Genomic DNA, 70,759 nt, shown 5'->3' with positions numbered 1-70,759 from the left:
ATTCTGGAAGTCAGAAGTTCAAAATCCAGGCCAGTTGGCTGGTCTGTGCTCCCTCCAAAGGCTCTAGGGAGAGGATGTTGTCCATTGGATATAGGGCCCAACCTGAATTCAGGTGATCTCACCTTCATCCCATCTGCAAAGACCCTATTTCCAGATAAGGACCCAGTCATTCTGGGTGAATATGAGTTTTGGGGGATGTGATTGTTGAAGACACCTCAGCAAGGAGTCTTGTCTGTGTTTGTACCAAGATGGAGAGAGGGGTCTATACCCCACCTGTCTCCAGGGGCCATGGTTTATGGGGGATGGACAGTAGGACAATGGTTCATCAGGAACCAGTAACCATAAACTGCTGGTTTAAGAGGGACCACTGAGATTTTCTGCATGGTTTTGCAGGGCTGCAGTCAGAACCCTGTGCAGGGGCCCAAGAAGCAGGGAGTGGTGGGCTCTGGGAGGGAAGGCTGGGAGGGGTCTTCCTGTTGGTCGTGCCAGAGAGCAAGGCAGGAGGCGGGAATTCCCAGAACCCAACGGGGAAAGCCAGGGAGTCCCTCTGTCTTTCCCTACAAAATCTTTAAGAGAAGCGAGTTTAGAATTAGTGTTGGGGGGGATGATGATTTTTCTGGAAAATTCTCTGAGACCAGTCACCACATATCTGAGCCTACCAAACTTCTACCATTCTCTGTGATGGCCAAGGCTGTGGAAACCCGGATGTGTAACAATGTCTCCCAGCACCTTCCCTGGCCCACAGGGGACAACTGCCACTGCGGCCTCATGATGCTGGGCCCCTCCCCGGCACTCACCTGTGGCTACAGTGAATGCCACCAGGACGCGGCCTTCGGGCAGCTCCGATGCCCTTTCTCTACTCGCCACCGCAGTTCTGGTCTGCCTCATCTTGTGAGGACCACGGTTTCTCCAAGCTTCTAGAAGTTCCCGGTCAATATACAGTCCCTCAGCAAACTGCACCTTCCTCCCCTGATCTGGCTACTCAGGGCCCTCTGGCTCCTGGTGGGACACATCAGCGAGGTTCACGGCCCCAGTCGAGGGACACATAGACCTGACGCTATTTACTGCACTGGCGGCAGGAGGGAGGCGGTAGGTTCTGGGAAGGAAGGTTGACCCACAAGGAGAAGCTTCTGTGTCCTCCTCAGGCAGGGAGACAGCTTTGGTCATCCACAGGGAGGACTGGCCCTCCAGAGTCTCCACATTTTCTAAGGCATCAGCTTGGTGGTCCCCATCCATGTCTCAGCGTCCCAATGCTTTGCTCCAATGGGGAGCCCTACCTCAGTTGAGGGGAGGGATGGCCTAGGTCTGGGCTGGTTGAGCAGGACCCATGGCGTGTCCTGGGAGGGACGCGGTCACAGCGGGGGCCTTGGCAGACTGGAAGAGTGGAACCAGGAAAGGCATGGAGAGTGGGGAGGGGATCTGTCCGGGGACCTTCAGACTCATGAAATCGAAACTAAGGTGAGCCTCGGAGTGGAGTCAGTGGACGTTCTCGGAAAAGGAAGTGGGACGAGCATGAAGCTCCCCAGGCCGATGGCAGGCGAGGACACAAAGGACACTGGGAGGCAGAAATCCCACGGTCTTGTCGCTTCCTCCGCACACAAAGCCGCAAAACGTGTGTGAGTTACACACGTGTGAACATGGAGCCCAGCTGCTTGGTGACGCAAGTGTCTGTCACTGGTAACATGTGGATTGAGTGGAAAGTGCAGAATATAGCCAAACACTTCTGAAGTCCAGAGATGGGGCGCAAAGCACACAGATGGGCAGAGGGCCTGTGGCCGCGGCGCCAGGGGCGGGGGTCTCAGGACTTGAAATGCCTCCTTCATCACGCACAGAAGGTGAACACCCTGGGACCACAGTGTGCGATCTCAGGGCGGCCTGGGGAAGCTGGGGGCAAAGACAAGAGTGCAAACAGATCCTGTCCATCGAAACACCCGCAGATTGCATTAATGGCAGGAAAAAATGCATTTAAATATGAAAAGAGCTGAAAGCAGTCGCTGAAGCCAAGAGCCCATCCAAACAAAATAAATTAGAAGGATATCTGGAGCTCCCCCCCAGCTGCGCTTTTCAGCCACGGCAAAGCTGACATTTTGAACCGGATCGTCGTTCGTGGTGGGGGCCGTCCTCTGCCTTGCAGGGTGTGTGGCCACACCCCAGGCTTCAACTCCTGGGAACACCCTCCCCCAGAGGGGATCGCCAAAAGTCTCCCCAGATGTGCCCAGATGTGCCCGGAGCTGAAACCACTGCTGGAGAAGAAACTGAGCTCCTCACCCCTGATGGGTTACTGACGGAGCTCAGCTTTTCCAAGGAGCAAATCCTTGCTGTGGTACGTCACCGGCTTCTGAGAATTCTTGGAGACTATCGTGTGATAAGAGAGACTGAACGAGTTTAAGGTACTAGATGTTTATGTTGGGGCATGGCCGGCACCAAGGCGCGGAGAGAGTAAAGGTCAGCCGGTCCAAGGTACTTCTTTTCCCAGAGGAAAGGACCCAACGCTTTGGGAGAAGGAAGCTGGAAAGAATGGTTTCTTGTTGTTGAGTAATGACAACAGAATCTCGGATAACATGACATCTTCTCAGTGATCACATTTTGCAGGGAAAGGCTCTGAAAGCATCACCCATGGGAAGCCAGGAGTGAGTGAGTTTCTCCACGACCCAACAGAGCCATGTCCTCATGCGGAATGCCAAGTTCCTGCACCCCGCCTTCCTCCCCAGGGGGACGCGTGACTCTTCGCAGGCATTACCAGGTGGCAGTCCCCTGCTCACCGGGCCCCCTGTGGGTACAGGTGACCCTGGCATCTGTCATCAACATTGTCCTCTGCTCCAGCCCCATTGTTAGTGGGGCTCCTTCCCCATGGATGGGAGGGCCTCCCCGATGCCAACGTGATGTACGGAGCAGAGCTTTGCTGCCTGTGTCCGAGGGACTTCAAATCCCCTGGCCTCCAGGACGCCATCCCCGGAGCTGGGCTGTGTTTGGCGGAAGTGAGGAGAGAGACCTCCCCGCCTGGCTTGAGTGGCTACAGGCTCTAGGGAGACCTGGGATCCCCAGGCCATGGAAGTCCGTCAGAGGGCAAGGGATCTCAGCACGTGCTGGCCAGGGGAGGCCTCCTGACCCTCTCTCTGTCCTGCCTGACTGCATCGGCCCTTGACAGTGCTGCCGACCTACACACCTCAGTCCCCCTCCCTCAGCGGCTGCGGCAGCCGACGTCAGGGATTCAGTTTCACTTTTAAACTCAAGTTTATTTGTTCCTTTGTTTCACCCATCCTCATAATTGATTTAACGCCACGACAAGCAACTCACTACTTACCTACGGCCATCAGGTAGATAGGGGACCATGTCTTCAGTCTACGCCCTGTCTTGGTGTGATTATGAGCACCCTCCACTCTCTCGAGTGCCTTGCTTTGTTCAAAACCTCTGTGCCCACAGGCCTGGGGTGGGCAGGATGACCCCTGCTGCGGAGGGCTTCACTGAGGGCTTCGTGCCTGGATACAGGAGTGGACACGGGCTGCGTGGAGTCCCACTGAGCTCAGGCAGGTCTCCCCGATGAAGGGGGCAAACCACCGCTAGTCTTGGAAAGTGCAGGTATGGCCAGGTGGGAAAGTCCCTGAGGAGACTCTGGACAGAGCACAGCCAGGGGAATACAGAGTGTGCGGGTACGTGCATGGGAGGGGCCGTGCCAGGGCTGGAGGCAGGACCCAGGATTCCTACATGCTATTCAAGGGGGTGAAAGCCCATAGTGCCCGAGAACTCAGGGTCAGGGGAGCCTGAGTCCCCACGTTCTGGTCCTGTGTCACCAAGTTAGGTTACCCACAAAGGTACTGATTACCTTCCAAGAAGTTTCCAGACGGAGTTAGAGTGGCCCTAGAATGCAGGAGCACCCCAGCCAGAGACACAGGATGGCCCCGAGAGGGGGCTGGGGACTCCTGAGGAGGCTGGCACCCCCCAGGGTGTCTGGCAGCGCGTGTGTTCTGGAGAAGTGGGGCTCGTTCACACGTGCCGTGTGTGCACAGGCACAAAGACCAACCATAGGGAAAAACCAGGGCTCGTTACTCGGTCTACCTCAGCAAGGGGGCGGACCCCCGCGGCTTGCACAATGCTTGGTTCTGAGTTGGAAGCCGAGACAGAAGGTAGGGAGCGGGTCAGCGACTGATCCAGTCCTGGTTGCCTGGGGCTGATGGTCACGGGCAAGGGCCTGCCCTCTGGGCTCTTAGGCTGTGCGTCCGGTTTCTGCCCGGTGCAGGTGGGCCTGCTGTTTGTGCACACGTGGTCTGGCTGTTGTCTGTATTTCCATCCCCCGAGTGAAACCTGGGACATGATGATCTTCACCCCAGAGACCCCTTCCAGAGCACCCCCCGTGTTTCAGCACCGGCTCAGCTGGGGTGGGCTCGGGGTCAGCAGGGGGCAGGCCTAGACCTGTGGCCGATGGAAACATCCTGTCTCGGACACAATGTGGCCGCGTTCGGGGGCAGCACGGGGGCGCGGGGACAGTAGCGAGGGAGGCCTGATCCTGGGTCCTCCTGGGCCCAGGTTCTGTGAGAACAGTTTTTGAGAGAGAGATGGTCTGCAGTGGATTGAGAAATGGCCACGGCTGGGAAAACAATGGGAAAAAAAAAAAAAAAAAAACCTTCCAGAAGAACAGACTGAAGAGGAAAGTGCCAGATGGAGGGAGGAAGGCAAGCCTCGAGCATGTGGGAGATTGCAAACTAATGTAAAGCAATCTGCGGGGGGGCCAGGGGGCTCGAACCGTCCGAGTGCCGGTGCCGGGGGATTTGGCCGGATGGTGGTTCTGAGTGCGTTTCAAGTGTAAGATACACTTTGATTAATTTCTCTCGACTTCACCAGAGTTACACCAGCAACTCCCAGGATGCTAATTAAGGCGAAGAGGCGGACAGTGACTCACGCTGGAAAGAGCCCAACTGACGAAACCGTCCCAGCCCTCGGAAAGCACCCGCGGTCCTCCTGCGATGAGAACGGCCTTCCTCAGGCAGCTCTGGCGTGAGGTCAGGACGATAATGGAGACAGAGCTCTGATGAATGGGCGTGTGTATGTGTGTGTGTGTGTGTGCGTGCGCGCGTGCATGTGCACACATGTGCCAGGATCTGGGTGTGTGCTCCCAGGAAATGCCGGTGGTGCCATATGGCAGGCGGGCACCCTCGTGGGGTCGCCCTGCAGGAGGCTGATGGGACCACCTCGTGCTCTGAGGTTCAGATTCCCGGGAAAATGGCAAAAGTCTGTGTCTGTGCCGAGGGAGATGCTGGGCTTCCCGGCCCAGCCACCATGCTGGCATTGCAGTCTCCGGCTGGACGCGACCTCACAAGGCTGTGCTGGCCCTCCAAACTGTGGCTTGAAGGCTTGTGTGGTGGGGGACAGAAGCACTCTCCCCTGGAGCCCAGGGAGGAGAGTGCATGAGAAAGGATCCACGGCACAGAAATGGGGTGTGTAGGAAACAGGAGGGCACCTGAGGGTGGGTCCTCCCTCCGGTGGCTCCAGGATTTGTTGTGAGCAGACGCTGACTCTGCAGAGCCGAGGGCCACCAAGAACCCACAGGGTGGGGGTCACCCACATTCTTTGTTCTCAGAACAAATGGGAGGAGACACATCGCGGGGTGTGGGAAAGCAGGCCTCCTCCCAGGGCCCCCATGCAGGCGGTACAGAATGCGCGATGCTTGCATCAGGTGACTTGTCTTCCCCCTGGATCCTTGTGGAACATTCTAGTACAGATAAGAGCCAGCTTGCCATTCAGAGGTAATAGTCTTCCCAAACCTGGGAAGGACCAGATGGTGGATGCACCTTTCCCAGCTGCAGGGTGTGTGTGTGTGTGTGTGTGTGTGTGTGTGTGTGTGTGTGTGTGTGTATGTTACAGAGCCAGGAAAAAATGAGGGTCAAGGGCAAGAACTCTGACTGCCTCTCGGGCCACATACAACTCTGAGCTGGTACCATAACCTGTGTGGGCAGCGAGAGGACAGAGAGGGTCACAGGAGTCACGGCAGGAAATGCTGCAGAAGCACAGCCCGTAGGGAGGCTAGACTCGTCGTGCCATGGTGTGTTGTCAGGATGATGGGACGTGGCCACCACCATGGGGACGGCTGGGGTGGCCAGTTCCACATCGTATGGGACACAAGAAGCCCCAGGGTGCATGTTCCAAAATCAGAAGCCTTTTCCAGTTGGTAAGCAAAGCCCCGACCCGGGAATAGAAATTGTAACAAAAAACGCTCGCGCAGTCACAAAGACATCTTGGATGCTTAACCTATAAAGAAATTTCTACCGTTGATGTCATGTGTCAGCTTCACTGGGGTAAGGGATGCACAGTTACCCAGCAACACAGGATTCTGGGTGTATTTGGTAGTGTTTCCCGAAGAGAGCAGCTCTGGGGTTGGCAGACTGAGTCAAGAGGGCCCTCAGTGGGGCCTCTTGGTGGACATTGTCCCATCCATGTAGACAGAGGAGGGGTGAGCTCCCTCTCTCTGCTCGAGCTGGGACTGCCGTCCCCTCCCACCCACAGACACGGATGGCCCTGGGTCTCTTGCCTACATTAGTACTGATACCCCCCGGCTTCCTTGGGACTCCAGGTCACAGACGGCGGATTGTGGGGGTCTCAGCCTTCATAGTCATGGGAGCCGATTCCCGCAAGGATGTATCCGCATGTATCCTATTGGTTCTGTTCCTCTGGCGAAACCTAGCGCAGAAGTACTATGGTCAATATAGGACCTGAGCTTTCAAAGGGGAAGGCAGCTTGGTGGGAAGGGTCTGAGAGATGCTGACACTACTGAGTTATGGGGACAGGGATGGAGACCGAGACCGCACAGGAAGCAGTGCTAAGGCGGCACCTGTGGACACTGGGTCGAGACGGGGACTGTGGGGGGCAAGGGCTTGACCTCCTCCAGGACTTGCTGTGTGCACCTGTGCTGAGCGCCCTGCATTCAGCTGGTAACTTGTTGGTGCAAGACTAGTGTGCTGAGAGAAACGAGAGAGGAGCCGATGGGACTCTGCAATGCGTCTGCCTCATTTCCCCCATATTCACAAGGGGCCATGAGCATGACAGAGCCGAGCCGGCTGTGTGTCAAGGTAGAGCAAATGCACCCCCGGGGTGCACACCCCCAGGGGCCCCCTAGGCTGTCAGCTCTCCCGGGAGTGGTTGAGCCCTTCATGTGGGTTCGCAGTGCTGGCCGGCACCCTGGAGCAAGTCAGACTTGCTTGTAGGTCAACTGATGAACGATTTATAAGGGGATCCTCTGTGCTAAGCAGGAAACAAAACAGATAATGGCCAGGCCCCTTTTGAAAGGTACAGCTGAGATCACATATGAGGCATTCAAGCTTGCCTGTGTCAGCCTCTCTCCAGCTTGCTCAGGGCTACTCGCCTCCCTACCCACCAGAGCCCCCACCGTAGCTCCAGACCCACATCCTCTTGGCTTCAGCTCCCGCCCCAGTGACAGCAGTCTCTATGCACCCCAGCTCCCAAGAGGACTCTACTCGACCTGGCTCCTCATTTTGACCAAGCTCCCCAGGCCACCCAGGCCATGGCCGTGGCAGCTCAGGGGCTGGTCACGTTGGGTCCGGCGTCCACCCTGCTCCGGCCAGCGGGGGAGGGCAAGGGGGTGGCCGTGCAGAGAGGAGGCTGTTTACTCAGAAGAGCCGTGGGCAGGGAGATAGTATCAACACAGAAGACATAAAAATGAAGGCAGGGAGATTTTCCTTGTGTTTCTTATGAATTCTTACAACTCCCCAAATGGACAGTGGGAGGACCTGGGTCAGCGGGACCATCCAGCGGACAGAATGTGCAGCTTTTTCCAACTCGATTGGTTCTGCATTTATTTTTTTAAAATCTGTGAATTGTTGGGTCAATTCCAACATCATAAAGAGCCAGCTTTTGTTAATCTTGGCATTGAAATGGTGTGTTTTCAAAATCTGAACCAAACCAAAGAAGTAACAAGTGAGAGGAGGAAGCCTAGAGAAGTAACATACTGTTTTGTGGGGAGTCTGCTAAAAAAAAACAAAAACAAAAACAAAAAAAAAAAACGGGGGAAAACACTATGCTGCGCTAAGCAAATGTCTAAGCGCACGCTGTGGGAGGGTCAGGAGCGCGCGCTGAGCCAAGCATGGGAAGATGTGGGTTTCCAGACGGATACCTCATCCAAGGGTTTGGCTCGTGTGCGTTCACCTCGTCTGGAACCCTGCACTTCCCACCCACTGACAGAGGGCTGTTGCCCGGCAGTGACACCCACAGACCAAGAGGAGCGTGAGAACGGCTTTCGGGGACCTTGACCCAGAGAGAATGTTTATTTTTAGTGTGTCCATCACAAGTGGAAGGGCTGCCCACCTGCCCGTCAGGCGACGCTGTGTCAGATGCACGAAGCTGGGACGGCATGTGGCTCCAGGAGCACAGACCCTGCTGGACCGGCTTCCAACACCCATCGGATGATTCCTCCCATCGCTGAGCACTTCTCACACCCACAAGAGCCCCAGAATGACAGCCACAGTCTGGGCTGGCTCACTTGCTCTCCTCCCATGTCCGTCTCCCGAGAGCCCCGCAGGTTGTCCCGAGCCTCCGCGACCCCTCCGTCACAGACGGGGAAGCAGAGGAAGAACAGGTCATGGGTTGTGCTGCGGTTCTGTAGGTCAGAAAACAGTCTCTCTCATCTTCCTCCTTCTGATGGTGGGAATAGAAGCGCGGCCAGGCCTTTCCAGTCTGGGCGGCTGGGATGGTGGCCCTCATGCTCGCCTGGACGCCCAGAACCTTACACCTGGCAGTTTCTATTTTCCTCAATGTCGTAAATGTTACTATTTGGATGTGGATTGTTATGATGCCAGTAGATCCAAACAGGTTTTCCTTTCCCCTCCTAAAATTCTGCACTCGTGACAACTGTTAGCAATGATCTGACTTCTGTTTGGGTGGATTGTCTCAGGACTTTTTACATCATAAACAGACAGGAACTCCAGTTCAAATGGGTGGTGTAAGTGGCTAGGGCTGTGTCCTTGGGGGAGGATTCAGGGACCTTCAGGAGAAGTTCGATCCAGCAGCTCTGTGATGCCGTGGGACGGAGTGCCCTCAGCCCCGCTCCCCCTGCATTGCTGGCAGCACTGCAGGCTGATCACACCCCGCCCTGAAGGAAGGGAGTCGTCCCCTACGGGATTCCTGAGGCTCACTGAGCCACTTGTGCGTCTTCTTCCACCCAGAGCTATTTTCTTCGTGTCCCCAGGCTCCTGGGTGATGGGTTGTAGCGGGGGATCATTCATTGGAAGCCACTTGCCGAAGAGCTCCCTGAGAAGTCCGAGGCTCGCAAAGCCATGAGATGGCCTGGCTCCGAAGGGGCCTCCTGCAAGCCCTCCTCCCCGAGTCCGGGAGAGCACTCAGAGAATCCCCAGCAGAGGTTCAGCAGCCCCTCTGCGCCAGCCAGCCTCTGCTTCCAGCCCCATGGGCCTGCTGACCCTGTCCTTGAGATGCTGGGCTCCCATCCCGGGCCAGCTCAGCCGCCCACACCCCTTGTGGCCATGCCCACCACCGCTTCTCCATCTTTCTACGCACCCTCTGAGCGCCTCAGGTGCAGACAAGGGTTGACAGAGCCCTCCCTGCTCCTCTTGGCAGAGCTCTATGCCCTCCCCTCCCCTTACTGTGTCTGTCCTCCTCCCTCTTCCCTTGCAGGCTGCCCGTTCTCCTGCACCACATGGCACAGTGAAGGGCTCCCAGTGCTCCCCATCACTGACCACTCATGAACCCCCTGCCACTCCCCCAGCCCCCAAGGTGCTTCCTCCTAGAGCTAGACTGTCCCCCCCCACCGCCCGCCTCCACATTCCAGCTGCTCTCCCTGCCCCTGAGCCCCTGTTGCTGTGGTCACCAGCCACTCAGAACTCGTAAGGCAAAGGTCCAGGCACTGCCCTCCCCTGAGCCCCTTCTTGTCCCCCTTCTTGTCCCCACCACCACGAGGACCCGGCCCTCCCGGAGCACAAGGCAATGTTGGAGTCATTCTTCTGCTGTTCTTTGACCAGGAGCTTATCTGGGGTGCTCCCATGAAAGTCCAAGAGCATCAGACATCCCTCTTCCAAAGCACCTCCTTTGAGCCTGGCCCCATTTAGATGTTTGTCTGAGCTGAGGGCCTCGTCCCCCCATAGCCCTGCCTGCTCCCAGTAGTGAAGGCACCCTTGGGGAGGCTTGCCGGGCTGTTCCCCTGAGTGTGGGGGGTCCAGAAAAGGAAGGGAAGAATGAGGGGGCCTCGGGGGCAGCTGAGGGGCATGGGAAGCAGAGGGGCCTCCGCTGGCCCTTCCTGTCCTCACCTGGAACCACGGTCCCCTTTGAGGGCCGAGGACATTTGGCTCAGCTCAGCTTCTGCTCACAGCATGCTCACTGTTTTCTAACAAAATCCAAAGACCATTTGGGAGCTGGGATGCCTCCCTGGATCTCCTTGCCGCATGGGTGGGTAGGCTTGTACAGAGAGGTTTAACCCTAAAATCAGCCACAGGGAGCACTCAGCGGGTGTCATTGGAGTGGCAGTTCACACCATCCTTGCGGGCCACCCAGAGGCTGCATGATGCTCTCTGGAGACCCGCCTCTGCATGCAGCTTGCAGTCACAGAGGACCCTACCAGGAGATGACCCTATTATGAGTCACAAGGAGACTGCAGGAAAACGTGTCTGTGCACATCATCGTATTGCCGCCAAGCCCCATGAGAAAGGTCAGATGGGGGTTCTACCCCATTTACAGCAGAATTTCAGACCACAAATCCAGTTTCTAACAAGGCCTCTGCCCTTCTGGTTCCAGGAACACGGTGTGACACACACCACAAATGATAGTTACCAAGCAGCCGGAAGAGCAGAGAGCAACAGTGAACACAGAAGCGAAACCAGCAAGGTGACTTTCAGGCCCAAACCACTGGCCCGTTGGGGTGCAGCTGGAGAAAATTTCTGATGCTCAGAAGGAAGTCCTTTGTGGGATGGGGCCAGGCTGAGTCCTCAGGGACATTGGTCCTACTTCCTCCCCAGGCCCTCTGGCCACCCTGGTGAGCGAAGCTGGGCCCTGGAGGGGCGCCTGAGATGCTCCGGGACCCAGGCAGCCCAGCTTCCTTGCCCTGACTGTCTGTGGCATGTGATGGATGTGCAGAGGGAGCTGCCTCCTTCCTGGGGAGCCCGGGAGGGGTCCCCTGCTGCCTGCCGCAGTGCCTCCCGCCAGCCCGGGTCACCCTGCAGCCCCTACCCCAGCTGCTCACACGGGCTGCGGGGCGACGCCAGGAGAAGTCCCCACACGCGTGCCACCCTCGAGCATGGGAGAAGTGTGGCCTGGCACGGTCTGCCAGCATTATGCAAAGCTCCAGGTGCCCAGGGGCCAGCAAGGAGCTGCTGGAATGGTCCCTGTCCTCCACGGTGGATGCTGTCTCTGTGCCCAGCCACGTGCCTGCTGCAGAGAGCCCCTCTATCATGCACTGAGGCCAGCCCGGGCTGATGGGAGGGCCCGGGGTAGGTTTGGAACAGCCAGCGGTGTGGGGTCCCGGACCAGCCCACCCCCTTCTCCAGGGACCCCTGCTGACATTTTCCTCTGACACTGGGGGCCCCAGCCAGGCCCGCTCAGGGAGGTTCCAGCCCACGTCCATCCTGCACACCATTCTGAGCCTCTGTTTCTGGGAATGATGTCCAGAGACCTCTTAGAACTGACCCCAAAGGGGAATCTGCCTCCGACATCCAGTCCGGAGAGAACGTTCATGATGCTGACACTTCACCTCCCTTCCAGCAAAACTTAGAAAGTTGACGCACGAGGAAGAGGGAGGATTCCTGTCCCAGAGCACAGGGTTCACAGATAATGGGACGTGAGCGGTGGGGCGGGAGGACTGCAGCCCCTCCGACCTTGGACATGGGACCACAGACTGGGGCAAGCTGCTGTCTGGACGCCTCTGAGGACACGACCCCATTCACCTCATTCCCGAAGAATCATCTCCAGTGTGAAAAGACCCAAGGGCCGTCTCAGGTCTGACACTAAGGGGACCACAGGTAAAGCAGGCCATCCCCTCCCTGCCACCCGGTCCTTCAGGGAACACTGAGTTTCTGTGGCCCCCCAACATCAAACCTTGATGGTGAACCCTCGAGATGAGTATATTTAATCACCCTGAAGGGGCCAAGGGAGCACTCGGAAGGGCAGGAGTCTTTCACAGAGGCTCTGGACGCACAGCAGGCTACGTCCGATGGCTCATCCCACCTGCCATCCCCAGAAAGGAACTCCCAAAGCGCAGCAAACTTTCCAGAAGACTTAAGACATAGGAACCCCCCTGGGCGGGGGCAGGACCGTGGCATCTGGTCGTGCATTTTTAAGCAAAAACCCTGCTTGTGAAGGGTTGGTGGTTTGGCTCTAAGCCGGGCATCTTGCTTCTACAGGAGGGGAGACCCCTTGGCTGGCAGCTTGCCCAGGCTGTGCAATGCCCCAGGGGGAGCGGAAACACAGACGGGGAGCCTCGCCTGTGGGCCGTAATTCGGCAATTAGCCAAGAACCCTCTTCCCCTTTCATCAAGTGGGGGATGGCTGTCTGTAGGAGGAGGGCTTCGAGGGGGTCTGCAAGTCCTTCTCTCTCCTTCCCACAGGTGAGGAGGGGAAGGAGGGGCCACTCACCCCTGTGTCCACGGGAAATTTTGCTCCATGGTCAGCACCATCATAGAGACCAGGAAACCACGTTCCCCATCATCCATGATCATTGCTGATATCACGGTGCCATCTGTGTTCTTGTCGGCACCATCGCCCCCTTCCCTCCCACGGGGAAGTCCGGCCACCGACTGCCACTGGTAGGGACCATAGCTCTGCCCACCCTGCGTTTGTAAGCTTGGGAAGTGAGGCCAACCCCACTGGTTTTATGCATGTCTAATCTCGTTTCCCTTTCTCCTTTCATTCTCAACAAAGCAAACGCAGGAGCAGGGGGCTTTACAGCTTGGTCGAGGGCAGTCTGAACACAGCACCAGGCATGGGGCAGCTTACATAAAACATGTGTTGTCTCTCTCTCTCTCCCTGTGATGCACGGGGACATCTGAGACCAAGGTGTAGGGCAGGGTTGTTCCTTCCCGGGCCCCAAGGGAGAACCTGTTTCTGTCCCCTCTCCTTGGCTTACTGATGGCTGCCATCCCCTGTGTCTGGGTCCTCCTCTCCTCTCCTTATAAGGACATCTGTCACATGGGATGAGCTCATCCTAAGGGTCTCACTTTCACCTCTGCAAAAACCCCAGCTCCGAGTAAGGTCACCTTCATAAGTACCGGGGCTAAGGATCCCATCTAGGATTGCGGGGGGACATAATTCAACCCATAACCAACTTGAATGGCTTTCATAGGGCACTTAGTCCACCACCGTGGCTTACAGAAGCGGAAACTGAGGCAGGGAGTAGGAAAGTGGCCAGCAGCAGCAGCTCCCATCCAGATGCTCACTGGGTGCCGGGAACTGCACTGAGTGGACTCCGTGGGTGGCCCCAGCTCAGCCCAATGCCCACCCCGGAGGCAGGGACGCTGTGCCCGTGATGCCGATGGGGACACCTGCAGCAAGATGGGTGGGGAGCAGAAATAGTCTCAGGATGTAGGTGCTCATCACTGACTTGTCTCCTCATTTGGTAGTTTTCTGTGGAGTGATAGCTCCCTGAAGCTTTCTCTAGGTCCCAGCCTGACCTGAGCTTCTCTTCTGCATCCCAGAGCCACAAGGCACATATCTGTCCTGCCCCCGGACATGTCTCCAGCCTGGCACCTGCCCCAGCTTCCAGGATTTCCCTGTGATCCGAGAGTTACCACTTCATAAAGAAACCACTTCCTGCCAAGATAACCCAGATTGCCAGTGGGATTCCGGGAAATTGCGGGAGGAAGCTGTGTCCTTAATGTGTGGCAAGAATCCTGACACGTCTCTGTCCCCAGCCACGTTCAGTGTTCTTGGCAATGGCTGCCACTGCTGTCCTGAACTCACGCCCCCTTCCTCACCCCTCCACCCCAGCCGTGTCTCCCCGCCCTCTGCGTCCCTGACATCCAGACACTGACAACACCTAGAGCTTGCCCTCCACACATGCTTAGGTCCCAGACAAGGAAACAGAGGGGTTCCATTGCTCTTCCAAAGCTTGGGCAGCAGTGGGCCAGGGAATCAAGACAGCCCGAGGTTCTCAAGACTCCAGGTCAGGTGTCCCGTTCACCCTCGGGCGAGAAAAGAGAGGATCAGGCAGGGTTTCTGATTCTCCTGGGCTGCAGTCCGAGGTAGAGGGCATGTCAACAAAAGGAGTATTTAAGCAGGTGGCCCAGAGCCCAGGGTCAATGACTAGAACATGAAAGGAGGCAACGTGCTACCACCAAACTAAATGCATAAAAAGCAAAGCTGAACTTGTTAGTTGGAATAAAAATCATGGGCCACACTGTTCCTTAAATATTAGGACTGATGCTTCTGTTCAGCAGGGGAGGAGTTAATCCAACGTGCTCCACTCCTTCCAGAAGGCCAGAGGCGGTTGTGGGAGGAGGAGTTGTCCACACTCCCACAGGCCACTCATTTCTACATGAAACTGGGACGTGAAGATGCCGGTTCGGTGCCCCTCCTGGGATGTGGGATCAGTTTACCTCCCGAGATGGGAATCTTGGCCTGGTCAGTTCCACAGACCCAGAGAGACTTGGTCGTGCCTTCTGGAAAATGCTTCCAATGACTTACAAATTACTACCTTTTCCTATCTTTGCTTGTCCTTTTGGGACTGCAGCTCTCCTATCAGGAAACACCTGATTTGGTAGAGGAAGGAAGACACGTACAGGTGAGGGCTGTCAGACCAGGTGTCAAAGTCTGGGCTGGGACCCTGGGCTGGGGATGACCGTTCTCTTGCTAAGGGCCGGGCCCGCAGGCAGCGAGAACCCCTCCAAGTGTGTTTGTGTTCGGTGGGGAATGGCATCCAGGGGCAGAGTGGGGTGTCCCAGGTCCTAGGATATGACCTGTTTTGTCCATGGACTCTAGCCCTGGGGTCCCCCACTGGAGGCCCTGAGCCCCACCCCTGACTCCCCCAGCAGAAGCAATAGACACAGGATCCCCTCATCCCTGGCACCCCTCATCCCCAGCACGCCCTGTGTTCATGCCTGGCCAAGACATCCACCCCGGGTCTGGGCCTGGTCGCCTGCAGTGGAGGCCCAGGGCTGGCCACAGCACAGGCAGACCAGGCATCCGCCCCGGCTCTGGGAGGGGGCAGGATGACTTTTGCAATTCGGGAGTCAGGAAAGAGCTCTTCACGGCCATCCTACCCGCACGTTCGATGAGCTATCGTGCTGGTGCTTGTGTTTTGAATCACTTCAGGGAGAGGTGCCGGCATGTCTAACAGCCCCTGCAGGACCCAGGGACAGCATGGGGCAGTTCTGGACTCTGCCAAGACCACAGCTGCCCAGCTCTGTGTTCCTGAGGCCCCTGTGAGGGGTGTGCGTGTGCGTGCGTGCCTTCCTGGGTGTGCATGTGTGCCTTCCTGGGTGTCCTTGGTGCCGGGCTTGTGCTGCAGGGACCAGCCCCCAGGCGGGTGCATGGAGCCCTCTAGAGGCTGCCAGCCTGGAGGGAAGCGATGCTGCCTCAAGGTCATTTCAAGGAGCCAGCCAGCTGATGAAAGTGAAGGTGTGGCCCCAGAGCTCCTGCCCTCCCTGTGGCAGCAGGCAGTAGTTTCAGTGGACAGGGAAGCTTCACGGGCCACCACAGGCCTGGGCCCTAGAATCCTGTCTGGGGGCCTCTTGTCAGCGGACAGCTCTGCCCAACAGACCTAGTATCTGCCATCCCCCAGGAGACAGGCCACCAGTGGTTCAAGGTGGTGGCCTGGTGACTTGTGATCCCCCAGCCCTTAGCCTAGAGGCTCCCCACACTCCTACTCCTAGCAGTGTCTACGGACACAGTAAAGTGCTCCAAAGCCAGCAGCCTGGGGGTCCTGGCCCCCACGGAGTTGTGCTATACCAGACCAGACCCCAGCCAGATTCTCCTTCTTAGCTGCAGACCGTGGCCCTTCTGGGGTTCCTGTACCCCAGTACCTTACATGTACACACAGGTGCTTGTTCCTCAACCTCCCCCTGCAGTGTGTACAAGGCTCCGGGGGACAGGACCGTGGCCTGTGGAGCCCACAGTTAACACAGGGGCTCGACACAATCTGAGACTTCGAAGGAGCAGGGGATGTGCGTGCGGGTGAAAGGTGGTGGGCAAGGCTCTGCAGGGCCCGCAGGGGAGTGTCGGCCTCGGACAGAGGGACGGACACGGGACGGACACAGCTTGACAACGGGAAGTGGTCCGGAGAGCAGCTCTGACAGCGGGGGCCTCGGAGGGCATAGCCGCTGAGAAGCCGGACACACGGAGGGGCCGAGGCCGGCCTCACCCGCTGACCCAGGTCTGGGTCTGTTGCCCTCGCACCGTGTTAGGGTGGGTAGCTTCTAGAATGGCTAACAACGACCTAGGACATAAACTGCCTCGCATCCTTTCTTGTCCCTTCTAAAGGGAATCGACTGTCGCCTTCGCGAGCTGCTCCGACCTTGACAGGCCGATTCCGTGCTGCGCGGTACAGAAGAGGAGAGGGAGACGCGCTGCACCGACATCTTTATTATTCCTGGGAGGGGAGCGGGGTACACAGCCACGTTGCAGTCACCGAGCTTGTTAAAAATATCTCAATAAATAAAACAAATAAGCAACATATACACTGAAACAGAAAATATTTTAAAAAATGGTTAGCTGAGCAAATCATGAGAAAGAGAAGAGGCCAGGAGTGAGGGGGGTTCCAGGCTTTCGTGGAACAGTCAGTCATGCAGAGGCTGGGGGGCGAGGGAACACGAGGTTCTTTTTCTGAGAGCCTTGGTCCAGTTTAAACAGAAGGTACAGGAATGCATTTCTGTTTTATTAAAAAAATATACATTAAAAAAGGCACTTAGAGGGAAATACAAATCCAAAATTTCAATCCTTGTAAATATGTTCCTGAATCTAGAGATTTTCAGAAAGAATAAATCCCCCCCCTTAAAAAACAAAAATAAAACCGAGAAGAAATATCCGAACAGCGGCCAGGATGACAAGGAAATGTCACCGGCAAGAAGGACCATGAGTGCCGCGTCCTCTGTGGGGACCGTCTCTGGGGCAGGAGCTGTGCAGTCCGGGCTCGCCCACTCAGTGCCGCTGCTGTCCCCTCGTCCACACGCTGTGCTGAACCGCAGATGGGGAGGCTTCCTTGAGGTTGTTCAGGTTTCAGAAGTGACAGATGTGGAGGCGTCCCAGTTCCACTTGAGCCTCAGCCCCACAGGACAGCCTGGAAGACACGCAAGAGGGAGGGTGAGACACCACCACACGCGGCGTGTGCCTGTGTGGTTGTGTGTATGTGTGTGTGGTATGTGTGGTTGTCTGTGTGCAGTTATGTGTGTGGTTGTGTATGTGTGTGGAATGTGGTGTGTGTATGTGTTTGGTGAGTGTGTGGCTATCTGTTGTGTGTGTGTGTGCAGCTGTCTGTGTGGTTGTATATGTGTGTAGTGTGCATGTGTGTTTGTCTGTGTGGTGTGTCTGTCTGGTGTGTATTTTTATGTGTGTGTGTGTATTGTTAGGTGTGTTTTATGTGTCTGCGTGGTTGTGTATGTGTGGGCAGTATGTGTGGTGTGTGTTTGGGTGTGCGTAGTTTTTAACGTAGTATATGGGGTTGTGAGTGTTGTATGTGGTGGTTGTGTGTTGTTTGTGTGTTGCTGTGTGTATTTTTTGTGTTATGTATGTATGTGGTGTTGTGTATGTGTGTGGTGTGGTTGTGTGTGGTGTATATGTGGTGTTGTGCATATGTATGTGGTATCTGTGTGTGTATGGCTATGTGTGTATGGTGTATGTGGTCATGTGTGTGGTGTGTGTGTGGTGTGCATGGGTGTGTGGTGTGATGTGTGTGTGATTGTGTGTGTGGTATGCATGGTTGTGTGTGTGGTGTGTGGTTGTACATGTGCTGTGTATGTGTGTGTGGTGTGTGTGGTTGTGTGTATGGTGTAACATATGTTTTGTGTGTTTGTGTGTAGTGTGTGGTATGTATGTGTGTGTGATTGTGTGTGTGGTGTGTGTGTGGTGTGTGTGGTTGTACGTGTGCTGTGTATGTGTGTGTGGTGTGTGGTGGTGTGATGTGTGTTTGTGTGTAGTGTGTGTGGTTTGCATGGTTGTGTGTGTGTGTGATGTGTTGTGCTGTGGTGTGTATGTGTGGAGTGTGTGTGCAGTCCTAGGCTAGCTCATCACACGGCGATTCTAGGACCCGCCTTTGTGATCAGGATACACAACTATCCTACATCCAAAGACCCCACAAGGGGGTGTAAGGGTCGCAGAAGCATGAGGGCGACCATGCCTGCCGGCGGCGTGCAGTGAAACCCGCACAGTGCGTCTTGCCGAGTCTCTCCAGGAGCCGCAAGAGCATCCCCTCCCACCCCACCCTGCGCCGTGGGACTGGCCAGCGAACTACCAGGTGGGGAGCCCACCCATTGACCAGGGCCATGCTCCCCAGGAAGCCTCCTGCCTTCCTGTAAGGAGGGTCTGTCTATCTGGTTGACCCTGGAGCCTGGAAACAGAGTGGGGCTTCAGACGGAAGGCTAGATGGAGTGGCAGAGAGAGAGACCCAGCGGTGGGGTCCCAGACCGCACCGGCTACCGTGTGTGCCATGGGGCTTGCTGGAGAAGATGTGCTGGGAAGAAGCTCAGGTGTGTGATGCCCAGACTTTAGAGACTTGTGGCTGTTGTAAGCCCAAGGTCATGAGTTCTGGTGGAGGGAAGGGGATAAGATTGCTGGACACGAGTGTGTGGTCAAGGCCTGCGACACCTGCGGAAAGGTCGTGCACCTGAGTGCTGAAGGGACTGAGCGTTCGGACAGGTGGGTCCCACACCTTGCTCCAAGGTGGCAACTTGTGGCTAGGACAACTTCCCACCTGTCACCAGCTGTTCCGGGGGGCTGTGGGTGGCTGATCACCTAGTCCTGCAGGACCCCAGTCCTACAGAACCCGTGGCCAGTTTGCAACCAGCCCTGAACCGATAGCATCCTTCCCAGGAAAACCCCGAGCTTCGTGAGCGATTCCTTAAGACTGACTGGTGAGCCCTTTGGTCGCACGTGGTCTTTATGCCTAGCCCACCGCCTGATGCGCACGGCTTGCCCACTTCCACGTCGGGAGAACAAACACAGAAATAACCAGAGAAACTTCATAACCCAAGCAGACAAGTCCATTCACCGAGAGCCCTTGAGGGCTGCCCTGGGCTGGGGTCGGAGGTAAACTGATGCCGAGATGGGAGGCTGGCAGGGGCCTGTGGGTGGGGAGGAGTCAGGAATGGCTTTACCAAGGAGGAGGCTGGGAGAAGGGTCACCATGAGGAATTTCCCTCCAGGACAAGAGGTCAAGGACAGTCAACCTCAGGCCCTGGGACAATGATGTGGAAAGGTATGAAAACACAGAAGGATCTCTGATACAGTGATGGGTGACATCTTCAGCACGGGGTGTGAGTGTGTGTGTGTGTGTGTGTGTGTCCCTGATCCTACTGGGCACTGGGCAGCAGGAAGCTTCCTCCTGTCTCCATGCTCCCAGCTCTTTCCCGACACATTCCCCAGAGAACTCTAGAAACCCCTGCCGAGCCAAGACAAAGGTCTGCAAAGACACACTGTCCCCCAAACTCGGGTGATTTCACACACACAAACACACACACATACACACTACTTTTCCTTCAAGCCCTGAACCCTCCAAATCCATCTGCCTTTCTAAGTGGTCCCGGGCAGAAAGTCAAAGGCTGCTCTCTCTTGGAGAATGTGGTTGTAATTAGATAATTAATCAGGGGGGCAGCTAGAGAAAGCTGAATGGAAGCCTTCCTCAGAGAGGGAATAATTACAACCATTTTTGATATATGAGCTGTGCCAACCCTCCGAGGGGAAATACAGGATCATCCGTGAAAAGCCAAAAGTGACAGCAGCCGTCCCCCAGCAGTGGTGAGCTTTGGGCTTTGCTGCACGTGCCCGCAGGGAGCAGTTTCATTAGTCTTCTTGACAGAGAAGCTGGGGGCCTGGGCCCCTTGATGTCACCCTGACCCCAAGCATGTCTGCTGACACGGGCAGCGTTCTCGGCAACAAACACACAACATCTGGGGCCCAGGGCTGCCTCCTGCATAGAACAGCGACCTGAAACCATACGCGTATGCCCTGTCTGGGGTTCATGCTCTGCTGCTGTCTGCCCTGCAGGGAAGGGGGGTGGCGGGCAGAGCGGCAGGGCAGTGGCTATGCTGAGAGAGCACCTTTGCTCCTCTCTCCCACACCAGGACCTTGGGCACCACGGCACAGTAAAGGGTCTTCACTGATTCTTATTTCCAGGACCTAATCCAATAGGTGAACCAACACGAATTCTCCAAAAAGGGAGGCAGGGCGATTAAGGGGGCATTTATTATAAGGTCTTCTGTCCGTCTACCCATGCACCCACCATCTACCCATGCACCCTTCATCCATCCACACACCACCCATCCTTCCCTCCTACCTTCTATCCATCCATCAATCCATCATTCCACCCACCCTCTGTCCACACATCCTTCAGTTTGTCGGTTCACCCACTCCTCCTTCCTTCCTCCCATCCAACCACCATCTATGAATGTACGTACCCACCCACCTTTCCATCATCTATCCACCACCCACCGTCTGTCCATCCATCCATCCTTTCGTCCATCTTCCTAACATGTATGGAGCATCGATCGTGTGCCCGAAATAGTTTTAAAAGCCCAGAAAAGAATCCGAGTAATCTAAGAGGGGAGAAGAAACACGTTTGGAAACAACTAGAACACAGAGTAGACAGGAACAACGTTTTTAACGGAAATGGCATTAAGACTCTGCAGCCAGAAAGGAAAGGGACCTTGAACTTCGCTTGACTGCTGAAAAAAACCAGAGTAGGGAATAAGGGGGGAAATGGGCACAGATATGTTACCTCCGGTCACTACAGCGCACACACACACACACACACACACCCCTGGGATTTTGCCAGTGGAGGCTGGAGGGGCAGAACGTGAGGCTCAGGGAGCCAGGCCCTGCCCACACAAACCCAGGGGCATGGCCACGGAGGGCCTTGCTCTGGCCCTCACTGCCCCCTTAGGCAGGAAAGTAGAGGACTCTACCTCCACAGGACCCTGATATTGTCCAGGTCACCAAAAGGGGCTACCCCTGCCAGCCCTCTCCTGTAGCCACCTGTGTCTCTCTCTCCTTCCAGTCACTACACTGAAAACATCCCCCGCCTCAACTCTTGGGCTCCCAGGTGCACTGGACTTAGGGTTGGGGTTCCTTCCCCTGGAGGTGAATGTTCATTGGTAGCTGAACACCTGCCCTCATGGGTCTTGCCCAACCCACAGGGGACAGCATCCCCACCACCCCAGCAGTCTTCGACCACCATTCTTCAGCTGGGCCGAGCCCAGACATGGCCTCCTGGAGGTTTGAAGACGCCCCCCTCCCCCACCCCAGGGCGGGCTGGAGGCATAGATCCCACCCGCCCGTGTCAATCTGACAGGCCCGTAAATACGAGTAGAAAACAAGGAATGGTTCACATCAGGACCACGGTGGGGAAGTCGGCGAGCTGAGCACCTCACGAATGGCCCAGAGCACAGGGACCAAACTTTAAGAACGGTGGAATTCGTCATTTGGAGAGATGCCAGGGGAGTCTGGGTGGATAAAATGAGGATACTCCGTTTTCAAAGAGAAACACAGCCAGGACACAAGGAACACGCTCTTGGAAATCACAGAAAAGTATGGAAGCGGCATATTTTGCAAGAAATAGGAGCAAAATAGCAAAAGGACACTGATGAAAAACGATCAGTAAATCAGAGACTGACTCGCGGAGGTCTCCAGCATCTGAGCAAAAGACAAGGAATGTGGAAGGAGGGAGGAGACGCAGCCCCGGGTAAGATGTGGAGGGAAATGTCCCTGTGCTTAGGGTAGGCTGTCGGTCCCAGATTAAAAGGAACACAAAGTTCTGGGAAGAGCGACGACAACACGGGCAGCCATGCCACATCACAAGGAAAGTTCTGGACTCTAAGAGTTCAGAAAACTTCCCACTGGCTTCCAGACATAAAAAGAGGCAGAAAAGAACCAGACCAGGAGAGCTTCCTGCTGGTGCCTGCGGACCCGCGATCCCAGGATGCCAGGGGTTTCTCTGGAAAAGGGTCCACGGACCATGTGTGGGAGCAGGACAGACAAGGCTAGGCATATACAGCTTCAGAAAATGCACCCCTGGGGGCCACTTCTGGGGGGGAAACATTACCTGGAAATGTCTTCCACCCAGAGGAAAGTACTTAGGGCTCCTATCTCTGCAAGTATGGCCACCAGTCATGGAACAATCGTCCCATGGCAAGACAAACAGGCCAAAAAGAACGCTGGTTGGAAAAGCCTCGGAGGCCGAAGGAACCTGCGGGTCCCCAGGCACCCCAAGCTCCTGCCTGCCCCACAGGCCTCAGGACCCCACACCAGGCAGCCCCATCTATCCGTGATCACCACGCCCCTGATTTCGCACTCTTCCAAACTCACTCAAGAAAAGGGGGAAATCTGAATGTCTCGGTATTTGTAAGATAAGCCGACCAGGTTACGAAGACTCTGGAACCAGACTGTTTTACAAGAGCATTACACAGAATCTCCCAGAACCTGGTCATTCCTATCTGTATTACTTAAGCTGTTCAGTGTTTACAGATGAGAAAACACTTCCCATTTTATCTTATTTTTTTTTCTTATGTGTTTATTTTGCCGAAGAATATTTTTTTAGAGCAGTTTTCGGTTCACAGCAAAATTGCGAGGCGGGTAAGGAAATAGTCCATGTAGCCCCCGCCCCCCACCATGCAGAGTCTCCCCCATAAAATGCCAATGAGACACGACTCTGACTCCTGTCCAAATGGCAGAAGAACCAAAGGCCAGGTCATGCCATCCGGGACCCTGAGTGCAGAGACGCTGAGTAAGACATCGGCAAACCAAGTCAAGTCATGGATTTGAAGAACCCCTTCCATGCCACCCAGAAGGCTTTGCTCCAGGAAAGCCGAGCAGTTAACATTCGGAATTCTGGTGCTAGAAGGGGTCATGAACCAGTAGCTCAGTACATACTGAGGCAGCAGTGCTAAGACTCGAGCATTCTGGAAGCTCCTGGAAGTCAGGAACTGAGAGCTCAGGTCTCGAGCTGAATCCTGGTGCTGCCACTGTGGTCACTGCCACCTTGGGAAGGTGACTTCAGCTCTCCAGGCCTCGGCTTGGGCATCTGTAAAAACACCCACTGAGAGCACCCTGAGACCACCAGCTCAGGGCTCACAGAGATCCAAGCCACAGCACACAAGAGGCTGGGGGCCCAACATCCTTTTCACGCCAGGTTGGGGTTTCTTCCCCAGATGGATCCCCAGGGTTTAAACCAAGCCCTGGCACATAGTAGGTACTCGATAAACTTCTGTGGAAAGAGGCCTACAACGAGGAGATCGTGTGGACTCCAGCGCAAAGCTGGCGTGGGAGTGAAGCTCTGGTCTCCTTCCAGAAACCCTCTCTCTACCGTGCTAGCTCCCATTCAAGCCTTCTCAGTCTCTGGCCCAGCCAGCAGCATCAGCCTCATACCGGAGCTCAGGAGAAATGCAGCAGCAGGCTTCGCCCTGGACCCTGGAATCAATGTCCACACTCTGCCAAATGCCCAGCTCTTCAGAAGATGCCCCTAGAGGATCCAGAACAGCTAAGTCAGCCCCATCCACATCCCGCACGTCCCTGGTCAGCCAGGTCGGCTGCACCTGAGACTGGCCGTGACTTGCCAGAGACACAAGCTGGTTAGAGACAAGGCTGGAAGAGGACTGGGGCACCCTGATTCTCCCTGTTGGGGGCCATCCACATGGCAGGCATCCCCACCACACCCACCAGCTGCCCTTCCGCCTGACAGCCCAGACACACCGGCCGGGGTAGGTGGGACACGAAGTGGACACAGCTGTGCAGCCAGCCGGCAACTTCCACAATTACTCACCATAAGAGAAAGGCAGTCAGGGTGCCAGCGACAGGCCCTGGAGGCTCTGAGAAGGCCACCATGCCCAGCGGAGGAGGGTTGCTCCTTCCCTCTTGCTGAGGACTTTTTAGCGCTCTCAGAGCCGCTTTGCCCCTGGGGCTATCTCCAGGACAAATGCCTCCTCCAAAGACAGTGGAAATAAGAGGTTTTGCTCTCAGAGGACAGAATCTGCAACTTCCTTCCAGGTGGGACCTGCAGGCAGCTCCAGGCAGGCCGCAAACAGACCACCCCTAGCACACGGGGCCAACACCTACAGGAGCAGCTGCCAGGTTCAGCTGACCGATCAAAAAGGCAGAGATCCAGCCACCCCTACTGGCTCCTGGGGGGGTTCCATACATGGGGATCCCCAGCAGGGCCAGGGGGGACATCCTCATGGTTCAGTCCCCCTCTCCTCCCTGCCAACTTCTGTGCACCTTCCCCAAAGCCATCTCAAAGGCCAAAAACGAAATACACCCCCACCCCACCCTACCCCATCCCAGGGAGTCTAAGAGTCCACTTCCAAATCAGAGGGCAAGAAGGGCCAGCTGTCCTCCCATAGGTCAGACTCTATCACCTGAAGTTGGACCTCTCCGGAGTGTCAGGGGACATAGTGACCATTCCTACAGGATGACAGAGGCCCTAGGAGAGGACGGATAAATGCAAACCACTCTCACCCAAGCAAACACAAATCAAGAAGCTGTCAGACTTGCAAGATTTTTACAAGGTTCTTCTGGCCGCCTGTGCCCTTGGCCACCCTACCTGCCTGAGCAGGTCCCCCTACCCTCAGGCCCCCTGGGGTCCCTGCCCCATACGGGGTGGTCTGTGCGCTATCCCTGGGCCAAGCAGTGGCTCTGACAGGCAGGACACTCTGCTCGCTCTCTGCTGGCCGCCAGGCCCTCTCCCAGAGTCAAATGGAGGCCACCGCCGTGGGGTTCTCAGGGGCCATAGCACTCTGCAAAGCAGGCCAGAGTCAAGATCCAGGAGCTTCTCTGCTGGCTGGGGCCTGGCCCATTCCCCTCTGGAGAGTCCACTTTTCCAGGAATGGTTGGGTGGAGAGGGTGCCCCTGCCGGCCCCACGGGGCTCCCAGGACACCAGTGGGCTGCTGGGCTTCTGCTGCTGGGCCTGGGAGAAGGCTGAGACCCTGCACCCAGCACAGCCCTGGAGGGACCTCCTGGGTTCCCAGGCCCTGTGGCTCCCGTGCGTCCCGGGGACGGTGAGATGTCCAGGAAGGCCGCTTGGAGGCCAGCACAGGCTGTGTGCTCCTGTGCCCCTGGGCCCCTCCCTGCTTCCGAAGCCCTGTGCTCCACTGTGTGGGGCACCTGCTCAGAAGTCTGATTCCCGGCTTGCCTGCCGTGCATGAGAAAGTGAATTCTGTCGTGAACGACCATATTTATGATGCCCGTACTAGTCTCCCACGGCTCCCTGGTAGCTGGAGGCAGGGCTGTTGGCCCTGGTCCCTCAGGGGAGTAAGAGTTTCACACCAGCTCGGAAGCAAAGCTATCTCTCTCTGTCTCTGTCTCCGTCTCTGTCGCTCTCCTCGGGCCTGGTGTTGGGAATTCGACCGGATAGTGTCTGGAATGGCCTTCCTGATGAGGAGACGCCGGCCTGGCAGCAGCCTGGGGAGAAGGCAGGCTTGCCTCTGCTTCCAGAACCCCTCTCTGCATGGTGCCTCCCAGCCTCCGGGCCTCGAATCAATGTGGCCACAGGACGGTCTAGGCCAGCTCTCTCAGTTCCCGAGGGAGCAGGGGCAGGAAGGCACAGGGTCCGCGCCAGGACTCCCACCAGTTAGCCTATCCAGCCTTCCTCTGAGGGAGGCCATCCCATCTCTCCTCCCCGCGTCACAGGACACTGTAAAGGGTCTCCCTAAGCTTAGAGGTCGTGAGGGATAGCAGTCCTGGACAACCAGGTAAGAGGAAGATGCAGCCTCCTCTGGGACTCGGGGCCTCTAGGGCCAGGAACTACCTCGACCAGTGAATTATGATTTCTCTAGATGTCACTAAATTTAGCTTCCAAATGAAACGCACTAGCAAAGGAAGGCGGTGTAAAAACTTACCCTGTGGGGCCCTATTTCAGGCTGGGGGTGCAGGCTATGCCTGTGGTGGGAGTGACCCATCCAGGGACGTCACGTCAGAGATAACGAGATGGGACCTGGGGCTGGAGGGGACTTAGGCCAAGTGACCAGGCAAGTGCAGAATTGCCCCCAGAACATAGGTCAGCTACGCCCCAAGGCCCGAGGCTGAAATCCTTCTCATGTGTCTGACCTTGTTCCTACACTTGTCACATGGGTCCAGACCAAGGAACACTGACTTAGTAAATGTCTTTGCACACTTGACAAACGAGGATCGGAGGACACTAGCCTCCCACAACAGCAGCAGCGCCCCAAGAGAACATTAAGTGAAGGTCCGCTGATATCAGACACTCGGATGCACACCATGGGTACCACTTGGTCCCTGTCCTTGGGGACAGACGACAAAATGAGTTATTATAACAAATATGTAATACATATTCCAGTAAAGGTACCGTGAAAGTGCACAAGGTCTACAACTATGTTGCTCTACAATATAAACATATATTACAGTTGTAAACGACTGTAGCAAAATATAATACACGTTAAAGTAAAGGTACGGGGGCACATGGGGGGCTCAGTTGGTTGAGCATCCGCCATCAGCTCAGGTCATGATTTCAGGCTCCTGGGATTCCCTGCTCCCTCTCCCTCTCCCCCTACTTGTGCTTTCTGTCTCTGTCAAATAAATAAAATCTTAAAAAAAAAAAAAAGGCATGAAAAGGTATATACTAAAGGCTCAGAGAAGGCAATGATTAAACCTCTGGGCAGGTGAGGGGTCTGGGGCGCTCTTCACAGAATTGGGGCTTGGAGCTGGGACTTCGAGGACGTCTCGTCCTGGGGGGAGGGAGGACTGAAAGGGTCTCAGGGCATATTTTAGGTCAGAGTGGGAGGAAAGGGGGCTTTCGGGGCAAGGTGACTCGTGACTCCCCACCAGTGAGGCCCTGGGCAGGGCATGGTGACCAGTGGTCTGGCTTGGGTACCAGGAGGGGTCAGGACACCAGGAGCAGAAGAGGGAAGAGGAGAAAATTGCTTTGGGGGGAAACAACAGGAGCAAAGTTGATGGAGCTGAGCTGTAGGTGTTTGCGGGACACCCCAGAGGTCAGGTTTACCCAGTGGGATGTATAGCTCCGAAACCCAGACGGGGCTGGGGACTTCACGTGCAGCTTCTGAGCCAAGCTGACAAAGGCATCAGACAGCAGTTAACTAGCGTTGGCTGGATTCGAACCCAAACCCGGGCTCATTCTCCAGCTCGGTGCTTCCTGTCCAGGACAGACCCCGATGCGGACACCTGGGGCAGCAGAAGAAGGGGAGGTGGTCCCTGAGGAGGCCACACGTGGCACTGGCTGGCAGCGCCCCCTGCTGGAGGGAGCCCGCCCTCTGCCGGGGGAAGTAGGACCTGACGGGGCAGGCAGGCGTCACCAAGAGACCTGGGGAAGCCCAGGTCAGGCGGCCGGGAGGGCTCCTTAGGAGCGGTTTTCTCTCTTTTTTTAATTTAAATTTTAAGTAGCTGGCATACAGTGCTGTCCTAGCTTCTGGAGCACAATTCAGGGATTCATCGTACATTCCCATGGGCGGGGCCCATTCCCCACCCAGCCCATCCCCCACCCATATCCCTCCAGCAACACTGTCTGTTCTCTGTCGTTAAGACTCTCTCATGGTTTGTTTCCCTCTCTGCCTTTTTTCTTTTCCCCCTTCCCCTATGTTCATGCTTTCTTTCCTAAATTCCACATGTGAATGAAACTGTATGGTACTTGTCTTTCTTTGACTGACCTATTTTGCTCAGCATTATACCCTCTAGTTCCATCCACATTGTTCCAAATGACAAGATTTCATCCTTGTTGAGGGCTGAGTGTGTGTGTGTGTGTGTGTGTGTGTGTGTGTGTGTGTGTGTGTGTGTACACACCACATCTCCATCCGTTCGTCAGCCTGTGGGCATCTGGATGGCTTCCCTAGTTTAGCTATTAGTTAATAAGTTTACTATAAACACTGGGGGACATGTGCCCCTTCGAATCTGTATTTTTGTATCCTTTGGGTAAATACCTCATAGTGCAATTGCTGGGTCATAGGGTAGCTCTAATTTTAACCACAAAAGAACATTTCTGAGACCATTTCCCTTGAGCAGGGATAAACGGGGATAGAAAACGGTTTCCAGGAATGAATCGGTCTGATGACGAGCCCTCCCTACCTCCCACCACCAGCATTTAGTTCCCAAATTTCATCTCAGAAAATGAGGCAATTTTCCAAACAGACAACTCTTTACAGGAGTAACTACACCTAAGTCTGTTTTCTTGAACAACCCAGAGAGATCACGCTACTTTAGGAAGATGATGCGTACATTCAGACTTATTCAGAAGAATGTGAAGTCCTTCCGGCATGAGGGGGAAGAATCCTACAAGGCTCCAGTCCTCAGTCCTTCCCACCTCTGGGAACCCGGGCTTTAGCAGACACGTGAGAGGTGGGATTCCTCTGGAAAAAACAACAGCACAGGACGGGGGCCTGGCGGGGAGCACAGACACACAGGCACTGCAGACGCCCCAGGAGCGTGGACCTGGCTTTGGCCAGCCCAGCCCTTCAGCAACAGGGACAAGGCCTCTCACTTCCCAAACTTTGGACTCACTGACTTTTGGTCTATTTCACGTTCTCAAACTTGAGCACCACAGGGATAAAACTGACCTCTGCTGGGAAACGCACCATATTTAGAAACGAACGGGCACGCCCTTGAGTTCAGGTAGTCGGCTTATCTGCACAAGCAGACAGGAAGGGAGAGCCTCCCTGGGCCGCACAGGCCATGTGGCTGTGGGCAACCAGCACTGAGGCCACAGAAGGGACGGCTCTGCCAGCGTGTGGTGCCCGAGCTCGGGAACCTCGCGGGAAGGGATGCACGGCTGCAGCAGGACAGTGGCTTGGAAGCCACATGCCACCCCACCATGGAACGAAAGGAAACAGAAGTGCCCAGATGTGCACAGGTTAGCAGCCAGCCAGAGCTGGAGAATGAATAAACAGTCAACGGACAGACGCCAGAAGAATGGGTACACGTCTCCTAACAAAACTCCCTGCGGGGTCACCTGTCACCCGCACACCAGATAACGCATTACCAGCACTCAGCGAGTGGTTGCTAATTCACAGATGCCCTGGGAACACTCGGGTCTCTCTAGGGACAAACTAGAAGGCAAGACAGGCAGCAAAGACCCGAGAACAGTGGGTTTTATCAGACAGGCCATTCCACCTAGAAAATGTGCATGTCCTTGACCTCCCAGCTCCCAGAGCGATGGTGCCATCAGCCAGCACAGGGTGACGCCTGACCTCTGAACTTCACCTTTTCTTATCTTTGGGTCTGCAAGCCTTTCACCTCCTCCCCTCCTGTTGCAGGGTGAAGTGGTCCCTGTCCTGTATCCGCTCGGGGCAGGACGACTGACAGATGGGCCTGCTCACCCTCTGGCTCCCCCCACAGCTGACCTCATGCACCTGGGAGCCCGAGGGCCTCAGGGGCAGCAGATATACAGGTGGAAGTCAAGGCCCAGAACCATGCTGGCTCAGCAAAGAGGCTGCAGCCACCATGTGAACACTGAAAACCCTGGGTGACGTCTGGGAAGAGACCCCAGTGGGTGCTGCATCCCCTGGCGGCCAGGACCTCCATGCCAGGGCGCGTGGCCCGTGGTGCTAACAGGGGGGCTCTGCTGTCGGCCGAGGAGGGCAACCCCGGGATCCCCAGCCCTCCGGACACAGTCAAGTTTACCCCGCCATTCTCGAAGCACTTGGCATCGGCCCTGCCTCTGGAAGGTGTGTTAGATGTTCTCTCCCCAAAAGGATTTTCAGACAAAGAGGTGTGATTCCCAGCATTTCGTTTCTAAGGATTATACCTCGAATTTCACGACCTGCCAGCGCAAGAGCTCCCTTTGCACGAACCCCGGAGAATCTGCGAGTGCAGGTGCAGACCCCTATCAGCCCGCAGGTAAGCCGCTGTTCCCTGGCTTATGGGGGGGGGGGGATGTTGTGGTGTCTGAAAAGGAGTCACACATCCTGGGGCGTCTCAGACAGCGGTGACCAATCTGGGAGGGCACACCCAGGGGAACAGATACTTCCAGAGCCTTCTTGGCTTTGCCCTCGATGCCAGTGTTTAAAGAGTGCTACTGCCTGGTCCCAGACGGTTCTCCGCCCCCGGGCTCAAGTCACGAGCTACAGGAACATGCTCTTTATTGCTCAATTTCTTTAAAAAAATGCAGGATTCCTGGATTGAAACTCTGCGTTTATAAATTATACTCATCAATCTGCGGAACTTACTGTTTTCAAAATATTTCTAAATAAGAAAAAAAGCGAGAAATGATGTGCATGAGCACACATTTCTGGGGAAAAAAAAAAAAAACCGAAGTGAGACACCATCTCTTCGATTGAACAGTATATGGAATGCGTCTCCTCATCTCTATGGGCTGCGTGAAATCGCTGGCTCTGAATGACCCTTCCCCGAGGGGACTTTGGGAGCAAAGCATTCCCTGCACATGATGAGGAGGGACCCCCGACTTTCACAAGCCCTGCCGCAGCTGATGTGGCCCAGGCCAGGTGCTCTCACACACTCTGAAGATCGCAGCCGGGGTCTGCGAGGGGGAGTGTCCACCCGGCACATAGTAGGAGTTCACATAGTGTTAAGAGATCTGCAGTGAAGGCGCTCAGGTCCAGAGCTGTCAACAGAGGAGGCCGGTGACGTGGAGGGACAAAATCTTGCTCCGTGTCATGGGGACTGACTTTATCTGAATTTAAGGTGTCCCTGTACTGCGGGAGAAGTAAATCAAGTGGCCTGATTTTATGGTCTAAATACAAACAGAATTTTCTTCGAATGCAGAGTGGGCATGGAGCTCTGTCTGGACGTGGGAAACCCGGGGACAGACAGGGCACAATGGGTTGGCAGTGACTTCTGTCCCTGGTGCATACTTGCAATATACAGGTGTGTGGGTATACTCAGTAGCGTCACACACCACGCACACGTACACGTATGGGCTGCAAACGTATTCACCACGTATGCGTGCACACCACGAACAGACACATACTCACACCTTCACCCACTCTTCTCTGAGACGCGTCACCTGGCTCCCCAGTGTGCTCTGGTCATTACAGATGTCACATTTGGGGGTAGAGATTAAACACTCTTGTTGCTTCTAACTGGTCCATCACCCAGGAGCCAGTGTCCAGTGAGGGCCTCGAAGGACTGTTGGGTCAGTGGGGATGGCTTCCATTTGCCCCCATAACCCTCTGCCGAATCCAGGAGCTCCAGAACCCTCTGCCCTTTGCACGTGCTGCAGCACCTCCCCTGCTGGGAAGGGGGCAGCTTGGATGTACCCGAGGGGGGCACTGGAATCCTTCTTCTTCTTTTTTTTTTTTTTTTAGAGATTTTATTAATTTATTTGACAGACAGACAGAGATCACAAGGAGGCAGAGAGGCAGGCGGGGGGGGCGGGGAAGCAGGCTCCCTGCTGAGCAGAGAGCCCGATGCGGGGCTTGATCCCAGGACCCTGAGACCATGACCTGAGCTGAAGGCAGAGGCTCAACCCACTGAGCCACCCAGGCGCCCCTGGAATCCTTCTTCTTAAAAGAACATTTCTGATCCTTTGTGTGTCCAAGAACAGTCCTCGCTTCTTCCGTTTGGGCAGCATCAGCGTGGGCTGACAGGCTGGGGATCACAGGTGTGCCTGTGGGTTGTAGAACCATGCCCCCCCCCCACTGATTGCAACAAAACTCCTGAGTTTGAAGCCAGAAGTGACTACTTCTGTTTGAAAGAGAGCAGAGCTAAGATCCAGAGACAGAAAACAACACCTAGCAACTACTCTCACAGCTGAATAGCTGAAGGGTCCAGATATTTCCTGGGTATTTCTCAGCTAAACCCAGGGCTACGGCCCTTTCCGTGCAAATCCCCCTTCCCCTATCTGCACATTTTTAGTGCATTTAATTACCACTTGGACTCCAGCTTAACATCCCATACAGATTCTATTGCCAGGAAAGGCCCCATGAATTAAGAGAGCCGTGTCAGCGCCCATGTTTATAAGGGGAAATAGTCTTTACTTTCAATCCTACCACCAGAAACCCACCTTCCCTTCTAGCAACCCATTAGCAACCTTGTCAATAAAGAGATGCGATGCGGTTGTTCCGTGTCGCCTTCAAGAATTCAGGTTGGGGGGGCGCCTGGGTGGCTCAGTGGTTTAAGCCTCTGCCTTCGGCTCAGGTCATGATCTCAGGGTCCTGGGATCGAGCCCCGCATCGGGCTCCCTGCTCAGTGGGGAGCCTGTTTCTCCCTCTCTCTCTGCCTGCCTCTCTGCCTACTTGTGACCTCTCTCTCTGTCAAATAAATAAATATTAAAAAAAAAAAATTCAGGTTGGGGCACCTGGGTGGCTCAATGGGTTAAGGCCTCTGCCTTCGGCTCGGGTCATGATCCTAGGGCCCTGGGACCGAACCCCACATCGGGCTTTCTGCTCGGCAGAGAGCCTGCTTCCTCCTCTCTCTCTCTCTGCCTACTTGTGATCTCTGTCTGTCAAATAAATAAAAATAAATAAAATCTTTAAAAAAAAAAAAGAATTCCGGTTGAATCCACTTTAAAATAAAATACTACCCAGCAAGCACATACAGAGGAAGAAGGTCAGTAGAGGTGGAAGAAACCGCCAACAAAACCCAGAGCGGAGGCAGGGCCTTGAAAAGAAGCCAGCACACCTTGGGCCAAAGGTAAGAAGTCAGCCGAAGCCTGGGGACAGCGCAGCATGACTGCACAGTCTCCACATCCAATGCGAGTTCCTCTAAGGCAAGCCGATATAGACAGACCCACATTTAGTAAACAAATACAAGAAGCCATGGTTACACCCTGGAAAAGTTTTATGATTTATAAAAAAGCTTTAGTGAAAAGTGCCTTTCGAAACTGAGCTCCTCTAAGAACGAAATCTGAAAGGATTCACTTCAGACAATTTTTTTGAGCAAATACCCATTTTACGAAGCCGAGTGCACCTGTCTGCGGCTCCGGGGTGACATGAGAGAGACCGGGGCGTTAGGAAACTGTCTTCCTTCTCCTCTCAGGGCATTTCCGTCGGGGCACGAGAGAATCAACTGCAACAACAGGCCCCCGCATCTCACTGGGGCAACACAACAGTCCTGTCCTCTATGTCCTGTCCGTTCTTCCTGCTTGGTCAGCATGATGCGGGCTCCTCTCTGCACAGCCACCAGGGATGCGGGCTGGCAGGGTCGCCACCATCTTGTGGATGCATCGTATGGGACACATGGTCTCCTGGTCCCTTGGGGGCAGCAGGAGGGAGACTGGGGTGTCACACCCCCATTCTTCCGCACTTCGGCCTGGAGAGGCTAGCGTCCTTGCTCCCCAAGCACACTGACTGCGACTAGGCATATGGCCTTGCCCGGTTTCAGGGTCCTGAGGAGAACGAGGGAGACGGTCAACGTTTGGGGGCTCCACCCAGTCCGCCTTGAGAGCCAAAGCAATGGTTTTTTTTGTTGCTGTTGCTATTTGTTTTTTCATAAAGGCTGATCAAAAACACAAAATAATTTGCAGACAGTCCCTCAAGAAACTGATAAATTAATCTCACTAACCTCTACCAGACCCTTGAAAATTCACCAGTAGCCAAAATAACGGCTAGGGAATGATGGCGGGGAAGCGGACGGGTGAAAGGACTCAGCTTTGATAAACAGTCCTTAAAAGCAATACACAGGCAAACACTAAGATGAAGACGGTGACATTATTCTATCTTGAATTCGTGGCATTGGGGTCCTGGATACCAGCTGGCATCCTTGTTTGATCGAGGAGATGTGGAGCGCTGAGGGAAGGTGGGTTGTTACTGGAAAGCACCTCCAGTCTCCTCCACCTCCTCCAAGTGATGGGCCACCTGGTCCCCAGGACTGCAGCACACTGTGCCCTTGGTGTGAAAGTCTCACGGGGACCGAGACTCCAGGAGGCTCACCACGGTGGAGTCAGCTGCAGTGTCGCCGTCGGAAGGAACCAGCCTCCTGGGGAGGCTCCTGTGTTGTCCGTGGAAGAAAGCTCCAAGCTGCCTGAGTGGACAGGACTTCCAGGGGGTCCTCTTGGCCTCTGTGCCCGGTTGCTGTGCTCAAGCATATTCTTGGAAGTTGTTAATGCATCTACCCAAGTTCCGTCTTCCCAGGGATGCCTGGGACAAAACGTTTCTCCCTCCTTTTCCCAGCTCTTTCCTGGGAACTTCACTTCCACCTTGACAGGAAGGTTTAGCAACGGGAGGCCACTTGCAACCCCCCTCGTGGAGAAGCTTCTCTTGCTGCTGGGAATCCGTGCAGAAAACAGAGCGCCCATTGACCAAATACAAAACCCCTCCAATGTCACACGCCTCCCTGCCTTCCTTCTGGACACACTTGCCCTGTTCAGTTCACGGGCTGTCATAGAGTCACCACATCCCAACTTGGCGGCCTGGGAGTCTGAACATATCCAGCATCCCCGCGGACCCAAGACACGGCCTGGAAGTGTGCTTTCCCAAATTGTGAGCAAGGCGACCTCAGGGCTGGACGAGGGATTTCCACGTATGTTGTGCCCGTCTTTACAACACCAGCAACCCCAGGACACCGTCTGAGAAGAAACCGGAATTCTCCTGCATAGCTTACGGACTCAAGAAGCATAAATGAGAATGTTTTAGTGAGAGGATGTGGACAGAAACCACTTTCCCTACGAGAGAGTCTAGCTTGAGTTTCAGGTATTAATTGTTGAGTCAAAGACATAATTAACACTAGGCAAAGCTGTGTGACCTGGGATTGTTACAGGGGTTCTGGGCTTCATATTGTTTCTGGCCGCAGGGGATTCAGTCCCCAGAAGAGGGTCTTGGCAGGCGCTCAGCCTGGGCGCCGGTCTGCTGGTCTGTGGAATCAAGTTCACTACACGTTTTATGTCTTGGTGGGAAAGTCATTAGCAGTATGATTGTAAGCTAAGATTACCAACATACTTGAAGAATGTAAAAACCACCTTGGCTGCCTTTCGACAATGATCCTAACATATTCCAATATCCCCCTCGCTCCCCCCAGGGTGGTGCAGAGCAGTTACAACGCGGTTTGTGGGATTCCCGGAGCTCTCGAGGGGAAATTCTCACCATCGCTCCAATCCTCACATGGAGTCCCACCTGCTCTGCTGACACCAGCCCTCAGGACCCCAGGGAGGGATGGAGCCGAGACCCCAGCACATTCTGCTGGGTCACAGGCTGGGCAAGGCAGGTGGGGAGAACACTAGGCAGCCCAGGGTGGGGGCCGTCCCAAATGGGCTACTACTCTTCCTTTGGTCAAATGTGTGTAACAAACCCCTGAGAAGTCAGTTTTTCATTTTCCACCTCTTGGCCTGGACTAAACACCACTGACCGAACCATAGGCCTCGGTGGGGTGCTGTGTGGGCACCGGAGGGGGGAAAATCGGGGTGAGCAGGGGACCCTGGGGCCCTGCGGCATGCCCTCCAATGGCCCGACCACAGGGCAGGGGACCCCAACACGAAGGAGGCAGGCCCAGTGTCCTGGCTCCTTGCATCTGCACTGTCAGGGAGGGCCCTGAGGATGGAGGAGGCTCCAGTGAGCTGGACCAACCCCCTCCTGCTCTGAGCTTCCTGGGCATCCTTCCCTGCCATGTTCGCCTCCACGAAGAGCAAGCTCCGTTGAGGAAACCCTTGGCCTCCCTCTGCCTCTTTGTCACTCCTGGGGTGTTGGAGTGGTCAATCACTGATTGACTCACAGTGTGTTGAACTCAGGCTCTGGAACCTTCCTCTAGGAGCCGGAGTTGGTGGCAAAGAGCAGGTGTTTCCCGTCCACCCTTCGAGCAGGCCGCCCACCCGCCCGACCCCAAGGGGAAGCCCATCTTGGTCCGGCTCCGCTGGGCACTGAGGGCGAGTCTGCCTGACCCTGGACCCTTCATCTTCATCTTAGCCTTCATCTGTGTCAAAGGTGACCTTGGACCAGCCTCACTCAGGTCTCACATCTGTGCACCCAGGAGGGGGAAAGGGCATTTTCATCTCACCCTGTCCTCTCTGGGGGCACCTGCGGGGTCACCACACCCCTGTGGCCTGTTAACTAATCGGCGCTTGGCCTGGGAAGCTCTTTCAGGACCGGCACCTGGACCCCTGTGGTGTGGCTGGCAGACAGTGGGGGTCACCCCACACCAAGAGGGGCTTCAGAACTCCAGGAGCAGACCCTGCCGTGGGGCATGAGGCTGCTTTCCAAAGAAGCTTGCATCAGGCCAGGTTAAGCTCTCCTGTCCCCCCTGCCTCCTGCTGTCGGAGCGAACTTGGTCACCTCTTGTCTCCAAGCTAGACCTCCCTTCTCCCAGGTAGCAGTGGGGGGACCTGGCCCAGGGGTCTCCATGGTCCCCGGGGGTCTCATGGTTTTATAGAATCTCAAGGAGACTGAGGTATGGGCTCCCACGTTCTGTCTGGGGCACAGCCGGCATCTCACAAACGTGGTTCAGAGGAACTGGGCAAAGGCGTGCGATGCCACGTGTTCCCAGATGTTCAGCATGGAGGGTCCTCCCAGTACCTTCTCGGGGAGGGGCTGGTGTTAACAGAAGGATTTCTGAAGGGAAGAAGAGACATAGCAGACGGGATGCTGGGGGAAGGACGAACTGAAACCAGACCCAGCGCCCCTGCCCCCGGGGCTTCGCAGATTGCCGCTCCTCCGTCATTGTTGCAGACGCTCAAGGAGACAAAGCCATAGTTCTGAGCGCCGTACACCTGGGAAGCAGTGAAAACACGGCCCCTTTCACCTTCTCATTCCCAAGGACCACCTCCCTCTCCACAAGGCAGAGCCAGCACGTCATCCGCCATCCCTTCTGAATGCCCTTGGAGCTGGGGTCCACCTAATTCGACCCCCTCCATGCTCCCTGGGTTCTTCCCAGGCCAGGCTACTAGAAAACTCCTGCACTCCCACACCAAATGTTTCCCCTGTTCTGTCTTCAAAATCCCAATCCTTCCCTCCCACTGGAACTAAAGGACCGTGCAGTCTGGGTCAGCCCACCTCCGTCCGTTCTCTGGTGTCTCCCGCCCCTCCCCCTCCACTGTTTTTCCCTCCTTATTTGTCCTGTTTAATGTCAAGTGCCTGGTTCCTCAGGAACAGCAGCTGCAGAAGCGAGCACGAGTGGATTTCAAATCAGCAGAGAGCGTTTGCGACAAGTAATGTGGCAAAGCACCATCTACACTTGCACGGGGCTGCTCTGGCCCCCACTTGTGCTCTCGGGACAGCAAGGACAGGAGGGCCACCAGAATGGTCCCTGTGGACAGAAGATGTCCTCTGCCCATCCTCACAATAGCCTAGGGGACGCCACGGCACTCCTCCAGGGTCACTGAAGTGCCACAGGCAGAAAGTGGAGGCCCCAAGTCCCTCCAGGGCCACACAGACCACAAGCTGCTGTCTAGGCCTGTCTGAACGCTCTCGGGCTCAAGGTCTCAAGCTAGGGCAACATTTGCACTCGGGACAGCGCTATCCGGCAGACCGGCCCTCAAGCCTTCTCCGGTTTCGTCCCCTGGGCCACAGCGGACAAGCTGCCCACAGCGGACAAGCTGCCCACAGCACGGGCCAGTAGCACACCAGGGCAAGATGGCAGGTGTCTGCAAAGCCGTGGGGCCCAGACCCTCGCTGGAGCCCGGCTGTCCCCTGAGACCTGCCTGTCCGGGCCTGAGGCTGCCTGTCTCTCAGCTGCTCTGAGCGGCCGGGACTGCCCAGGTCTCTGCAGCGCTCAGAGAGCCCCCGTCCTTTTTGTAAAACAATCTCTGTGCTCAGCAGACGGCGATCACGGCAGTTCCACTCCCAGGGAGCCCCCTCCCCAGGGGCAACGCACACCCGTGAGCAGCTCATAGCTCGGCCCGGCGAAGAGCTCTGCTCCCGCAGCCAAGTGTTTCTACAGATCGTTAACTCCTGGGGGCACGGCCAGGCCAGGGAGGAGGCAGGCTGCACGTTGGTGTCTGTGCCTCAGAAGGCCGACCTGAACAGAGGCAAAGAGGCTCTGGAATTAGAGTAACATGAGTCAATGCGAGCCCAAATGAAATTTACACATGCTTCGAGAGTGCGGTCTGTTCTGCCAGGCAGGGCACACGGGCACGGCCAAGGACGCCCGGCTTCTGCCTTTCTGTCAGGGCCGCAGCACCGAGGGGAGGAAAGCACTGATGCGTTTCCCAGGCCCTGTCTTCTTGAAGGCGGCCCGCAGTCAGAGCTGGTGCAGCAGGGAGACAGGGAGGGCGGGAGAACTTGAACCCACGGCCTGGCTCCCACAGGGTCTCACACCTGGGAGCCCAGACTCTTGCTGGGAGTGGGGAAGGAGTCTCCCAGGACACAAGACTCAGAGCCAGAGGGGCCTGGCCTGAAAGCCTGAATCCCCTGCAATCCTGACCTATGGGCGTGGCCGTGTGTGTGCTCATGCACGAGTGTGTGTATGGTATGTGCATGAGTGTGTGCACACGCATGTTTGCGTGTATGTGGTGTGTTTGTGTGTACGGAATGTGTGTGCATCTGAGTATTGTGTGGTGTGCATGCATGAGTGTGAATGTGTTGTGCACACATGCGGTGTATATGGTGTGTGTGCGCGTGTGAGTATGTGCGTGTGCATGAGTGTGTGTGTGGTGTGTGTGCATGGGCTGTATGTGGTTTGTGAGTGTCTGCATGAGTGTGCATGTGCTGGGCACGCGAGTGTGTGTATGTGGGTGTGTGCACTGTGTGCATGTAGTGTGTATGTGGCGTGTGTGTGCATGCATGAGTGTGCACGTGGTTTCTGTGTGCATGTGAATGTGTGCGTGTGCACAGGAGAGACGCAGAGACGCACAGAAGGACAGAAAGAGCTGCTGTGTGGCCGGTAGCTCCCACGGCTGGAAAGCCAGGCGAAAGGCGGGAGGAGGACAGGCCCTCCTGAGTGTGCAGTTCCCCCCCCCCCCCCACTCCAGAAAACATCTCCGGACACAGGTTCACAGGTGCAGAACACTGACTCCAGCGATGCTCAAGACCAGGCTGCTGAACGGAGCTGAGCCAGGATGGTGAGCTGGCGGGTCTGGGGACAGTGCCCCCACACGTGAACCCAGCCCGGGGAGGAGTCCTCCCTGCAGGCGGAGGGCGTGGGTGGGCAGTGAGGAGCACAGACATGCAGGGGACCCTGTCCCTGCTCTCTGCGAGCCAGAGCTCGCCGAAGGAGGCACAGGCCACAGAGGTCATCTGTCTGGACAGTGGTGACCATGCTCCTTTAAAAATAATAATGATGAGGATGCCCAGCCTGCCCCCAGGCCCCTGGTTTAGCAGGTGGGGGCAGGGCATCAGAATCATAGGGGAGGGATTTTCAGCACACACCTCCCTGGCTGGGCATGCGGAGTGGGGAAGGGGTAGCAGGGCAGAGGAAAAACCCATGAGCTTTTCCACCACACACCTTCCCCTGTGTAGCCGCAGAGCTTGGCAGAACGGCCCTGGAGAGTTTGCGTGCGTGTGCCCTGCACAGAAGGACCATACAGTGCGCCAGCTGAAGTGGGCCACAAGAGTGAAAGAGGCACTGTTAGACTCAGACTCAGAAACAAAGATAAACCCGGACAGTCCCAGGAAGAGGGGCAGGGACAGTCACCAGTAAGAGGGACATGGACGGTCACCTTACTGACAGGGCGTCCCCTTGGGACACTTGGCCCACCACCCCCACTTGCTCCAACAGAGCCCGGATTACTGATCTCCTTGGGAAGCCACCAACCCCATGTCTCCCCTAGATGTGTGCATCCAGGTAAGACAAGGACAGACCCGCACCATGAGGGACGCCCAGGCTCAGCAGGGACAGAGCTGGAAAAGAGTGTGCGTCCACCCGCCCTGGTGACAGCAGCCCTTCCTGCCGTTCTGGGGCCTGCTGGAGTCCTTCTCTGCACCAAGCACACGGTGCAACTTGATATGATACACTCAGAATGATTTTGAAATTATGGTCTCGCTTTTCATGACCTGGGTGTCCGCCTTTCTCTACGATTACATGCCTTCGGTTGGTATGTTTAATAGACGAATCTTTACCGTGGCCTCCAACATCAACATTTAATGAAACATTAAAAAGAAAACCAGCTCTTAGAGGTGGTCAGCTGGAATGGGACCTCATCGACGTCCCACCTGGAAGCACGGTCCCCCCACCGCCCGCGGCGGGCCAGTGTCCCTTCTCCCATGACATTGGCCCGCCACAGACAGCTCGTGGGCCTGGGGAAGACTCAGCCTGCTCAGTCAGAAAGAAAACGTCTTCAGTCCATATTAACCTCCTGGAGGAACAGACTCCACATTAAAGTGGGGATGGCAAGCTCACCCAGAAAACTCTCCAGCCAGCTCAGCCATGTGGTTGTGGCTGTGACCGAAAGCAAGCTGGATGGATGGCCTGCACCCCCCGCAACCACTCTTGGCACATCCCTGTGACCGCAAACAGCCTCGAGGCCTCTGCACCTGGGCAGGGACTCCCCCGTCCCTCTTAAAACTGCGGGGTTGGTGGACTTCTGTTGTCATGTAACTCCAGATTAGAAGACCACAGAAGACCATCCCCCCATGGACAGGTGTCCGCGTGGACGCTGATAGAGAGAGGCACGAAGCCGGGCCGTGGGGCAGGAGGTGCTGGTATTAACCACCCACGTGCTGGCTCATGAAGACAGAGGGTGCTGTCGGGCAGGAGGACACCCCAAGCGCTGGGCATCTTTACAACCTCTCAGGCTGTTCTTGCGTAAACCTGCCCGATCCCGGCCTTTTGGGAATCAGCCTCGGGGGAGTGCCCCACTCATGGGAACTATCCTCTTTACTTGGACCTGACAGACATCCAGGTCCTTCCAGAGCTCTCCATGGCTCTATTTCATCCCGTTTCCTTCCACTTCTCCACCTACACCCTTTCCAGTGCAGGCCCCCAACACTCTGCTGGATTCCCCAGCTAAGAAATTGTTCTTCTTAAGGTCCTCCCCCTTTCTCATAGTATTTAGGAGGTATTATATATTGTATATATTATATATTGTTTGTTTTATGACACCTTAGGGTTTCATCACATGAGCTAATGGCTTATTGCTAGTGTGTATGAAAGTGTTTTTAAAAAAAATTTTTTTAAGATTTTATTTATTTATTTGACAGAGAGAGATCACAAGTAGGCAGAGAGGCAGGCAGAGAGAGTGAGAGGGAAGCGGGCTCCCTGCCGAGCAGAGAGCCCGATGCGGGACTCGATCCTAGGACCCTGAGATCATGACATGAGCAGAAGGCAGAGGCTTTAACCCACTGAGCCACCCAGGGGCCCCTATGAAGGTTTTTTAAAAGGTATCTTCACGTAGTAGTAACTGGCCTCCATTTTAAACTGTCTCGTTATATTGATTTTGAAAGGATTTTTCTGGGGGAGGGGCAATGGGCTGAGGTGCTAGGTTCCTGGAAGTCAGTATTCTTTATTGTTCTGCTTTCCAGTAGACCTTACCTCTATTTCTTTTTCCTATCCTACAGTACCATTTAACAAGTTCAAGGCAATGTCAGGGCCCAGTATGTCGATGAGAACACTCTTGACTTTCATACTAATGACTCCCATGTCACATCAGTTTTGGGATCGATACTCCATGAAGGGAAGGAAGATTCTTCCTACGATAGCTTCTGAAATTTTTAAATTGAAAAAGGAGTTTGCTATCAGAAATACACTGAAATCTCGTCAAAGACAATTTTAATTTACTGAGATGACTGTCTCTCCTTTCGACAGTGGATGTGCCAAATTGCATAACTGAGGTAAAGATTAAGAATAATTTCTCTGTGGACTCATCCTCCCAGAGTGCGTCAAACGCCTGGGAAAGTACCTTAAATTGCTCCATCCATCAGTCAAACCTCTATGTCACGGGCCTTATTCTTTTGAAATGTCACGGAATTTTAACTGGTATAAGGTGGTATCTCATTGTGGTTTTGATTTGTATTTCCCTGATGGCCAGTGATGTTGAACATTTTTTCACGTGTCCATTGGCCATTTGGATGTCTTCTTTGGAGAAGGGTCTATTCATGTCTTCTGCCCATTTCTTGATTGGATTGTTTGTTTTTTGGGGTGTTGAGCTTGAGAAAGTACTAAGGAGGGCACGTGAAGTGATGGACACTGTGTGTTATACACAACTAATGAATCATTGAACAGTACATCTGAAACCAATGATGTACTATACAGAGGCTAACTGGACATAATAAAAAAAAAGAAATATTACAGAATTCATTAGTCTTACGCTTTACCTAGAATTTGATCTAAGTTCCTAATGAGATGGGTCTGCCCCCTTATTTTTTTTTCCTTTTTGTTTTTTATGTTGGATGGGTTTGGGTGTTGCTGTATGACAAATGTCCCGAGAGGCGTTCCTCTTCTGTGCTTGTTTCTGCGCATTGGGGACTGTCCCCAAAGGGTGGCTTTCCCAGTCCCCAAGCGGAGCTGACACACCAGGGGTCCCCCATTATAGGCTGAATGATCCTCGACAGAAGAAGGGAGTCATCCTGTCAGAGCACATTTTGGGCTGACACCACTTGGAGAGGTTGTTCATAGAACATTCGACAATCTTCTCTCCCTAGGCTTTCCTCTTCCCGATGTCAAAATTCTTAGGAGTAAAGGAAAGTGATGAGCCACTGAGGGCCCTCCATCTCATTCCCTCCAGAGGGCCCGGTGACTGCTGCCTGTCCCTGGAGGCCCCGGTCACCCTCACACACTCACCCACGGGGCAGGGGCATGGCCGGTCAGGATCCCAGGCCTCCAGTCGGTCAGCTGGTGAGGACTTGAGCCCTCCCCTGCAGGCCTCAGGGGCCCCCACCCTCCAGCCCTGCCAGATCGGGGAGTCCCATGAGAAACAGTTTTTGTCTTTTATTTATTTTTTCTCGATTGCATCAGGATCTTCTGAAGTAAACTTTCTCTTGGGCCTGAGCTTCACTATTCCAGAGGTCTTTGCCAAGGATCTGTGAGGTAGCCTTCCCATCTGTTTATTTATGGTTTGGGTGCTTGGGGACAGGGGAGAAATGCACGAGACCCATGACCCCCAGCAGCTCGGCCGACATCATGGGAATCTGTCTGCCCTGACTGATAGCATTCCCGTGACCCCGGACGGGGAGCTGAGGCTCACAGCATTTTCTTGGCCCCTATCTCGTCCTAAATGTCCAGCTCAGTGGAAGCCAAACCATGTTGCAAGGTGACGTGAACTCTATGGTTTCCTCACGCGCAAAAAATGCCAGCCCCGTGAAAAATAAAGCATCAGGGAGGAACTCTTTGTTATGATGCTTAGCTGCTGTCCCATACGCTTCATCGGCTCTTCTTTCATTTTTTGACTAAATTCAGTTCCCTCCACAGGAGAAGTTTCTGGAAGAATGGCAAGGAGGCTGTCCCCGTGGGTCGCACTAAAGTGGCCTTCTCATCCTTGGCAGGGACCTGTAGCCGGGCCTTCCCTCTCATCTGTCATGAAGGCTCTTTGAACGGCCAAGCATTCGTCATGTCCCCCTCTACAATCTGTCCACTGTGACCTGAGACAGACAGCCTCCAGATGTCCCCTCTCCCTGGCCAGGGTTTGCTCACTTAGGTCAAAGCCTTCGAGCGGCGGGAAACCCAGCAAGTGTAGTCCATATTCTCTGCCTTGTTTCCTGCATCTTCTGGCAGGAGGGGAAGGAAAATCCGTCTGGGCTGCGTACGCTGAGCAGTCCTTCCAAATCCTCCAACCAGCTTCTCGCTTGATTGACTTGATTTATTTTTTTTCCTTCATGCATTCTATACCAAGTCACTGACAGCCCAGTGGACTGCAGGTACCCATGGTGGGGGAGGGGCTCCAGTGTGGTAGAGAGAGAGAGAGACACCAGAACCCCCCTCATGTAACCCTACTTGGGTCGGGGGGGAGCTCAGGAGCCAGGGGGAGCCTCAGGTAGGCATCTTTCCTACCTGAATCACAGCCAGGACCCCCGGAGTGCTCACCTCCATCTTTGGGGAGAGAAGCCTCTGCTCCAGAAGAGGAGGAAAAGGCCAAGATCTATGTCTTTAGAGAATGATCTGCTGGCAGCTGGAGGTGGGCGGGGCCAGGTGGGCACAGCACAGAACCCGACAGGGAGCGAGTCTTCGGGCGGCTGTCCATGCAGGACACGAATTATCCCCAAACCTAAGTGACTTCTCAGAGCAGCCCTGGATGATTTAAGCACCCAAGACACTGCAAAGCAGCCTTTGCAGTGTCTCATCTGCCCCAAATCCTTACACTTTCCCATTCTTTTGCGAAAAAAAAGGTATTAAATAGTGACATTGGACATTTGAAGCCTGCGTGTGTGATTAAGATAAACCTAGAAGGTAAGTCGAGGTTCTTAAGCAAATTTGGTTTCCATTTTCCGGACTTAGTCACCCACTAAGCCTCTGGGCGGTTGTGTTCTCGAAGTGGTTGTTCCCCATGACAGACGGTGGCTGCCAATCTGGAGCTGCCAACATTGGTCTGCGATTCCCAGGGACCTCATCACTTGGGATGATGGCCCCTCTCACCCAGCAGCATCCTTGAGCCTGGGCTCTGCCTGTGTCCTGCCCAGTGTCTCTCAGAGAGTTTGCTAAGGTCTCCAAGACACGGAGACTGTCTCAGCAAGAGGTAGAACTACAAGTGAATTATTATTATTTTTTTTTCTTGAGGAAATATGGGTCAGTGAGTGTAGAGTGAGACACCAACACTGTTTTAAGTCAATGCACACCAGAGTCCCATTCTGAGGACAGGCTAGGGGACAGGGACAGTAGAGGGAGAGATGAATCACAGGCTTCCAGCTTCTCTTGAGCAAGACCTGAACAAACACATTTTATTATTTTGTTTTTGGAGCTGAGATGTTCCAGAACATTCCTTACAGTCTCACTTATCAAGTCTTTCCAGACAATGTGACATTTGGTAAAGTTTTGCTTCCGTCCTCCCCTGGCAGGGTGGTTTATCAGGACCCTGAGTTGTGTTCAGGAATGTGCATGTATGGACATCCAGCTGTCTTTAGAGTGCCTGTCTCCCCCACTCCCTCCAGACGCCCTGCCCACCCCAGTCCCGTGCACACCCTCGCAGGGCAGGACCCTCACTGCTTTTGGTTCTGCTCGAGAGAAGCTGTAAGCAGCAGCCACAACCCCAGTCCCTCACCACTCCCATCCATGCTCTCCTCTTAACATTCCTTCATAGCACCTGTGTCTGATGTCCACTCCCTGCCAGGATGAGCTCCGTGGCCCTGGGCCCATCCTTCCCCTCACCCAGTCCCAGAACAAATACTTGTTGAAAGACTGAGCAAATCCACCAAAGTGCCATGCCTTGTTCCAGCCTTCCCCATAGTGTCCAGGGGACAAATCCATCCCTTCCTTATTCTCAGACCACCAATAACCAACACTGACAGGTGGGATCATAACTAGTTGCTTACCCACCTGTGTCCCTGGCTGGATGGCAATTCCTCCATAGGACAAACCAAATCAACCTCACCTTCACGTCTCCAGCACCAAGCCGGAAGACTGCAAACAGTCAGTGCTCAATAAATGCATGTACTACATACAGAAAATGCTCAGAAAGAATACATCTATCCCATCATACCAGCTATGGTAAACCACTCTGCTGAGTATATGCTTCTGGCGGTGTGTCCATGACCTTCGGATTTTCCACCTGCAAAAGGGGGAAACACCGGTCATCTGCCCACCGAGAGCCCAGGTGCCTAAGGCTCAATGGGCATCTTCCGGGGCTGCCATGGCCGCATCCCTGGTGAGGTCCGCCTCTCCCCAGGCAGGTGCTATTTCTTAATTCACATTTCCTAGAGCATCTGGAAGCTTTGTTTGCATGACCTTGAAGACACATCTCTAATCAAATTAATAGACATGTAATCCAACTCTTAGAAAAGAGAGACCATCACTCTTCCCTTCCCGGACTGGCCAAAACGTTACTAAGCCAGAATACAGACAAACAAAAAGGCACACGGGGGCTCTGATTTCTGTAAGAGTTTGGATTCAACCTTCCCTTTGAAATTTGAGGGTATCCCTTCCACTTGGGAGATGCTGGAAGCCCTGACATACCCAGGGCTGATCTCCTGAGACCACTCCTCTGACCAGTCAACCCCCCCCACCCCGAAACCAAGTTGGCCAGCTGATTCAGGGAGTGGGGCCAGAGCAGACCTGCCGTGGGACTGCCCTGCCCAAGAGTTGTTCCTCTTCCAGTTACTATGGAAGCAACACCTCCTCAAAGTTTTGTTTTAATTGTAATAAAAAACACATGTGCGGGGCTTTCTTTGCGATCACTAGGAAACAGAAGCAACCTAGGTGCCCAGCAATAAATGAAGAAAGAAATGCAGTGCATCTACACAGTGGAATACTATTTGGCCCTAAAAAGAATGACTTCCTGCCATTAGTGAGGATGCGGATGGGGTGAAGTCAGTCCAAAGGTACAAACGTCCCATGACAAGACACATGGGTCCCGGGGGGGAACTGCACACAGCATGGCACCTACAGCTAATAACACAGCAGATCTGACAGTTGCGAAGAGAGAAGATCGTAAAAATTTTCATCACAAGAAGAAAAAGGCTTTGTAACTATTGCAGTGACTGGCGTTAGCTAGATCCACTGTGGTGACCGTTTCACAACAAATGCAAATATCAAATCTGTGTTGTCTGCCTAAAACCGATACAATGTTCTATGTCAAGGACATCGCAACAAAAAGAACAAAGACTTAGATCTGAAAGTTGTCAAAGTCAAAGGAGATGAAGTATTTAAGGTACCTGGACTGAAAATTCAATGTATCTTCCTACCTTAAAAAAAAAAATGTAAATGATACGGCTATGAACACAGGCATGCAGATCTATCCAGAAGGACCCTGCTCCCAGTTCTCCCAGGGACATACCCAGAAGGAGGATCGCTGCGTCCTAAGGTCAGTGCATATTTAACTTCTTGAAGAAAGAACTTGCTTCCATGACATCTGTACCATCTCGCACCCCCAGCGACAGGGCGCCAGGGGTCCTTTTCTCCGCGTACTCGCCCGCCCTTCACCTTTCCCTTCTGCAGCACCGGCTGTCCCGATGGGCGTGAGGTGAGGGCTCACTGTAGTTTTATGTGCGTTTCTCCTATGAGGAGTAATGCAGAACATTTCTTCATGACCTTGTGGACCATTCATTATCATCTTTGTGAAATGTCTACGCTACACTTTGCCCTTTTTCAAAATCCGATCGTATGGGTTTTGCTGCTGTTGTTGTTAAACTGCAGACATTCTTCACGTGTTCTGGATATTAACGCCTTCTCAGATACGGGATGGGCAAATGTGTTCTCCCACTCCATGGATGGCCTTATTCACCCCATTCAATAAGTCTGATAGAGTCCCATTTATCTCCTTTCACTTCTGCTGCCTGCCCTCTGAAGATTTTCCCGAGAAGCCCAGATAGTTCTTTCCGAAAGGATGAAGTCCTGTCTCCGTGACGGTAAACAAGCCACAGCCAGAGCCCGTGCCAGGTCTTCTTGTGAAATCATTTCTTGAAAAGTGCTTCTCACCGCACTTGACGTGATTCCCCGGCAAACAAACCCACGTCGCTCACTTTCAAGTGAGCTTTGTACGCACTGATCTCATTCCACGGAGTCCACCCTGGCCATGCCCTTTGCAGGAAACGACTGGAATGATCAGATGTTTGCCCCCCACTCTCTCCTCTGACGTGATCTGACAACGTGTCCATTACCGCATTGTCACTCGGCATTCCCCTGGTCACTGGTATCAGTCCCTGCAGCTGCTGCTCCCAGCAGGCAGGACCCCTGTGCAAACATCTAGCTGTGACCCTCACCTTTGTTCCTTCCTTATCCTCCACATCTCCAGACCAACCTGAAACCTGCAGACATCAGACCCCCCTGAGAGTACAAGACAGGGAACCATTCTCTCTTCAAGATATTAGAACCCTGAAGATGGAAAAAGGCATCATCATGGGGTTGGAGGGCATAAATTCAATCCCAACCCCGGCCATCAGCCAGCATGTGAATGGGACCGGATGGCTCATGACCCCTCTGAGACCCACACCCAGGTCTAGAAAATGCAGTGAATGACCCCCACCCCAGTCGCTGGACCATCCTGGGGATAGGCACAAGGCCTAACATGCAGGGCTTCCTCAATTCTCGCTGAGCCTTTAGGACATGTCCCATCCACATGGTGCTGATGGCCACACTGAGCCCAGTCACTGCATCCACGTGAGTGGGTCACACTGGACAGTGTGGGGGCCTGGTCCCAGAGAATCGCCAGCTCAGACCATGGTGATCCTGATGGTCACAGCCAAGGCTGCTCGGCGGCCCACCCCCAAAACAGACTTTCTCTCATGTGGTCCCCTGAGTGACAACAGTGTGGCAGAGTGACACAGTGGGGGCTGGGGGCTGGGCCAGCCATGCCCCCCCATGCTTCATACCTTCGACAGCCTCCTCACCCCTCCTCTGAGCCAAAGCGCACAGCCATGGGTTACCTAGGTCTTGCGCAGCTGCAGAATCACCAGAAGCGCCACGGGCACCAGAATGAGGGGGCAGATCTGGGCAGATGGTCGGTTCAAGGCTTGGGGCCCACCAGCTTCAGCCCCCACCCAGAGAAGGCCTCAGGGTCCCACAAATCTTTGTCTAAAACAGCTGTCCCGGGGACGTCCAAGGGCCTGCCAGTCCTCTGGGACTCACGGGCTGGTGCACCCAGGGGCTAGAGCCCCAGTGGCTGGAGTTCAGGTGGGAGGGACTCAGCCTCTGCCTTCCCTGGATGGCAGTGCTCCTTGGAGCTCCCATGGCTTCTTCCCTCCATTCAACCCCCCCACCCCCACCGTTCACGGCTGGCCCCTGTCGATGGGACACCCTCCCTCGGGCGTCTTTCCCCCACCACACTACCCCCAGCTGTGCACAACTCCCACCTTCTGCTTCCCTGCTGGTCCTCCTTCCTCCATCACCCAGCCTTGGGGGTGCCCCTAGAGCCCTCGCCCCCACCGGCCTCCCAGTGGTATCTCATCTCTGCGTCTGGTCTTCAGGCATGGCATCTGTGACATGGGAGGCACCCACAGCCGGCAGCCCAGGGGACAGTGCTCTCTTCCGTTGTACTGACAGGCACCCGGCCACGACTCTCCCACCAGGGCCCATGCACCCCAGGAACTAGGCTGGGTTCTTACCATCCCCCCAGCCCCAAAGCCACTGCACAGAGCCTGATGAGAATGGGCACTTCCCTGGGAAGAGTGTGTGTGTGTGTGTGTTCTGAGGACAGAGGAGAGAACGTCGGTATGGTATTTCACTCCCCAAGTCACAGCCCCCCAACCCTGTGCCCCCCCCACCTCCGCACGTGCACAGCCTCCCTTGTCGTCAGCGTCCCCCCACCAGAGGGTGCATCTGTTACAGTCGATGAACCTACCCGGACACGGCCTCATCACCCCAAATCTGGAGGTGCCTCCTCTCCAGGCATTTCTGCCACTAGGATGGGCTGTGGCGGTTTTCTTTCCCTCCCCACCTCCTTCTGCAACAGCAGTTTAGGGGATGTGGCCCGTCCAGTATCAGAGCCCCGTCCTGCAAATAGCCACTGGTTCACAGGATGGAAAAGGTCCTTACACGACAAGGCTGGCCATTCTCAGTGGCAAACTCAGACCCCCACATTGTCAGGCGTGTTCTCCTCCGAAGGCAGCCGAGGAATCATCCATCACAAATACTCTCCCCTGTCACGGGGAAAATGTGGTTTCGTATCACGGACGCAGCGCCCCTTCCTACACCCAGACTTTTTGCACTGTGTGAACACATGCTCTGCACTGACCTGGTGCGTGGCTGTGGACCTGACCAGGAATACTCATGGCCAAGGTGACAAGGACATGGCCCCGCAGCCACTCCCCTGCAACAGGTGGACAGAGGCCCTGTCACGGGGAAAATGTGGTTTCGTATCACGGACGCAGCGCCCCTTCCTACACCCAGACTTTTTGCATTGTGTGAACACATGCTCTGCACTGACCTGGTGCGTGGCTGTGGACCTGACCAGGAATACTCATGGCCAAGGTGACAAGGACATGGCCCCGCAGCCACTCCCCTGCAACAGGTGGACAGAGGGCCTGTGGTCAGTTCACCACTGCTGCCCCTGCTGGGGGGGGTCCCAGGCCTCGGGGTCACATGACGCACTGCAGGCCTCCGGGGGGGGGTTGCTGCTGGGCTGGGGTGCTGGCGGGAGGAATGGAGTGTAGGTCTGCGGGCAGATGGAGGGCCACGCAGAACCCATCTGGAGGGGCTCAGAGGGGCAGCTCAAGCACCAGAGTGAGCAGGGCCCACAGGCCCCCTGGGGCAGTACCACAATGGGGTGGGTGATGCCCACGAGTCCATCAATATTGACCTCATTAGACCAGACTGGTGACCTGGAAATTTCCCTGGCCCACCATGTGCAGAATGGCCTGAAGAGCAGTGAGACCCCACACCGTACCTACCAGACGAGCCAAACCCGGGACGCTGACAACACCCACTGCGGGGGAAGGGGAGGCAGGGGCCACAGGACCCAGTGGGGACGCATATGGGGCGCCCCCCCCCCGAAAGTCAGCGGGACGTGTCTTACAAAACTAAGCCCACTCTTTGCAGTACATGCCAGCCTCTGCATGCTTGGCTATTTACCCAAAGGAGCTGAAAACTGAGAGCCACACGAAACCTGCATACAGATGCTGACAGCAGCTTTATGCGTAATTGCCAGCACCTGGAAGCAACCCAGATGTCCCCGGTAGGTGGATGGACAGACTGCGGTTTGCAGACGTGGCCATGTCCCCCAGTCCCAGAAAAAAATGAGCTACTGAGCCCGGAAAGCCAGGGAGGAACTTTAAATGCATATTATTAGAAGCCAATCTGAAAAACCTACATACTGTATGAGTCCAACTGTAGGACCTGCTGGAAAAGGCAAAAGTACAGAGACAGTAAGAACATCAGTGGTCGCCAGGGGTCAGTGGGATTGGGGGGTCAGGGGAAGGGGATGAACAGGGAGGGCCCGGAGGATTCTCATACTCCGTGTGACACCACAGTAAAGAATACATGACCTTGTACGTTTGTTCAAACCCACAGAGTGCGCACCTCCAGATTTGGGGTGATGAGGCCGTGTCCAGGTAGGTTCATCGACTCTAACAGATGCACCCTCTGGTGGGGGGACGCTGACGACAAGGGAGGCTGTGCACGTGCGGAGGTGGGGGGGCACAGGAAATCACCCTACTTTTCCTCAATTTTGCTGTGACCAAGATTACACTGCTCTGAAAAAATCATCATAATAAAAAAATATAATAAATTAAATAAACTAAAAAAATTTTTTTTAAGATTTTTATTTATTTATGACAGAGAAAAATAGCGAGAGAGGGAACGCAAGCACGGGAGAGCTTAGCGGGGAGCCTGATACTGGGCTTGGTCAGGACCTGAGCCAAAGGCAGACACTTAACCAACTGAGCCACGGAGGCGCTCCACATAAACTAAAATTTTTAAAAGAATGACCTGGAGGGAAGATACCACAGAGGGTCAGGGAGAAGGGCCCACCTGTCCCCTGCTGGGCGCTGCATGGAGGGATGGGAAATGTCCCATTATTGGAAATCACGGGATCCCACATCCACATTGTACAGACAGTGGGGAGGGTTCCCTGCTGACCAAGAGCACTAGCCATGCTTATTTATTTCCACCACACGTTTATAAAGGTAATGAGGTTTCTCTGGGTTCGAGCGAATGTGTTTCTCCTATCACAGTAGGAAAAAGCTCCAAACCAGCAAACTCTAAACACTGCACAACCCAAGGTTCACTTTATTCCCTGGGCCCTGTAAATTCAAAGGCTTACTCTGCAGGCATTAAGAGCCAAGAGTTGCCCAGGAGGGGAGAGGTGCAATCTGCCCATTTCTGGACCCAGGGGCCCCTGTGTCCAGGTGGAACAGTGCTCAGCCTGCCTCGCTGAATCCTGATACCAAATGCACAGGTGTGCGGGGCTGTGGGGGAAGCAAGGGCAGCCTTTGCCTGGCGGTGCACTGGGTGGCCGTCCATAAGCAAGGGCCAAGGGCCTAGGAAATGCCACATGTGCTCAGCTGGAATCCAGGCCTAGGCCTCCCTCTCTTTCTCCAAGGACTGCCCTGTGGCATTCGAGGCCACTATCTTGTCAGAACCAGAGACATCCCGTGGAACAGCACATTCCAGGAACAGAAGCTGGGCTGTATTTGAGGCAGAAGGGAAATCTCACTTTCTAGACTGTTGGCTGAAGGCGCAGACTGCCTCGGTTCAATTGCTGGCTCTGACCCCTGCTGGCTGGATACCCTCTGCTGAGCCACTGAGTCCCCCTCAGTTTTCCTGTCTGGGGAATGGGAATAAGAGCGCCAAGCTCACTGGACTGTCTCCAGCATTGAAATGACTGGACCGGCCACGTGCTGTGGTCCATTGTGAACAAGCCAGAGCCCCGTTGGTCAGCCCTCCGCGTCTTTGCCCTCAGGCGAGGTCTCCCCGCCTCTCGCCCAGTTTGGAGCAGGAGAAGAGGAGACTCCTCACACCATTCCATGGCCAGGTCTGGGTCGGGGAGCCCCCGAGGCCCTGATGAATCCTGGTGTCACCCCAGCTGCACCCCGAGGGCCCTTCACAGCCCCCAGCTGCCTCTGCCATGGATCCCGAGGCCAAGCCCCAGCCTATGCCTTACACTCTGGACCTCTCAGAGGGTCCCAAAGGAGGGGACACCCCAAGGACCGCCTTCCTTAATGCACAGGAGCTCAAAGAAGGACAACCGCTCGCAGGCGTGTCCCCAACCGGCATTTCTGAGGGGGGTGGAGGGCGATGTGGGCCCCAGGGCAGAATGAACCCTGACCCAGCATCTCTGCAGAACATCCAAGGCTGGCCCTTGCCTCCCCGTGCCCCCTCCAGGCCCACACTGTGCCCCGTGGGCACCAGCTTCTCTGCTGTCTCTCCCCGGTCTTGGTCCCTAGTGCCTGAGCCTACGCTCCCCTCTGCCCAGGCCTGCCTGCGGGAGCTGGGAGCCACCTTCTGCCCTGCACTCCTGGCCTCCCATTCAGGCCTTCCTGCTGTTTATTTGCACAGCCAGAAGACAAAAAGCCATCCCTGTGAGTCACCCGCTCTGCTCCAGTCAGGCTCTGATTCACGCGGGAGGCCCGTGGCAGGGACTCACCCGGCCGTTAGCCTCTTGGTTTCTTAATGTCTTGACAGCAAAAGATATCTGTGGTTTCAGACTCAGGATTAAAGCCCAGCGGGCTTCGCGGTGTGGACGGCCACAGCGCAGACCAGGCACGACCTGGAGCACGCGCGCCCCAGGCTCTCCCTCCCGAAACCCTGGGCCACTCCGCCCGGCCGCGATGGAAACTTACAAGTATTTCAGTCATCTTTCTGAAAAGGATTTGGTCATCTGGCAAGTGTGGTCCCAGAATTTGCCAGAAGTATGCATCAAATGCAGCCCAGGGGTGAAAGAAGGCAGGCCTGGTGCAAATTAGATTAAGGCTGAGAATTTGAAAGGAAATGTGAGACTGAGAGCCTGGGGCTCTGCCTGGGGATGGGGGCTACTCTGGGCCCCCAGGAAGGTGCAGGTGGGATGCAGGCTTCAGAGAAGGCTGGAAAGCACTGGGGTCTGGGGCTCTGGGGAAGCTGGCCTGCAGAGATGGGGGAGAATCCCCTGGCACGCCCATGTTCCCCTCCAGGCCTGAGCGCTCGTGGGCTGGTGATCACACAAGGCCAGGAGATAGCATGAGTGATTTTATTTTCTCATTCCAATCATCAGTGAATTCCAGTGCCTCCAGAAGGTGAGGAGGGGTCCTTTCCTCCTTCTCCTCCTCCTCCTCTCAGTTTGGGTTAAGAGAATAGTTACTGAGATTTTCTCCACTTGCACCAATCTGGAGTACTTTCTGATTAAGAACACTTATCCCGGGGCGCCTGGGTGGCTCAGTGGCTTAAGCTTCTGCCTTCAGCTCAGGTCATGATCTCAGGGTCCTGGGATCGAGTCCCGCATCGGGCTGTCTGCTAGGCAGGGAGCCTGCTTCCTCCTCTCTCTCTCTCTCTCTCTGCCTGCCTCTCTGCCTACTTGTGATCTCTGTCTGTCAAATAAATAAAATCTTGAAAACAAAACAAAACAAAAAAACCACTTATCCCCACATACACAGAGAAGAGTTCACAAACTAAAGACAAGCAAAGATGCTGAAAGGACACAGAGGGTGGGAGCCCACTAGGGGATAAGGACGAGCTAATTGCTAATTGCTGGCATTGCAGGAAGGCGGTACACAGCCCTGCTGCCCCAAGCTGCCACCTGCCAGGGACCCAGAGTGGGCCACGTTGATAACATTCTGGAAAAACGGATCAAATTAAACGGAGGCACGGCATTAAAATAATGGTCAGGGTTTCTCTATCTTTACGAAGTAAAGACACGAACACCAACTGCCGAAGTAAGACATGGCATTTGCAGAACACTTGGAAAATAAAGGAAAACAATACGAATACCAAGAAGGAAAGGCAGATTTTTGACTCACACGTTGGTCTCAGGGTGTTCGCTCCTGGGACAGATGCACCCACGCCAGCGTACACGCTTGGAATTTTCAGCCCCGGGTCTTGTGATCTGTGCCGCTGTGGGGCCATTTCCCTCAGTTATCAGATGTGTGTTTGCACCACGAAATCTGCTGACTGTATAGTGTTCCAGCACATGCACAGGCCACAGCTCACTCTCAACCAGCCTCCGGAGACACTGGAAGCCTCTCGCTAATATTAGCAAAGCTGATAGGAATCTCCCTGTTGCTAGGCAACCCCACCATCATTCACTTGGACAGTGACTAAAAGCTCACTTGCTTGCTCAAATGGGATTTCCCATTTTTAAAATCTCTCCTTATCTATCTTCAAAATCTCTTCACAAAGGTTTTATAATTGATCTTCCCATGTCGGAGACAAGGTGGTCCAGTTCCTCACGGTTTCCTCGATACGGAGGGTTATCATTATCTTTTCTCCAAATTTATAGAAAAAAAAATAGTATCTTCCTGCTTATTTTTAATGTCTTGGGTTATTGTTGAAGTAGAACACTTTTCCTCTGTTCATTGGACAACCAAAGTTCTTCTCCTGTAAATTCATATTTTCACCCTCACTTTCTACTGGGTGGTTATTTGTTTTCCTTTGGACTTTTAAGGGCTTTTTGTCTAGTAGGAATAGTGATTCACGGTGTAGTACACTGTAAATTCTTCCTTCCTGGCTCATTTAAAGATTTTGGTTATCACCGATTTTTGGTACATATGAGTTTCATATTTTAATTTAATCAGAGTTTTTTTTTTTTCCTTCATAACTCATGTTTGCTCTACTAGGAAAGATCAGTTTTAGGAAGCAGAGGACGGGAGGGGTCCCCATTAGTTAATGTCACTTAAGTGCCCTCAATGCGGACCGATGGGTTCTGTGGTGTGGGACAGTGACTTGGGTGTTCCCAGTGTGTGCCATCGATGGCGGAGCCACACATCACACAGAACCACAGGGCGCTGATGAAGCAATATGAACACATGTCCTTGGACCCGCCAGGAAGCCTGATTTTCTATTAGTGTTGCCAGCAGATGAGCTTAGAGAGAAGCTGAGTGGGTGGACATTGTGAGATCAAGGCCTGGCCTGCTCTGGGGACAGTAAGCACGGGGGCAGGGGGGTGGGCGGGAGGGGGCACCCTCCGTATTGCACAACCAGGGTGCCAAACTTCGTTCATGTCACCCAATGGTATTTCTGAAAACCACCTGCACAGTCAAGGGACAGAGATTCACTCTTTGTGCCCTATCTTGACTTCATTGCTGGCTGCAGGTTCCCACGGCTTCCCACGGGTGGGCATGCCCATGCTCCCTCTTTCAGGTCTTCAGAGGGAGAGAGAGAGAGAGAGAGAGAAGATCCGAGTGTGCCCGGGCACAGTGAGTGTGCCCTGCTATAAATGTGAGAACCACACTGATAGAACAAATCATGTCCACCCAGCTGCCAGAAACCCACATGGTGTCGACTGATGGGGTCCCCAAGGTAAGATGTGCCCTACTTGAGAGGTGACCCAGGCTCCTGTGAGGCCGGGTGCACAACTAGGGGTGTGGACACCCAGATCCCAACCTGCTATCTCTCTCCCTCTCCTTGGAGTCCTCTTTCTCAACGTTTGGGCAATCTCTGTCTCCCTTCCTGCTGGTTTTCCCTTTCGAGAGGCAGAGGACCGGGAACTGAGGGACAGCACCCTTGGCCTTGGGCAATCTGACAGTCCTGGCTAAGATTTTTTGGGATCCGCTCCCAGTCCTGAGCCCTTCTGCCTGGATTCTCGAGACATGAATAATCCGTGAGCCCAGCACCATCTCCAGCGTTTCTGTGAGTGTCTCAATACGCTGATTGTGTAACACCGGGGAGGTGATAGTGTTTAAAAAAGAAACAGATCGGGACCCCCACTGGGGAAGCCCTGGGAGAGCCTCTCTTCTGCCCCTCCCTCTCCTGCGTGGGTCCCCAGGGCACAGGGGGCTTAGGAGGCACACCAAGGGTTAACAGATCAGGAGAGAAATGAGAGAAAGAAAAGCACAGGAGAGAAAACCCGCCCAATTGGCCCTGAATGAGCTCGTGCCAGAGTCCAGCCTGTGTCCTGTCTCTGGAGACTGCTCTCACAGTGCGCTTTGCTCCATTCCCAGCCCTGGGGAAAGTGGTATTTACAGAAAAAGAGGGATTCGCTTCAAAAACCAGCTCCAAACCGGAAGCCCCACTTTTCAGGAATCAGCAGCATCATCAGCTTGGGTGTCTCTCTGAGCCTGAAATGCTCCAGTCCTCTGACAGGCCCTGGGTTTTGGAGACCCTATGGCTGGGTGGGTTAAAATGCTCACAGGCCACCCTCACAACAGATGGGGACATGCCCCCTGTCCTTGTCTGCTGGGCCGACTGCAAGCCACACAGAACCTGGGGCCACCCCCAAGAATGGTAGAAAGCAGTCCCCGCGGAGGGGCTTCCGGAAGGATAATTGAGCCGCCGCCCAAATCAGAAGGTGGGGGGACAAAAGCAGCATGTTATCAGAGTTGTCTGCGTTTCTCTGGGAGGGGGGACACATTAGGAAATAGATTTCAAAAGAGAAAGAGAAGCGTCTTCAGGCAGGGACAACTTGAGGCGGAGAACCAGCTGATAAACACAGAGTCGTGTGGGGAAATGGGACCGCCCCTCTGGAAAGTGGTGGGGACTGAAGGCATGGCACCACCTCGCCCCCAAGTCCTGCTGGTCACCAGCAACACCAGCAACATGGCCTGAGTCACAGGATCTTTTGGGGGTTATAAAATACACATCCTACAAAATGTATCGTTTTGACCATTTTGAAGCATTAAATCCAGTGGAAGTAAGTGCACAGCGTTCCCACCATTGTGCAAACACCCTCGCTATCTATTCTAGAGACAGAAATCCCACACCCATTAGACAATCCTGTCCCAATCCCCCTCCTCCAGGCCCTGGCAGCCACGAATCCACCTTTGCCTATTCTGGATTTTCCATGCAGATGGACTCACACAGTATTAACTCTTGTGTCTGGCTCCTTTGACTTAGTATGACATTTGCAAGGTCCCTCCCCATTGTGTCAGGAGTCGTCCCTAGCTCCTTCTTCTTCAGCCGTCCCCTGTAGGGCTCACCCATGTCTTCTGCCTTTCCTCAAGGGCACACATTCAGATCGTTTTCACCTTGTGGGGTGTTGTGAGGAGTGCTGTCCCAAACACATGAACACACATTTTCATGGAGACCCTGCTTTCAATTCTTTGAGGGTGTACAGTTAGCAGGGAGGGGCTGGGTCGCACTGATTCCTAGAAGACGGACGGCTCAGGGTATTAGAAACACGCTCTGTCCCTTTATAGAGAGGGAAACTGAGTCCCAGATAGGCTACAACTTGCCCAAGCCACACACGACTGTGGGCTGAGAGCAGGAGTGCTCTCCCCTGCCAAGTTCAACCTCAGGAAGTCCTGTTGACCCCTCTGGACACAAGACAACGGGTTGGACAGGGTCATTCAGCAGCCTACCCTGTTCCTATAAAGGCAACAGCCTTTGGTTTCTGCCTAATTAAAATTTCCCCCAAATAGAAAAATGCCAGTTTACTAAGGGAAAAGAACGCCATACAATTTATTCCAGAAACCGTGACTTCGATAAATTGCAAAATCCACTGTGGAGAGTTACAATGGTTACAAGTCGGCCCAGGTATCAAAAAGCCCTCGGATGGAAAGGATTACTGTTCCCTGCGTGCAAACACGGGTGTGCACCAGGAGCCAGAAACACATGCCTGTCCCGCTCCGGCTCTGTGCACCCTCCCCGCCCCTCATGCTGCCCAGAAAAGGTGAAATTATGTAACTGATATAAAATGGTACTTGCTGTATCTCTCCAAAGTGGTTCACTACAAGCTGCCTGCCCGAGGCATTGGTCCGGAGGATCCACGTGTGGACACGTGGCTGAGGGAGGCACTGGGAGGGTGGATTTGTCATTGGGGAAAGTAACGTGTTACCACACAGCCCGGTTCTGCACCTGCAGCAGAGCGATGGTCTGTGAGAGGGACAATGCGGTCGTTTGTCCTCTCGCAGCAAAGCCGGGTGGGTTCCGTGAGCCTTGGAAACCTGGGAGGTGGGAGGCTGAGATTTTCCTCTGGAGGCGTCTTTGGAGGAGCAGGGGTTTTCACATCAGATGTGGCCGTAGGGAAAGGCTACTGCATGAAACCCAGGAGGAGGAAACAAAGGCTGAGTGACCACTTGCTTGCATCAGCTCCGGCAAAGGCTGAGCCCCACTGGGGCTGGGACAGTCATTAGCATGACCTGCAGGTTGGACCTGCCTGCAGCGCCTGGACACCCAGGAAGCCTGAGGCCAACACACACCCTTCACAACTGGTCTGTTCCATCTTTCCTCTCTCTTCCCTCCTGTCATGAGAGAGTCCCTCCCAGTCCCACAGGGGCACCCAGCCACCCAGAACAGCAGACCCAACCCAGGCTGATCCTGGGGTCCCCGCCCCACCGTGGAGCAGGTGTCCACCCCTGACTGCCTCGCAGGGACTCTGTTTGGCCCCAGTGGCCTCCCGCCTGGGGCATTAAGGCAGAAGAATTGAAGTGGGGCCTTGTGGGTTCTAATGAAGGGTCCTTTCTCGGGGAAGGCAGGCAGCACGCTTCTGATAAAGCATTTTCTTTTCCATTTCTGAGGGACCCTGAGGGAAGAAGGGATCCATGTGCAGCAGGTGGCAGAGGAAGGTGACAAGCGCGGATCCTTCCATCTCCTTGCTCAGGGGGCCCCGTCCCCTCGGTTGCCCCTTTCCTGGCAAAAGTCCCCACACAGCACGCTTCCTGCCCACATCCTCATTTTCTCTTACTCTGTCACTCCTGAAAGAGTGACTGTCACTCCTCTTCCACAGTATAAATTTTAAGCTGCTGGATTAACGTTTAGGGAGCCTTCAGAGACACACGAGGAGGTGAAACTGCTCAACAATGAAATTAGGAAACTGCTCATTTTTGAAGCATCATAAAACAAAAACGAAGAGAGCGTAGTAGCCATATTTGAGATGAGCCCGTGAATAGATCCCAGCCCTCACCTGATGCATGTCGTTTAATTCAGAGATAACACCTAGCCTCAAAAAGCCGTCTGAAAGAGAGCTGGGCAAGTGGCCACACTTTAGCACCCAGCAAAATAGCCTCAAGTTCACCCTGCCCTTAAGATGTTTCACGGTGTGGGCTCCTGTTCACCCCTCAGACCTGCCTCAGCCTGCAAACGTGCCAGGGAACACCGGCGCGCACAGGGTGTCACCACACGGTCCCCACCCACACTGTTTTGGGTGGCTGGAGCCGCTCATGTCGCCCAAGAGACATCAATGAAAACAGGACACACCAGATTTCCTGGGGTACAGGTATCTGTTGGGGACACTTCTGCTCTAGTCTCAATGCAACAAATTTCTTAGAGAGTAGTAATGATGGGCAGCTAAGGAGAGGGGATCACCCAGCACTGAGGTGGAGGGCAGGGGGTCCGGACACTTCCGAAACACCCAGAACCCCTCAACTCCTAGCACCCCGAGACAGGTGTGCATTCCCCGGGTGCGACTGTGCTGTTGCCAGAGCCTGATCGTGGGCTTTTTGCTCATCCTTTATTACTTAGCATAATATGAAAACCTACACAGGCCTCGGCTAATAGTGGGAGCATACAGGTGAGCTCTCAGCTACAGGATACAGGAGGGAACGCCAGGTGTGGGGGGCGGGAGGTGGCAGAGGGCAGGGCTGCAGGAAAAACGCTCACCAGGCAGCAAAAAAAAAAAAAAAAAAGGATCAGATCTTTCTTTCTCAGGCCCCACCCATGCACACAGCCATCGCAAAACAGAGGAAAATCCGTTTTGATTAGTTAGGAACCAATATATATGTCGTATACGATTTGGAATGATTTAAATTTGGGAAAAATCAGTCTTCAGTGAAGACGTTGTTCATCTGCGCAACTTAATCTCCTGGAAGAGACAGGTCTCAATTGGAGAAAGAAAACCATGCCTCCCCCTGTCCCACTTTCCTTTCCAATCTGCAATAATCCAGGCATTTCCCAAAGAAACGAGAAGCCCCTCACTAGTATTTATCAAGGCGGTTTCATGAAGAGCAGGGTTTTAAGTTCACACGGCTTTCTGGAAGTCAGTGGAGATCTTGCTAAACCCGAAGGCTAGCTCGCCTTCGAACCCTCCACAGAAGCAGACCCCTCCAGCTCACAGGCACCCCCAGGTCCAAACAATCACACAAGGCGAATGGCTTTTGACTTCTGATCCCTTGGAGCTCCCTGCTAGCCAGATCTACTCTAAGAACTGAGATTAAGGAAAGGAAACAGCAGCTCAATCTTTATTTCTAGAGCTCTTGATTGAAGGAAGGCGCTGGCTGCTTGCATTTTGACTTCCAGAATGTTAAACTGAAGTCAAACTCAAAGAAATCCACCGCAGCAGTAGATAGAGTCAGAGACTATAAACTATTGGCCTGTGTTTTCTTTTAGGGAGTTTGTTTATTTTACAAGCCGTCCCTTCCAGAGCCCCACTTGCCGCTGAAGCAGGCAAAAAAATCTCCTGAATCTCTTAAGAAGAGGGACACACTCAGAGAATTTAACAGAAAAGTCCGTGTGGCATTTTATTTGTATAGTGGCAGAAAAGCAGCATTAACAACAGAAGCGTGGACCTTTTTTCCCTCCAAGGGGAAGTCAAAGAAAATTTCCTATTCCTCGCCTCTCGAAGCAAAAAAGCTAAAAACCTGCCCCAGGTTGTCCTGTGCTGAGCAGACCTGGCTGAGGTCCCGGGGCTTTGGCTGTGACCACGGCACAGACCTCAGCTCTGGGGTTGGAACTGGATGTCTGGTCACCATCAAAGGGTTAATTAAAATCCAGGTTTCTGCCCAAATCTTGCCTGTCAGTCGTGCACCAGATCTGGACATTCAGAAAACCAAGTGTGGGCTCTCTGTCAAAATGAAAACAGTGGGAAATAAGAATCCAATGCCAGACAGCATAACTAAGTTTGCAATTCACCCCTAAAAGATGCAGGTGACTTTTTTTTTTTTTTTAAAGCTGGAAGTGAGCTAAAAAGAAAAAGGTATTTTCCAGAAGAGCTAAATTTGGTAAGTGAAAGTTCTCTGAGTTATCCTTTTCATTTAACTGATGGGGAAATTCTGATCTACAGAAAGGGAGGTGTGTGTGCCCATTTTAATTAAAGGTATGGATCTGAGCGTTTGAGAAATGAAGTTACAGTTCTACAGAAGGTGTCATGAGAAGCTGGGTCATCTCAATTTTCCCCTGGTCAGGTCACAGAGGAAGGCATGTGGGGATGGGAAACACGGGTACTAAGCAACAGATCCCAGGAAACCCCATGCACTGAGCACTTTCAACCCCTGATTTTCTGCACAAATCCCAGACTCATGTTATTCTGAACAATCGAGCTGGAGGAAAAACAATACAGACATTCAAAGCATGTGAAACACTGTTTGGGTTCAAAATGACTCTATTTTCAATTAACCACTAAAAATTTCTCTCATGTTGGAATGAAGTTACATGCTGGCTTTTCCAGTTCCTGACTCAAGACTCCTTGAGTACGACCACCACTAGTAATCACTGAAGACAAATCCCATTGTGACCTGGTTGACATCAGCATGAAAATCACATCATTAATGTCACCATATCCCATTCCAAGACAAACATTAAATTAAGGCACATTTAATATAACTAAATTGCATTCAAAGAGTTACTACTGAACCAAACACAAAATATGTTCCTAGGACAAACAAATATTACTTTCAATTAACCATGACTAAGCTTAGGGTTGGATCTCTCTCTCTCTCTCCCTTCTCCCTGCCTGTATGTCTCTTAATACTAAAATGTTAATCTCTACCCCTCTTGGTGAATAATTTTTACAAACCATGGGTTTCAGAATTGTGTGTGTTTCATGCACATCAGTGAGGCTTTGTATCTCAAAAGCAAATGTTGGGTCAGTTTCAGGTCAATATTTCCTAAAATTTCTTTGAAAAATATTTTGTTTCTTAGTATAGGGGGAAAATGTATTAATTGGTATTTCTCCTTCAGATTTCTGGAATTTTACTCTAAGGATAAGAAGGAGCCACCTTTAATTGCACAGAGGAAATACTTTGAGATTCCTCGTATTTTGGAAAGAAGTACAAAATGCAAATGACATCAGGGAAAAAAAAAATAGATCTGGGCTCAAATCACACTCGTTTATTACTCCGAGATGAGGTATCATCATTCTTTATATAATTTGTTTGTTTGAATACAGAAAAGTGTTTAAATTCTTGTGGCGTATCTTTCCTTTTTATATTGAGATAACTGTAGATTCATATGAAGTTGTAAGAAATAACGTACAGGGAGTCTCTTACACTCTTTACTCAGTTTCCCTCAATGGCAACGTCGTGCAAAACTATAGAGCAAGGTCACAGCTGGGAAATTCACACTGATACAATCTCCAGACCTCATTCAGATTTCACCAGTTTTAAGGGCGTGTGTGTGTGTGTATGTGTGTGTGTGTGTGTTTCGTTCTATACAATGTTACACACTTGTAGACTCAGATGACCATGCGGAGTATCTTTTTAAACAGCTTCTGATCTTAGTATTCTATCTTGTCCATATCTCTTAGTCTCCTTCTCCTTTATGGCTGCTTCTTGGCCTCCATAACTTATTCACCTTTTCTTTGAGTTTTATTGCCTCGCTCAGGAACTCTTTGCTGGTGGAGACTTTGTATTTGGTCTGTTTCTTGCAGCACATTTATCCTTTCCCAGGAAAAGACACAAACATAAACAGACATTCCAGCACGCATTCACAGCGTTTTTAAAGACACCAGTGAGAATAGATTAATATAAATACTAAGCTTAAAAACTGTCACAAAAGTGCAGCCTTTAAAATTGGCTTATTAAAATATTTGTTTTTTTTTTAAGCCCAGATTTAAACTGATGTTATGAGTTATAGTGCTCTGTTCCGAAAGAGTTTACTTTGTGGTCTTTTTTTGCCAGGCAAGAGGAATCTGGCATCTGTGTCGTCCATCCAGGATAGATTGAAACAAGGATGATGGAAACTCAATTCTTTCAGGCTCAAGACTTGTCTGAAAATAGTACCTTTTTTTTTTTTTTTTTTTTTTTTTTCAGAAAACCTCAATCAAGTACTATATTTCAAATGACCTCAAACAGCCACTCTCAAAGTCCCATCCCTTCAGCCCCCACGCTGGCCAGATGCTGTAGCAAGACTTCTTCGTTCAAGGTTGAAAGAATAACGCAGACACTTACAGAACAATATACCCACATCACAGAGGTCAGCTCCCTCTTTTGGATCTTATTGACGGGTATTTTATACCAAAACAATACTTGTGTTCTAGATAGCTCAGGCTTTCATTCCACTTCTTCAGATCCATCAAAACCTGTCCTGGGGATTCTGCATGTACATTCCCCACGGGGAATTCATTTGCTTTGGAGACCCGCTAGCATTCCAAATGGAGCAGTTAACAAACACCTCCAAGAAATCAATGTTCAGGAGGGAGAAACAGGCTTACACACTTTTTAGGACGTGAAAGGGTCATACTCTGTTCTCCAAAGTTCCAAACTAAAAATTCTCAGGGAAAAAAACAGTCATTTGTTGAGTACAGTAACCTACTGAAAATCTGTGCCTATGGCAGGAGTCAGGGAAGATGTTTTCTTTAACGACAAAGTGGAAAATAGGAAAAATGTCTGATAATCATCACCTTCCTCCAAGCCAAGTACCCCTGACCCTATTACTAAAGCTTCAGCATTTAAAGACAATACTAAAAACTTCTTTTGAGAGTCTCCCAATGAGATGAACCTAGCTGACTGTCCAACAACGCCTGATTTATTGTATATTTTTATGCTTAAATACGGGACTAAGGAAGAAAGACAGGATAAATATTACCACCAGCCGAACACCATTTCCTGCGATCCTCTTTGTACCAAGGGACAATTCAGGTTCTTTGGGGTTATTGCTATTCATCTGGACACAGCTTTTTTCATATATGTGAAAACATCTCAGATACTGAGAACATTAAAATCACGCACAACTTACTGAAAGTTCTAGAAATTCTTTGCTGGTACATATAACTAACACTTCTTAAAAATATTACAAATAACAAATGTCATTTAGCAACATTTTCAGGAAATCAAACCAATCATGATTTTACTTACATTCACAGACAGTAATGTGATAAAAACAAACAAGCAAAAAAAAAAAAAAATAGTTTGCCCAATGTGCAAAGTAAAAACAAGTAAAACCAAGGTGTGTCCAGAATTATTGGTATTATCAAAAATGTCCCCATTTCTCTCCTTGTCTTGCAGAGAGTGGGTATCTTTCTACCTAAAGAAACTGGCTTCCTGGAATTAAACAGTTATATTCAAATACATAAAAAATAAAAATAAATAGGCAACCATATAGACCATTTTTTTTCTCCAGCTGAATGTGCTGTCTTATGTTTTAAGGATTTTTCCCAAAAAACTCTCAACACTTACAATAAATAAACTGTCACTTTTTATTTTTATATAATCTTTATTTGTGATCTAGATCTGATTCTCTAAGTTTGAAGAATGCAATGATTTTAAAATGAATTTTAAATGATCCTACTAAATTTTGCATTAAGGTCATATCTCCTGGTATTTGTTTTCAGTAATTTTCTGGAGGGAAGTCTTAACGATAATTCTGTTGACATTTTCCTTAAACAAAGCTATACATGTATGTTTTACAAAGATGACATCCCTCATTTGTTTATCCTTCCTTCAAATGTGCTGTAAACTATCCATGGTATAAAGGGTAAATGGAATTAACTAATGGAAGCTCATAATTTAGGCAGCAAAACCCAGAATTAATGTACTATCCCGCTGTAGCATTTTACTACTCAGCCAACCCAAACTTTCTTTCTTAGAGAAATACGTGATTGCGATACTTTCCATCTGTTTTTGACAAAGATAGGAGAAGATTCCCAAAAGTTATTTCTGCTAAAAAAAAATCTTTCTTAAAAAAACGATCATTATCTTAAGGGGGGGCAATTTCATCACAAAAATTTCAGAGGCACAGAAATAAAAGCTTAACAAAGAAAATTCACCTGTGCCAGATCAGGCTTTTGTGACCACAGCAAAAAATTTGCAGATATTAGAGAACTGTATTTTTAAAAAAAGAAGAAGAAATAGATATGTTTGGAAGAACGGGTGGGGGCACGCTCTGGATTAATCTAAATTCCTTCTGTGTGAAGTAGGGACTTATAAAAACATTGCAAGATGAGCAGGAAACTAAAGTAGTAAAGTAGTAAAGATCTTTACCACCCCCTTGCCCCGCAACATATCTTGCACCTTCCCATTGCCCTAGAGAGACCTCCGAAGGAAGATGCCCACCGGCCTCGAAGAGCCTTCTGGAAGGGAAGGCGCCTCGGGAGTTAGATTTCCTCTAAACGGAGTTCCAAGGTGTCTGGTCAAAGGGAGCTGGTGCAGGGCGCCCTGAGCGCTCTTCCAGAGCAAACCAGAGTTTCCAAATGCTCTCAGCAGCTGTGTCCCCTTCGCCTTCTCCCGTGCAGGGCCTGGCCCGCACTGCCTCCCGGTCCCGCAAACCTGTTTCCCAGCCTGGACCCCTCGCGCTCTCCTGCGGAGACTGGGCGCCGGGACGCGGCGAGGACAGACCCCCACTCCCAGACCCTCCAGGTTCAAGGCTGGAACCAGAGGCTACCAGCTCCGAGATCCGCCCACCTGCCTGCGGGCAGAGGGTTTCCGAACCCGGGGTGCGCTCCCGGCCTAAGCGCTCGGTCTCCGCTGCTCAGCCCGGGCCCTGTCTCCCGCGCTTCCAGCGCAGGGCGTACCAAGGCTCTCCCGCTGCAGTGGCCCCGGAGCCACCAACGCAGGCCATGTCCTCCCGCTCTCCCCAAGGCAAACCTGGCCGCCGGCCCGCTCCCTTGTGCCCACCGGGCCCACCAGGGCGCGGACCGCTCGGCTTTCTAAGCGCGGGCCCAGGAGGCCCTGCTGGAGCCGTCCGCGAAAACTGAGTGTCCGCACCATGAACGCGCTTCCCGGGAAGAGGGCAAAGCCGCAGCCGGGCACAACCCGTCTCGGGCAGCCTCGCGGACGGCCTCGACTCCGGAGGGCGCCGAGGGTAGTGGCTTTCCACCTCTCTGCCCGTGCGGGCTGCCGGCCGTTCTTCCGATGCCCACTTTCCCGACACTCACCCGCAGGCGCCAGCAAGGCATAGCAAGTACCGCTGTCACCGGTGCGCCCCTCCTCCCCCCAGCTCTCGGACTGACACCCAGCAGGGAAGCTTGCAAAAGGCCCCAAGGGTGCCCCTGGGACGCGGGAGCTTCCCAACCGACCCCCTTCTGTTGCTGCGAGGAAAAATGCACCCCAACCAAGCCGCCCCGGCCCGCAGGGCCTCCACGAGGAGGGATGCGCAGGCCGGGCCGCCCGCCCCCCGCTGCGGAGGGCGCGGGTCGCGCACGCAGCACCTACCCTGGCGCGCGGGTCCGGACGTGGGTGGCGCGGCGCTAGTGGGAAGTGGACATGGACCACGCGCCCTCCATGCGCCACACGGAGAAGGCGTAGCTGAGGCGCTCGTGGGCCACGTAGCTGCAGCTGGTCATCTTATTGTCCATCTCGTCGCTCTGCAGGACCTGGTAGAGGAAGTCTATGTACCTGGCGGCCAGCTTGAGCGTCTGGATCTTGCTGAGCTTGTCCGAGGGCAGCGTGGGGATGATCTTGCGCAGCGCGGCGAAGGCCTCGTTGAGCGACTGGGTGCGCTGGCGCTCGCGCACGTTGGCCAGGATGCGCTGGCTCTGCAGCTCCTCGAAGGACTGCGCGCTCGGGCTGCCCTTCTTGCCGCGCTTGCCTGGGGTAGGGCTGCCATCTTCGCTCGACTTCTTGCTGTAGCGCCGCTTCCGGCCAAAGCGCTTGGGCTGCCTCTCGAGCTCCTCCTCGCTGGTGCCCAGGCTGTCCACGGGGGACACGGGCGAGCTGGAGCCCTCCTCCATGGCGCCCGCCCGGCGCGCTTGGGGCTGGGGGCGCCGGGCGCCGAGCGCGCGCCGCTGCCCAAGCCCGCGGTCTCTGAGCACACGCTCTCCGAGTTGCTCGAGAGGCTCTGATTTCAAGGCCGGCTTGTGCAAAACCGAGGTCTCCGGGAGAGGAAGTTATTCTAACTTTTTTGGAAACTCTAGCCGGGCTGGGTTGCTAAATAGTTGTCAGGAGCGAGGGCGGCGCTCTGATTGGCCGCGGCAGCCGGGGGCTGGACGAGTTTTGGGGCCTTCGCCCGCCGCCCCCGCCCCCCGGCGCGGCACTTTCAGTTTTGCCTCCCCTTTCGGCCCGGGCCGCGGCTGGCACCCCGGAGGCCCGACCCTAGCGCGCAGCCGGAGCCCCCAGCCGGCATCCGACCGCTCTCCGGCCACCCGGCGCCCTGCGCATTACGGACCTGCTTTGTCTGCTACTTAACGTGGAGGTCGGGCACCGCCTGGCTGCGGGATTTCCCCGGGGCGCGAGGGGCGCGAGGGGCCCGAAGGGCGCAGGAGCCGAGTCCTACCCTAGATGCGCTCCCCAGGAGGTGAGGACGAGGCGGGGAGCCCCGGGAGTGCTCCGGCCTCTGCGCTCCTTGGCTGCCCCCCGGGAGAGCAGAGTCCGCGCCGCGGCCCGCACACTCAGTCTGGGGTGGAAGACGCGCGCGGGCAGGGGGTCCCGGCACCCGGACCACAGGCGTGCGGACACTTGAGTGCCCTCCGAGATGCCTTTGCCCACGCACGTGGCGCAGGGATCAGTGCACATGCACCGGCTCTGCCCAGGCTTCGTGTTGGGTGGCCTTTCTCACCTCAGCTTTCTGGGGATCCCGGCACCGACGCCCTTTGCAGACCTTGCTTCTAAGTGCTTTCAAACTTGAACACCACAGCGAGCCTCTCTGGGAGCGCCGGTGCCCACTGCGCCCACCTGCTTGGCCCTGCCTGGGATGCCGGGTAGGAGGCGGGGGCGACCGCCAGGCCCCCGGTGCAGGGCCCCAGCCTCTGCGCTCCTCCTCTGCTTCGCCAGTCACCAGTGGCCCGGAGGGCAGTCTGGGGAGCTGCACAGCCTCCCCGGCGCTGGGCGCCTGCAGGCAGGAGGGCGCGGGGCGGCGGGAGCCGGGGCCTGGCCTAGGCGGGCGACACCGGGGACCCCGGCTCTGCGCCATCTGGACGCCGAGCGCGGGAGCGTTTGAAGTGGTTGGGGGGGGGGGGGGGCTCTTTGTTCGCCAGGCCGCTCTGGCTCGGGGCCTGGAGGTGGTTTACGGCTTTGATGCCTTTGAACCTATTCCCAGGTGACCCGGGCTCAATTAGGCCGGGGCCTGAACCCGGCTGTCAGGCAAGCCGCGTGATCAAGGGCGGTTGGGTCCTTTTATTGAAGTTGAACTCGGGGCCCGCGGAGCGCTCGGCCTCCGCTGCTCCTCGGCCGCCAGGCGGGCCGCGACCACCGCGTTAGGAACCCCGCAGGCGGTGGTGAACGGCCAGGGCTGCTCAAGGGGGACATTGCCCCAGCAGCGAGCGGAGCAGAGGTCTGGGAAGAACAGGCCCTCACACGGAGGTCGCCACGTAACAACGCTGTTTGCAGTTTCTAACCCCCCCCGCAGGCTTCTCAATCCTGTGACTAAAGGGTCCTGCCGAGTCACCGCGCCCAGCCCCACCCCGCCCACCGGCCCCTTCCCCTGCTCTGAGAAGGCTTGGGGTTTATCCTGCTCCCTACAGCTTTCTCCAAACTTCGAAAATAAATGCAAGAAAGGATGGAGACCGGGAGGGAAGCCTGCTTCCCTGCCCTCCTGCCGGCCTGGGTCGCAGCCTTTCCTGGGCTTCCTGCGTCGGAAGGGCCTGCTCCCTTCCAGACTGGGCCCGGTCGCTGCGTCTGGCTCACCGCAGGACAGCAGCAGTTTGCTGCTCTTTTACCAACTCCGTGTGTCCTTTAGCGCGGGGAGTCTGAAGACCCGGACCCCGTTTTGGCCCAGCTTAAATGAGTGCAGTCAGGGAGCAACTCCCTCCTGGAAGCTGGAGGGGAGGTGCCCCTCCTGCCTGAGGGCCTGCTGTGCACCCCCACCCCCACCCCACCCCAACTCTGTCTCTCCTACTGATGATGGACAGCAGAACACTTTCTGGAAGTCAGGTCTAAAAACCCATCATTTGCCTAAATTACAGCAGTAACACAGGCAGGGTAAAGGCATATGGACAAAAGTCTGGAATCCAGTGTTCGAGCTGCACATCTCATACACGCAAGAATCTCCTTTAAAAAATGTCCTTAAAATTTTCCCCCTGAAAAATTGCTCAGGAGGGCATATGACAAGCCTTCATGGTAACGGTTCTACCATTGCACACCTAATATTTGCAAACAGTTCCTCTCTGTGCATGGGTGAGTGGGTGACCACACTCCTTCCCATCTTTCTTCTGTTCCTTCTGGAATGGTAAAGCCAAGATGACCTTTCTTGGACTGTGGCAGCCCTGGTCTGTAAGACGGCTCTCAGGGGCTGTGTAGGGAAAGGGGGCCATCCACTCTGCCCTGTCCTCTAGTCCGGGGCTGGGGGATGTGTTTAGTTTGGCTGGGCAGCACAGTGCGTGGTCCCTGGATGTCTGTAGAGTTAGGGCAGGAGCACCAGTTTTGGGAGCAGGCACGGCAGCAGCTTCTCGATTCCAGGATGCTTCTAGAACCGCTGTGTTCCTGGTGCAGCAAGCAAGGCAGGAGCTCGAGGGCTGCCGTACGTTCTGGAAGTGAGCTCTGCCTGGAGCCTGTTGACTCAGCTCTAGGCAATTTTATCCTGTCGTCTAATAAGTTGCTTCCTGAGTGCAGTGACCAGTGTGGGCTGTTCTCTACAAAGGAACCCTGCCTAAGACCCCACCTCTGGACTGGGGTCCAGAAGGTGCACACTAGGGATCTCCCCGGGGTGTGCCTCTTCTTGACATCACTAACACCATTCCCTTGCAATGTGGATGAGCACTGACCTTTGACACACTTCGATGCCTTTAAGATCACATCAAAGTTGTTCTTGCAACAAACTCGTATTACGATGCTTTTTAACTTGGAATATGTACCAAATTTCAGTTAAAACAACAGTGGGAAGAACAGCCGTGGCATAAATATGGTGGGAGAGAGAACAGAGTGTAGGGGTCTGGGACACAAGCCAGGCTCTTCTGCATAAACTTTGTTTTATAGATTTGACTTTGGAATCATACAAATGTTTTCCATAGCTATTTAAAAATTAAATTAAAAAAAAAAAAACCTAAAAGTCAAAAGCAGAATGGGACAATGTGCCTAATTTTGTATCATTTCCGTGGCCTGCCCAGCACACAGGAATCACTGGAGAGAGCTGTAAACACTGTAATTGGACTCTGCATACTGGGAAGGCAAAGAGAACTGAAAAAAAAAATTTAGAGGTTCTCAACATTCATATTTCTAGTAACAATG

At 53.9% G+C, this 70,759-nt stretch overlaps 1 protein-coding gene across 2 annotated transcripts; it reads right to left on the bottom strand.

Annotated features, from left to right (window-relative positions):
* Positions 1–16,518: 16,518 nt before the first annotated feature.
* On the bottom strand, positions 16,519–67,478 carry TWIST2 (twist family bHLH transcription factor 2). 2 transcript variants are annotated; one of them, XM_046019373.1, is made up of 2 exons: positions 66,812–67,478; positions 16,519–17,217 (listed from the first exon to the last, which is right to left on the bottom strand). In XM_046019373.1, the coding sequence occupies exon 1, from the start codon at positions 67,327–67,329 to the stop codon at positions 66,847–66,849; it is 483 nt and encodes a 160-aa protein (XP_045875329.1). In that variant the 5' UTR covers positions 67,330–67,478; the 3' UTR covers positions 16,519–17,217; positions 66,812–66,846. The 2 variants fall into 2 exon arrangements, with proteins under 2 accessions (XP_045875329.1, XP_045875330.1); XM_046019374.1 differs by lacking the exon at positions 16,519–17,217 and adding an exon at positions 52,584–52,595.
* Positions 67,479–70,759: the final 3,281 nt, after the last annotated feature.

The sequence above is a fragment of the Meles meles genome, chromosome 9 (assembly GCF_922984935.1).
Source record: "Meles meles chromosome 9, mMelMel3.1 paternal haplotype, whole genome shotgun sequence".
Taxonomy (NCBI): Eukaryota; Metazoa; Chordata; class Mammalia; order Carnivora; family Mustelidae; genus Meles; species Meles meles.
Note: the sequence above shows the minus strand (reverse complement) of the source record. Positions and strands in the feature narration are given on the sequence as shown.

Bases quoted from the DNA above. Each gene is read 5' to 3' on its own strand.
- TWIST2 (XM_046019373.1), bottom strand. From the start codon at position 67,329: ATGGAGGAGGGCTCCAGCTCGCCCGTGTCCCCCGTGGACAGCCTGGGC.